Here is a 66,342-nt window from a genome sequence, read left to right as displayed (position 1 = left end):
TGCAGTCTGTGCTGTTTAATATTCACAGGGGTTAGGATCTGCTGGTACAAGGGTAGCCGGGGACGATGGAGGATGGGGTGTGGGGGGAACAGCTTCTAAAATCCTTTGGTCCATGGTCCAGACATGGCAAAAAAATGAGGGGTTAACAAAGAGTGAGCTGGAGCAGGGGCAGGTTAACTGGGCTAATTTGCAGGGATAATAATGGTGTTCAAGCAAGGCCTTTGGGGAGCAGCACAGTGCAACACAGACCTGACGGTGCAACCACACAGGAAGTTTACAACATGGCCCGGCAAATCAAAATGTATTTAATCATCAAACAAGCAATGAGGATCTGGCAGCAAGGCCAGAGCCAGCAGCCATCCTGAAGATGAAGACGAATGTTTGGAGACGGGGGCCAGACAGAGCGCCAGATCTGCACCTCAAAGATTCAGAGCGCTCAAAACCCTTGATTTTATTGGCCAACTCTAAGCACAACATGTCAGAGGTGCATATTTTCTCCTACTTCGCTAGCAGCCTAGAGCGTGGTATGAACAGTATAGGGCACGTTATACAGTATCCAAAAACATCTTATACCATGAAATGAACAATAGACCTGGATGCATTGCATTGTATTTTATTCGCTTCAATCAATGTATCCGGTCAACAAAGAAGCACATATGTGCTGCCTGGCTGAGTTAAGAGAGAGTAATAACCCAGTTAATTGATAATTAGAGCCATGACCTGCTTACAAACGGCCACACATTGTCCTTGTGAATTTTTATGGATGTATCCCAGGCATCGCTAACTTTAGAAAGAGAAAAAAACTCAAACGAGCTTTCTCGCTGGAGGAAGTTTATCTGTTTGTGGTTATTTCTGTGAGAAAATATATTTGTGTGTGTGTGTGTGTTATGTTTCAGGAAACATAATACCTTGCAAAGAAGGAAACCTTCATATGAGAACAATAACACACAAAAAAAACTAAAATACTGAAGCTCAGCGGTTTTATTTTCCGTGGGATGCCTGCATTTGTGAGAATATTTATTTTTCATTATGTGTAGAAACTAATAACTCCCTGGCTGTTTTGGGGTGGAATGGGAATTTATGTAAAAATAAATCTGTATATATTTTTACTATGTGTCATCGTTCCCAAACGACGGCGCCCACCCTGGTGAGTCAATGGTATTTCAGCACAATCGGGGCTGTCTAATGAAAGGGTGGCGTGGATCGTGCAACACCTCTGTAGCTCCCTCAATAAAGGACACCTTTTGCCATGGCAACTGCATAAACATCTGTCTCCCCATTGAAGAGAAGGTCCGTAGAGAATAGTGAAGGCTGCAATTTATTATATATAAGACTCTCCTTGTGTCTGTGTATGTGTGGTTAGTGGGCCAAGAGAGCTGCAGTTATGGTGAGACAATCAGATATCGTATTTTGCAGAGTGCAGTGCGAGCTGTGCTCAGTTTTGGACATGTGTGATGTGGATATTTACAAAATCTGATGGCAGGAGCAAGCAAATGATGTGCTGTTAAAGGAGCAAGTGAGGGCTTGTTCACCTATTTAAAGAGAGTCAGATGAGAACATTGATGCAACTATATTGTCTGTGTGGTTAATCTGAAACTACAGCCAGAAGTCATAGACTGACACAGCCACTGTTTACCTCACTTATTAGTTTGTTAAGACCAACTTTAAATTGTATTTAGTGTCCGCACTTTGGCCAGCACTGCGTTGATTCTTTCTGAGCCATATTTGGACAAGAGGGTGGAGCGCTAAGTTATCAGCTAATGCAAGCACGCTATGCACACATTTCTATGCAGGTATCATAAAATGTGTGGACACATTTTTTCAGCTTCATTTTATTTGTGGTAGTTTTCATCACATTCAACAAAATTTTCAAAGCTTGTGACTTAACCTTTAACTTTCCATGATCAAGACAAGATTAGAAGTAAATATAATAAATGGCCATATGACCAGTCAAAATGCGTCTCAAGGTGCGGGTCACGGGGACAAGAAATAAAAATAAATTGTACAGTCCTACTCAAAGGGGGATATCTGGTCACCTTAGATAGTATTCCATATTAGTTATTCCCAGTTAGCATTCACTTCCCAGTTAGTGGATACACTCCAAACGTTAAGCTATGAAAAAACTGAAAACAATAAGTTGTTATAAAAAAACCCAGGCCTTGTGTAGTTATTATGGAGGGCTTTTTAATGCTGTAAATGTTGGAATATTAACACTAGAGCCCAGCATAACTGACTACAGATAGTGGAAAAGATGGGAATCAATCTTTGGTCAAAAGTTCGGTTCTGAAGCCTTGAGATGAACTTTTTTACTGTCACCGTTTGTGATGAGTGATAGAGGATCTGACTGTGAAATTGCATACTTGCTGGCTAATGATTTGTCAGTCACAAGTCATTAGTTAATGAGCATACCCCAGATAATCCTCCTTTCTCAAATCTTCAAGAAAATGGACTTTTTAGTCGCTCATACACATCACAAAAGTGTTTATTGAGGTCAAGTCCGGGGGCTGTTTTCCAATTAAATTCTTTAGGGATGTAAATGTTTTGGAATTTTTTTATTTCCACTTTATTCTCAGACGCAAATATGTCCTTTCCTTCTTTTATCAAGGTTTTGCAAACATGTGACCACTAACCATTATGGATATTAATGATCCATTCTGATCTTGTGCCAATCATGGTCACAGTGTACCTAGAGACTGGTCTGCAACCACTGTTCATGAGGGAAAAATAAGTATTTTTGCAAGTGTTTGATGGAGGTTGATGGCAGTCATTGGAAAACTGATTTCCAAAGCCTCACACAGGTCTACAGGCTGGTCAGAGACCCCTGCCAACCACCTGTCGGACAGGTAAAAGTATATTCCCAATACGCTGTGAATGACATGACATCATGCAAAGTGTGCTTGGTGTCATGTGAAAAACTTCAATACAGTCCACATTTTTGATTCACTTTTGGACCCAGCCTCAAGTGGCCACTGGAGGAACTACAGTTATACTGGCTTCCTCTTTCATCCCCAGAAGTTGCTGCTTCTTATCATTAAGACTAAAAACTAGAAAATAGCTAATCTAGCTCTATCCACAGGTAAGGAAATATGCATTCAAGCGAATCTAAAACTCGTTGTCTAAAGTTTTTCACATTTTATTAAATTTTGTTTAATTCCTGGCATTTTTTCATTTTAGTTTTCATTTTAGCCAGAGCCAGTCTGTTTTTATTTGGTTACAGTTGGTCTGCATACAGATATGACAGCGGTATCAGTTCACTCATCTGATTCTGCCAGAAAAAAAAGGTAGTACATAATATATCTCAGGCCTTTTTTTTAATCCTACTAGACTGTTTTGATGTGAGTTGCAAAGTTTTAGTTTTTAGTTTGATTGTAGAAATGTTTGCCTTCTTTTGAATATAATAGACTTACATCTGTATTACGTCAGCGTACTAAAGGAAGTATGCGACTAGATAATAGAGGAGCTCATCTGAGGGTTTATGTTTACATTCTGTCTCGCTGTCATGTGTGTGAGATGAGCCTCTTATCACAGGCAGAATCACCCTTTCTTGAGTCAGTGATACATTTGTTAGATACATTTGAATGTAATTCAGTAGAAAGACCAAAGTTCCTGTAAGAAACTTCTCATAACCGGGCTTGGGAGTTTTACTTGAGTGAGTAGGTCATTTAAAAAAATGAAGCCACTGATGCTGTTTTGGTACTTTGAGCACCGTGGGGCAAATGGCATTTATTAAAACTGAACCACCACTTTAATGCACCCAGTTTTAACAGATTTGGAATTGCATTAAATGGATTAATGGAAACCTTTTAATGTCCAGGGTTGTTGCTCATATCAATTATCCTCCCTTATCACACACGATTTATACTTTTCATCTCACAGAGACCCTTTCAGATGAATGTTTTGGTATCTTATTCATGTGTATAATTACTTTTATTGCTTGCTTATTGATGAAGTAGACGCTTTACCTGTGGCAACGAGTTACGTTTTAACAGTATAAATGATTTTTTTATTGCTGGTGCCTTAAAATATTTAACCTAAATGCTCACATACATACATAATGCCTTATTAAGGGAGTAACCATTGAAAATTTATGAATACCTTGACCTGTAACTGACTCAACTCCCTTTGAACTTTATATATTTATAATTATCAGAAACTGATGCATGTGACTTCATATGTTGCATGCTGTCATACAGACATTTCTCATTTCCAGCTTCATGTAACATCCAGAACTCGTCGTCTTGTAGCCATGTCAAAACACATTACAGGGATCTGTTGATACACGGCATCCAAGAAACATCCATGCTCTTCACCCTGTTTTACATTCCCACCTTGTGCCTCACATAAAACATTACACGATGGAGCGATTAGCTTATAGTGCTGACAGAGTCCCTAAACATTCAATGCAGGAAGACCATTATGTTCACGCTAAAAATGAAATGACCGCCGGGTGATGGTAATGCATGCTGTGGCCTCATTTTCAATGGCTTAAAAAGGATTTATGAGATTATGATTTATGCCCATTTACTATGTAAGTAGTGCAATTAAGATACAGGACTGTAAACTCTATAGTATTTCTGCTCCTAAAAATATATATGCCTATGTTTGACTAATGTTAGTATTTGTTTCACAGTGATACTGATGCACATACTTTTCAAAAGTGTGAAGTTTGTAATCGGTTGATGATTTAAGTTCAAGTATATGTTTTTTTTGTTCTTTTTTTACCCAGATAAACACATCACACAACAGTCTGTTGAATGCATTAAGTGTATTTCTAATGGCAAACAGAATTTTGATTGCCTGTTGGCACAAAAACATTCAGCCAAGTAACCATAAGCTGTCTCTTGAGCTTTCCTATATTGGCTGGACTGTAAATGAAGCCCATCTAATGGGATAATAACCTGTCAGATATGCAGGTCAAGCACAGAGCTGCTCTGTTTTTCAGGAGATGCTGAGAGTGTCAAAGAAGCAGAGGTTTGTTCGGGTGTCTTTTGTTGCCTTTTGAGTTGTGTTGTTGGCACACAGTGAAAGGTCCGTGTAGAGCTGCCAGCGGCTGAGGTCATTATAGTGTGAGTTTCTAGTAACTGTGACCACAAAATTATTTTCACCGACTCAACAGAGAAACAACACAACAGTGTGTGTGGTTTGGAGTTATTGCCACCGTTTGAAAAATTCATCTAAATATATTTTAACTGGATAAGAAGTGACAGCGGTTGAGCGAGGCTGACATGTTAATATCAGAACTCTGGTTCTGAGTTCAAACTACTGTCCCTGCAGACATCTACTCTTTACCCTTGTACACAGCTCAGTAAACGAAATCTCTGATAAAACCCTGTGGGGCTGGGCGATTGACAAAGGTGGATTTTCACAGTTTACTCCCTTAACATAGCCTAGAATATTTTTCTGTCGAGCCCTTTCCTCAAAGTCTGGAGCTGGTTTTATATGGGATAAATCCACCGGGTTGGCTTCCACCTTTAGTAGACAGGAAGCAATTAAAATCAGACTTCAACAAAACGACATATCTACATCTGAAGAGAGTACTGCAAGATATAGCAACAACAGAAAAACATCAATCATATAGCTCACCCAAAATGCATTACTTTGCACTATTGCTGTTCTTGAGACCAGATACCATCCCCCCGTTGTTGCTGTCAGTGGCTCAGGCTGATGATCTGTCTCCCCAATTAGTCTATTAATAGCCATGATAGATCATTTATAGTTGTACTGGTAGTGACAAAGAGCAGTATGATTACTTATTTGTTCATTTTTTTATGGGTTTCCCTCTCTGGTCAAATACAAGCAGGAACACTGAAATGCATATCAAACCAACTACTACTCATTTGTCATGCTTAATCTGTACTGTATATGTTTTTGCTTTTCCTGTTTGCAGAACTTCAGGTTTAGGATTGCAACTTATTGCCTTATTTTAGTTCTGGTTTTCAACATGGCTACAAGATGTAACACAATTACATGGCTTTACAGATCTATAGGCATCTGCGTTCCCTCCTTTTTCATGTATATACAGCACAAGAACAACAGTCATTCTTCTGTGGTGTCTACAACTCTTCTTATGTAAGACCTAGGCACATAACTGAGGACAAGGGCAAGGCACACTATGACAATTTCATATAGTACCCTGTGGGTGGATGTTGTTTGGAGTCACTTTCCTCTTAAATGCAGAGAATTTTGTCCTCGGCATTGAAGAGCTATGTATGGAAGAAGCACAGTTGATGCTGTCTGTACTGGAGTGGGCAACATGGTATCAGTGCCAGTGAAATATTGTGGGAACAACTTGACTCCACCGATTAAATCAATCCAAAGGAGTTATATGTTCACTGTTTTTATTGTTTTAGCTTTTATTTTCTGTTGCTGAGAGGCAACACAAATATTGTTAATCATACATTATAAGGCAAACCTATCACAGCTCTAGGGTTAGGGTTAGATCTCTATCCTGAGCACAACTAGTCTCACGGGACACCAGCTCACTACTTGTCCCTTAGGTCTTTAAGTATCACTGACTGATTTCTGCAAACTGAAAAGAAACACTAAAGTGGTACCCAGTGGATAAAATGTGAAGGTTAAAGGTCATAACCATGCAACCAGCAAACTGATGCATGTAATAATAAGTCGCTGATGTTTCTACCACACGTCAAATTTATCCTTTAAAGCACCGGACCAAATGCATTACATAAAAACAAGCAAACAAAGGATTTATTAAGAGACAACAGATATTGTGCAGATGGGGAGTCTGGGCAGGTTTTGCAAAGGCAGAAGAGGCAGTGAGACACTGGCTGACAGTGGAGTAATCTGCAATACAGACGAGGTAAGTTATCTCAGGGAATGACTGAGATAACCAAGAGCCTGGATGTTACTACCACAGATAGCAAACATAAAGCATGCACAGGAAATGAGAGAGAGGGGGGAGAAAGACTAAGAGAAAGAGTGAAAGAAAGGTGGGTCAGCGCCGGAGTACAGGACGGACCATGCCATTTAAGCTACATACAACTTAGGAACATGCTTAATACCTGAATATGTTAGCATTAGCATCGTCAGCATGTTAGCTCTCGGCCACACAGGCCTAGAGGCTGGTTGGTGAACCGCTGGGAGCCTGTGGGTCTTTTTCTTCTTCCTCTTTTGGCTCCTGTTTTGCCTCCATCTCACCATATCCCTAGCACCCTCCTCTGTTACATCAACCTTCTGCATGTCTTCCTTCACTACATCCACGAACCTTCTCTGTGGTTATCTTTTTCTCCTAGTTGCTAGGATGAAATGTGTATTGCTTGCCAGGGTGCCAGTTTAGCTCATTTGATGTTGATCGTATAACAAATGAAATGCTGCAGCCTGGGTTAAAGTCTGACCTGTTGTTGTTTGTTGTGCGTCTTCCAAACAAAATAATGGCCCTAAAAGAAATGTGTATTCCTTGACTGGTTGGTAGCAATAGTCATCTCCTTGTGATTATATTGAGATTTAGGAGATTGCATGGAAAAAGCCAGTTTGTCTGCAAACTCTCTTTAACTACTTGCCAAGCTATAGTAAAACCAAAAAGTTTGATGCAAACTGGAAACGGAGAACATTCACCTTCACAGTTGTGCCGTACCACTGCAACCAACGCATTTGAAAAGTCTCCCTTTGTGTTGCACTTTTCACAGTTTCACTACTGCTTGGTGGGTAGTTGGTGAGTGTTTGCAGGCAAGTCAGCATCTTCCATTTAAACTATGACTATTGTGCTGTGGATGGTTTTCAGTGCAGCACAGATACCTCTTTGTAACCAATTTCATGAAGCAACTCCAGGTAACCACTTGCCAACTGGTTGGGGAATACACATTTTTTGAAAGTGACCAAGGTTTCCAAGGAGTCACTGAATGGTGTCTACGCTTCGATGACTGGGCTAATGGATTTCACAGCGACTGCCTGAAACCTCCAGTAGCAGCCAGTGGTTTCTGCCCTCTAGGCCTGTGTGACTGGGCGTTTAACATCCGAGCCAACAAGCTTCCCATCACTTGTGTCCAGTACAGAAATGCAAGACTACCTCGACGAGAAAGAAAATGTTGCCCTTTATCACAGTTGCGTAGCTGATGATAAAAAGAAAATGTTTTGTTCACTCTTTCTTAGCTTTCGTGAAGGGTTGCACTGCTACTGTCACAGAACAGCAGTTTCCTGAATAACAAGACATAAATGTGACAATAAAGTTTGTAAACTGACTTGTTTTTCAGGGATTATTTCCATTTCATGCTGTCAGTCCACTGACAGTATGACAAGTGCTGCGTAATGTACACACTGATATAAAAACAGCCAACTCATGCAGAATGGAATTAAACAGACGCAATGACTGAAATTAATCTTTTTTTGTTTTTCAGCTTCATGTTCCTGTGGTTTTTCATGCAGCACAGAAATGATTAATAGCACAAGTCTTCTTTTAAAGGTACGCCAACATCAGTAGCAATATTAGAATGAGAGTAAGGCATCACTATCACCCCATAAGGAAACCTCTGCCTCACTAGATAGTCCGCTGCGGAACATGACAGGAAATTTGGGAAGGAAACAGATGATGTCTAGCAGAGGTCGGGAGCTGGTTTTGACCCTGTGATGACAGGAACACATGGTGCAAGCCTCCAGTCCGCTGAGCCGCACAGACCAATGATTTATCTTCAAACCAAAGAAGAGAATCTGTCACTGAATTTCTCTCTCTGCCTCTGTTAAGCCGTGTGTTTGCCGCACACATACTCAGTCTGGTCTTATAGAGTTCCCCCAGAGATGAGATTACCTTTAAAAATTTCAGGCAGTTGTTATTCTAACTGGGGTCATGTTTACATATATGGAGGAGCTGTTGAAGAGACAGTCCTGTGTTGATGAGCTCTCCTAAACCACAAGGCGAGTCTGTTCCTTTAGTCGTCAAAATCTAATCGACAGTTTGTTTTCCATTTTATCAATGAAACTATTTAAATACTGGTATATTATGAGATCAAGGAGTAATCAGAGTCCTAAAACATTATATAACTTGTTTGTGGTTTTTCTAAACATGTGTGGCGCCCACGCATCTGACCTTCTGAGACCTGAGTCTTGTCAAATCATCTCTAATCCTGTGTCATCCTTATCAGTCTGTGTGTACACTCAGAGCTCATTGCCTTTGCCTGGAGTGTTTTTCTGAGATGTGATTGGTTGGCATTGGGTTCCTCCATGTGGTTTGCCACTAATGTTTACCTTTTGCAGGCAGATGTTCTCCATGGAAAGTAAGAACATTTCCTGGCCGGGTGTTCATGCTTTGTGTACATGGGCGTAAACGGGAGGCGGCAATTTTTAATTTTCAGAGTTATTTGGAAGCAGCAGATTCATACAGGAGTTTTGTGTTTTTATGGCGGGCAAAAAAATTATTTTTTTCTTTGGTAACAACAGATCTGTGTTTAAAAAAAAAATGTATATTTTTGCTTTTTTGTCAAGTAAAAAGTACATGGTGAAAACCTCTAATTTACCATAAATGGTGAAATCATTTATTTGCTGATACATGTGATGCAGCTATTGAAAGTTGGTGATTGAAGATGATTCTCATTAGTTTTTGATATGATACCAGTTTAAGAATACACTATCTGGTGCACCTTGTTAGTACCTGGTTGGACCCCCTTTGTCACCATTCTTTATGACATGGATTCAACAAAGTGCTGGAAATATTCCTCAGTCCATATTGACATTATAGAATCACACAGTTTGCAGACTGGTCAGCTAAACATCCATGATGGGAGTGTTTTTCATGATGCCCAGTTGCTACTGAGGGAGCCAAAGTGTGCCAAGAAAATAGTCCCTACACTATTACACCATCAGTGCCATACTGAACGCGTTCATGCATGCTCAATCATCCAGGTAAGGAAATCCAGGAAAGCTGATTCTTTGTCCAGATGAAAAGAATCATCTTTCTTGGATACCATGCTGAATCATTGATACAAAGGAGGATAGATCCATGCTTTCATGCTATTTATGCCAAATTCAGACTCTACCGTGCAAATGTTGCAGTAGAAACTGAGACTTATCCAACTATAGGCCTCCACTGCCCCAGTAAATCATCAGTTTCTAAATACTCAGACCAACTTATCTGGCACCAACAGCCATACCATCTCCAAAGTCACTTAAATTAGTCTTCTGCTCCAATCAAATGCTCAGTTTGAACTTCAGCAGGTCAACTTGACCAAGTCTAGTGTAGTCTCAGTGTCCTAAAGAGTTGCAGCCATGTGACTGGCTGGACAAATATTTACATTAAAGATCATTTGAACAGGTGTAGCATAGTTTGAAGTGATCTGAAGGCATTTATTCTTTCAAAGGTAATGCAGTTTTCCACTCAGCTACAGTGGTTGTGTTCACACTATAGACTGACAAATGTGCACAGTGTAATCTGTAATTTTCCACTCCCTCTCACTCACAACTCAAATAGTTCAAGTCCAGGATGTAGTATAGCAGCTATGTATTTGCATGATGTTTTTTAAGCTTGAGTATTTGGTTGGTTTAAATATTTGCAGATTGCAGGTAATGAAATGATAGGATAAAGCCATTCTTATATCTTTTATACAAGAACCTTACCACATAACCATGGTGTGTTTAAAAGTGTAAAAAGCTTAGCATAAGTTGCTAACTGTGGAAGCTAACAGATGAGTTCAAATTCCGCAAGCTACCAAAAAACAGAGCTGACTGTTACATTAGTGAAGTGTTTCTGTGACCAACTGTTATCTTTGTATTTTGTTGTCTGCCTCATACTGTGTTAGCTGGCCATAAAAGCTGTCAAAGTAGCGATTATTACTTATTAGAAATGTTAGCTACTTTAGCTACACGATGCACATTTAAGTAAAGCCTTAAATTGCATTTTAATTTTTAATTGGAGAAAACATGTTTATCTTGGCTTAATAATCTTTAGAAACCATAAAAATGTGATTAATTCTACAGCCTTACTCTTAGTTTCAGAAAACAATTGTGCATTTTTCTAATATACATAATTAAACACAATGCAAGTGGATGAAGACTTGATATTCATTCATATTAGAGCCTAAGGACCTTAGTTATTATTGTTTTCTTACTCTTGATTACACATTAAGAATGAGATTTATAAGTTCTTAGAGACTGTGTGGCTGCTCTCTTTTTCCTTTTTAATTGCTCACTGAGGTTGTTAAGTTCATTTTTCTTGCCGTCAGTTTCAGTTTTGCTGTACAAAAAATACTGCAGCTCACAAAAGCTGCATTCAAACACCATCAAGTGCATCTCATATAAAAGCAATGTGTGCTCTTTTCAGCATTAACCTCCTGGCCCTTCATCATTTTCTCCACCCTGCGGCCCTCCTGACTCATCTCCACTGTGACTCCCTGTGGCATCCACGGTCAGTGTGCTTTGTATATTGCTGATCTCTGTGTTTACCAGCCATACACGCAGTGTTAGGCAGAGATGTCACTTACCGCACTCACTGAGAGGTTTAACATAAGCGTAGCAACAAAGGAGGGAGAAGTCTTTAGGGTTTGTGTTTGATAAACAATTCAGGGGAGATAATTAGTTGATAAGACATCACTTTCATTTAGTCAGGAGACTCGTTTGCATCTATTGCCTGTGAGCTGAGCCTGACTCACAGGCTTTGTATTACCATATGCTGAATTTTTAATCCATTAACTTCCTGAAGGAGAAATGTGAAAGTGCAGATCTGCTCCTGTGGGAATATAGGGCGCAAGGACAGTTCTCCGATATCTGCATATGGCTCATGCTTGCACTCTTATGTACTCTTACAATGTTTACTCCTATATGGCTTGAGAGACTGTCAAAAACTGCTGTCTTCTCAAATAATTAGTAGCTCTGACCACTCAGACAGCTGGCCAATTAAATGTGCTCATAGCTGCTGCTGCTGCTTGATGTCTGCTGGGCTTCACACAGAGGTGTAGATTGGAGGACAAACTCATTTCTCTGTAGTGGGGGGAGAGATGCCAGGAAAGCTTGGCTGTGTCTGAGAGTGTCTGTGTGCTCCTCAGCTGGCTGTGTGAGCAGATAAGAGAGGAGGCAGAGGGAGAGCTGCTGATTCTGGGTTTATACCACCCCCCTACCTCTTCTCCCAGTCCGTCTCTCTCTGTGCAGCTGCAGGTCTGAGAGCTGACCTGCATTAAGACATCAGAAACTCCCTGACAGGCTAATGGGAACAGTTTTCTAGAGCATCTTCAAAAGCTTGTTAAAGTGTGGAGTTTTGGCAGTGATTTAAGGAAATCTGCTATTATGGTTTAAATAGTTCACCTAATCTGTGTTGGCAGATTAGAAATGTCTGGACACCACCCAAACACTTTCTTGCTAACTGATGACTCTGTCTCCACAGCAATGTATTCATTGGACATGTACAAACACACTTTATCTGTGAATGAATGAAGCTCAGAAGCTAACATTTCTTTAGCCCTATTGCGTTTCATGTATTTATTTCCACCAGTGACTATATTGTGCATAAAATCAAACCCTCTTTGTTCTTCTAGCGCTTTGCTTTTTGTTGAAACATGCCCAAAGGATTTTTCCATTTTACTGTAACCATTTGCTTTTATTGTTTTCGATAAAACCCTCTGATGCTGATGGAAAAATAGGTTTGGGGTGGAGTCGTCTAGCCAGTGGGCATCTGACAGTGATTTGCTGATCCTTTGCAATTGCATGATGGCTCTCATCCTCTAAGGCCACAGGGCCCTAAGGGCTAACCAATCACTGCCCCTCAGCTTTCTGCTGTTGGCAATTATAGGTCAGCGTGTGTCACGACATCATTGTCTTCCCTTTGAATGGCTCAGTCCGAGCTCCCGCTTCAATCAGTCATATTTTTGTTTTTGCTGTTTAAAGTGAGCTAGATATCCAGTCACCACTGTGACCACGGTTTCCTGATTTATTGCAGTTTGGGTTGCTTAGCAAGTAAAAACGCCGTGCCCTTTTCAAGGCTGTCGACAAATATTTAAAATTTGCATGTATAATCAAATATTTAAAAGACTAGACGTTTGATTGTGAAAACTGTTGTTTGATTGTGGGAGAAAAAAAAAATCACCTCCAGCAGCGCACTGTCTCTCAAGAAGCACAGAATGCAGGGCTGGTTTTCTGCCAGAAAGGTTGTTTAACCCTGCACTGCTGCAGGTTTAATGAAGCTCTTTCCACTCACAATACCACATACTATGTTTGTCAGAGCGAGAGCAGCTGTGTGGCATACGACTGGGGGCTCTCCTTTCTTCACACAAGTAGAGAGAGTAAGGGAAGTGAATGATGTAGGCTAACATAATTAGTGGACATAAGTGGACGGATATCAGCTGAGCAGTTGAATGTAAACGGCGTTAACTCACAACATTTGTCTGGTTCCTGTTTGTTTTCCTTATTTTTAAAGTCCTTTCGTTGTAATGACTCTTTCAGGCTGTTTTTACATGTGCAAGTAATGGTTAATGATAACAGAAAGCTAATTGCACACATGAGCTATCTTAATGGTTTAGCTTGTGTCTAAAAGGTTTGACACTTCCACTGTTTTTTTACGGTAAAATAGAGCCACGTCTTTGCAGCTCTATTTAACAACAGAAAGCTGTAAAATAGTGCTGCTATATTAGAGCTGCTAATATGTTATCACTAAAGAAATAAGAAATGCTTCAATTATATGGAACTTCCTAAATATAACACACACTGCTAAATATGTTTTAGCAGTGTGTATTCTAATGAAATTTAAAAAACAAAATTCTCTTAGAGGAGAAAATCACCTCTGTAGGACGTAAAAGTAGAAACACACACAAGGTGTGTTTTGCCAGATTCAAACTACATGATATAAACTTAATTATGGCTTAATCTGCAAAGTGTGAGATGTCACTTTGATGTCAGGTTTCTGAGCCTTTCGTGATTTTTCAGTGTTCACAGAGAGCTCGGCCAGCCATCGTGTCACCCAGACATGGAAAGGCAAGATTTTATGACCCTATCATCACCTAATCTGACATGTTTGCAAGCTAAAACTATCATGTGGTGCCATCACATCCCACCAGAACAGCTTGAATGCACATGTGTCAATATAAAAGTGTTTAATCAATGGATAAAGTTAATCAAGTTGGTTTGCTGTGGTCCTACCCTAAGCCATAAAGCGTGCCCAGATTATGCCAAGAAATGACAGCCACAACATACCCACACTGTGGGGAAGTGGTTCTCAAGCTACGGGGCAGGTCCCTGCAGGTGGGGTAACCAGATCAAATAAAATTAAATGAAAAAAATTCAGGATATATCTGGATTTAGCAAAAATTAACCAAACATAGAGTTTAATAATTGTGCTATTGTGCTGAACTTTAAGTAAAATTCATCATAAATCCTTTTTTATTGTGCATGATTACTAAAATGTGTGTTTCTGAACGTGGTCATGCCAGAAAACAGTGTATAACTACTGCAGTATTATGACTCAGGTTTGTCCTTTAATGTGTGGGAGAGTCATAGTTAACGTGTGATGTTACACGTGTGTCTGTTTCCTTAGTGGTTAGACAATCATAACACTGGCTAAATGTGGCTATTAATGCTCAATTAACCATCCTTCCGTAAATATTGTCAGTTTAATCCAACAAAGCCATTCAGCATCTACATCAGCAGTCAGGTGCCAGATGTTGTCGGTCTTTGAGCGTCCATGTGGTGAGGAGATTTGGAACATCGACGCCTCGTCTGTGGTCACATGGTGGCCCATGAGGCAGAGCGATGCCTTCCTCTCAGCCTTCAGAGACCCAGCCCCTTAACTACCCCTAACAAGGTAATAACACCGCATGTATCCCCTGATCAGCAGCAAATTGTTTCTTTAGCAGCGTTGAGTGAGAGGGGAAGAGGAGCGTGCTGACGTGGAACTCATCAACGATCTCTTTAAAGCCCAGGATGTGTCTTTAGATAATCTGTGCCATGTGCACAGCTGATAAACATGTTGTTTTGGGGTGACACCCGTACGATCTGCTTACTCACATCCTGACACTGAGCACGCTGGGTGTAGTCGTGTATGTAATATGTTTTCTTTTTTTTGTTTTCTTTTTAATGGTTGCTAAGAAAAAAACTTCAAGGACAAATGGATGTTTTTGATTCTTGTTTGAAGCCGTTGTTGTTAGAGCTATAACTTGCAGGAAGGCACAAGGAAGTTTAAAGGGTACGAGAACCCTTCCTGTAGAAAGTCACTGCTCACTGAAAGCTTTCAGGGTCCTTTTAACATGAAAGCACGACACGATAGCTTCTTGCAGCTTTGCCAGGTCACATAGATTCCTTTAAGGTGTTTACCACTTTGTACATGACAGCCAAGCTTTCACTAATGCATCTATATCGCTTCACAGACACCTTTGTGTTCATGTAAGCGCCATTAAGAAAAGCTATCAGGGAGATTTGTGAAAGGTCAGGAGATGTCCTTTTGGCCCCCAAACAGGACACTAGAAGAAAGGCTTTATATCCAAAGACTGTCAGTCATCAAAGTGTAACGCTCTAATGATGGGAAAGTTATGACCCTCATTATATTACCCTATGGGCCAGTGCACTTGCTTTGTTTCTGGCTTATGAGCTAAAGATAATGTGTCTAATCTGAACAGTGTATGTAGAATAATCCGGTATGAAGTCTTGGCTCATTGACAAAGAACTGAAGTGAAGAGAAAGGTGCAAATTCACTTGACACCGTTCCAACATCTTGTTTTCCTGGTTGAGGTTTTAAAAGAGCAGGGGAAGTTCAAAATTAGAGAAAATCCCAAACATGTGTCCATTCGAGGGGGAAGTCTTGGCAGCTCGCATAGTCGATTCTTTTTTCTCTGTCACTTCCATCCCAGTCTTGCGTTTCTCTACCAGCTGCCTGCCTCCTTGCCCTGTGTTTGTGCTTGCTTTGTTTTTATGACCACTCCAGTGATCCGTCGCCACTGCAGAGCTGCTGGTGTCAACACAGCTGAGGTGCATTACGCGGCCTGGAGTTCCTGCCTCTTACCTGGCTCCAGGCGTTGTTTTTGTGTGTGTTCACTTGAGACGTAAAAGCAGTTTTATGCATGCACTTTCTCTTGGTCCACATACACAGGGTTTGGGCCTGTGTATGTTTTGGGTTAGCCCCACTTCTGGCCAGCCAGGTATGGCCTTTTGAAAGGCGTCATGTTTATGAAATCTATATATACATGTTTCATATAGGGTTATATCATGGACTGGTTTGTATGTACCCATTTTCTACTCTACCTACACGCTCAAAGTGCCTTGTACAACATGCCTCATTCACCCATTCATGCCTATTCATGCAACCACCTGTTTCTATGCTTAATTGCTTTCTAGCTAACATGGAAACTATAGTGTTAAGTATCGTGCTCAAGGATATTTTGGGATTGAACTACCAACCTTCCAATTAGTGGATGACCTGCTCTACCTGGCTACATCCACCCCATGTATGCAACACAACGGGGTTATTTGTGGTGGTGTAGTGCTGAGCTGTCTCACCTTACAGCAAGAAAAGTGTGAGATAAAATTTACTGGACGTCGCAGGAGTTTGCTGAGCTTCTCAAGTATTTTTAAACCAAGTTTAGATGTGAAATATAAGCTGGCACGCTGGCTTTTCTCTTTTCACTTTCATAACCCAATTTTAATGTTCTTAATTTGTGTGACAGAGTTGTCTCTTAGTTTTTGTTGAATCAGTGTCGTGTCACAAGAGCCTCTCTGTCCATAGCTTTCAAGCATTAAAATCAAAGGTTCTTAATATTTTGACAAAAAGCATGACTTCTTTTTGCCATTTTTGCCAGACGCCCGGAGTAATGAGTGTGTTGGCTGATAAGTGATCTTGCATCCGGTAGCACATCATTTTCCTGTCCTTTACATAGCTGGATAGCAAGTGAGCACTTGCAGACATTTAATGCTAGCTGACAGTAAATAATAGTCCCGTGGTTATACTTAAGAGCACGCCATATATCTTAATCGTCTTAATGTCCTAACATTAGCTAACATAGCATGGTAGCTGAAGGGAAGACTGTGAGCTGTGGTGATTACTTTATATTACATTTATCTTAAGCTTTGATATGCAATAATTTGATTATTTAACACTTTTTATGAAATTGTAATGGCCTTTTTTGCTACGTGGTGACATTCTGTAGTGGAGCAGCATGACTTTTTTCTGGATCAGAATGGTTTTTCAGGCAAGGTTGGTCAACATAAATACTCAACACGTTTCACATTATTAGGTACACATTGCTAGTAGTGGTTTGGGCCTCTTTTGCCTTCAGAACTACCTCGAATGTTTGTGGTGTAAATTCAACAAGGTGCTGGAAACATTCAACAGAGATTTTGCTCCATGATGACATGTTGTAGATTTATCAGCTCCACATGATAGGAATCACCTTATTGAATGACATCCCACAGGTGCTTCATTGGATTGAAATTTGGTAAACACTGAGGCCATTTGAGTACAGTGAACTTGTCATGATCAACAAACCAGTTTGAGATGATTTGAGCTTCATGACACGGCATGGTATCCTCCATAACATCCAAATGTTGCAGCTGAAATCAAAACTTGTCACTCCGGACAAAGTTTGTCCAATCTTCTATTGTTCAAAATCTGTTGCCTTCCTATCATCTCTTCTGGTCTCTGACACCAACATGACTTAAGACCATCCCTTGGAAACATTAGAGATGGTTGTGTAGCTTTCTGATGCTTAATTTGAACTTGAACACCCGGTTGTCTTGACTTTGTCTATATGCCTGCATACATAGGGTGTCTGACTAATTAGATATTTACAGCCTGTGTTACCTTACTTAGAAGCATTTTCCTGTAACTTTTGGCTTTTTGATAAACAAAAATGTATTATACTTTAAAAATAGTTTTTAAAAAACGCTGTCCCTTTTAACAAAACATATAGTTTGGGCTGGATCAAGTGACCCTGAATCCTCCTTTAGGTATGGAGCAATATGCCTAGGCTGCTGGGGGTTCCCATGATGCACTTCTTCACTGCATTTCTTCTTCACTCACCTTTTTTTCCACTCACTGTGTGTTTTTACACCACTCTGCATTTCATTATTACTTATTGTTAATCTTTGGGTCTCATCCACAGTGTGTCCTTATCCTGTCTTCCTCCCATCATCCCCAACCAATCACGACAGATGGCTGTCCCTCCCTGAGCCTGGTTCTGCCAGAGGTTTCTTCCTGTTAAAAGGGAGTTTATCCTTCCCACTGTTGCCAAATGCTTGCTCATAGGGTGTCATCCAAATGTTGGGGTTTTCTCTCTATTATTGTAGGGTTGCTATTTTACACTTTAAAACACCTTGATGTGACTGTTGTTGTGATTTGGTGATATATAAATAAAATTGGACGTGAAATGAATTGATGATTGATGATTTTCCTTTAGGAAAAAGCACCTTTTTTTAAACTTTATTAATGCAGTAGCGTTGTTGATTATCTCAAACTGGCATTAATTAAGTCCTATTTATTTAAATACTGCTTTACTACTCTAATATTACTTCTTAATATCATTTTGAAGTACAGTTCTCACAGTTTTGTCAGTTGTGTGGCTTTGAATAGCTTGAGGAGTACCACTCCCTAAAACTCTTGGCTTAGACACTGCATACCTCCCTTTGAATCATGGAGTTATTGCTACGTAACGACAGAATAACATTTATAAAAGTAATCAAAACACTTTGCAACACCTGTTTGTTACATATGTGCTTAATTTGCAATCACAGTCTGCACAGCCTCTATAATGTGAGTCTGTGGATTCCAGGTGGTTGAGAGACTGCAGAGAGCTGGGTAATGTCCACGAGTGTGGGTTTGTCAGCGGTTCTGTGGGCTATGTTGGTGGTACTGTGGGAGAGCCAACTGCAATAAAGGTTTTTATGATGTGGTAGAAGTTGATGGGACTCTGCCAAGAGCAATCCAGATGTTACTTGCAAAGTCTGTTTCTATGGTATACATACTGTACATCGGGGTACAGAAGGCACAGAGCACTACACATTTCCAGTGTGTTTTTTATCTAGCTGAGGAGAGGCTGTCAACAATTTGAAGAACCTCACGAAAGTTTGGAACTGTGTCTGACACTCATTATCCACAGTGGCTCACCCATCATTTTGAAAGTTTTGTGCTTTTCTCACAACAAATCCCAACATGCAGTCTCAGTGTCTCCTTCACCCACTCTCTCTGTCCCAGCAGTGTACTGGTGGCTGGCAGGCAGTGACACACATTGAGGCAGCGTCACTGGAGCCACTCTCATTCATAGACCTTGAACTCTTTAGAGGGACGTCTGGCCTCGCTGTAATGCCCCACCAGCGCTGGACCTCACTGCCCGGCCACAAGCTGTAACTCTATAGCCTCATTGTCACGCTCCATATCCTCCTGGTGACCCCGAGCCCAATTATACAGCTGACCCAGGCTTGATGACATAACCTTGGGCGTCTTTTGGGGTCTATTGGGACTCAGTGGGGCACCCCATGTCTATCATGACATGTCAGCTCTATGCGTTAACCAGACACTTCCCTGAGTGGTCCCAGTGGGAGTTAGGGGAGGAAGAATGGCTCCCAAGCAAAGCCCAGTGCATTTCATCAAATAGCCTCCCCAAGGAGTGTTTTTTGGATTAAATATATGATGAAAAAGCATTGTGTGTAAAAGCATGTCTAAAAGTATAAACAGAACAAACCAAGAATCTGAATGTTTGGAGACACTATGTCCTGAATTTTTAATTCTTACTGTCAAGAATTCAGAGCTGGAGGAGCCTCCCTTGCATGTAGATATGACACATGTGCACGTTGATCTCATTGCATTTACACATATCCATACTCTCCATGCATGCTCAGCAGCTGTGATGCATTAATGTTCTCCATGCTTAGCATGCACTATAAACTCTGGGAAGGCTACCTGTCACCAATGAAGTGTTCCTCACTGGATGAAGAGTGGATTAACATTTCCAAAGGCGTACTGTAGAGAATAAATTTCTATACGCGATTCAGCTGAAGTGAAAGGCTAACGGTCATAGCTGTCAAACAAGCATGATGGTTTTTACACAAGTAACTGAGCTGACTTAAAACACTCAAAAAGTGTGAGTAAATCAAAGTTGGCCGAGCAGTTCTGTAAATGAGATGGCTGTTTCTGAGCGTCTAGTTATGAATTAAGTTGAGGTTCAGATTCAGACTCTGATTTTGAGATTTTAATTGTAGTTAGTTCTGTGTTTCCCTGTCTTCTTGTTCAGTGTGTTTTCCAATTCTTTGGCATTTGTCTTGATTATTTCTGGTTTGTCTTTTCAGGTTACTTTTCTTTTGTGTCTTGCATTAGTTTTAGTACTTGATTAAATGATTTACCTGTCTTGCTCATCACCTGCTTCCCATCGTTTATCAGTTCCCTCTCTCTATATGAAGACCTGGGTTCTCTCGCCACACAGCTCTTCATGATATTTTCACTAAATGCCAACAGTGCATGTGTGTAATTACTTGACTAGAAATAACTGCTGCTGTTGCTGGTTGCTTAAGCTGTTGCATTTATTTGCATTTTATTAATGTACCCACCCATTAGCTAAAAGAGAAACAGCTGACTTCCCTGTAAACTGATGCAGTTCTGTGATACTTTGATGCTGAAAATTCATTAACTATTTAACTAAATAAATGAAATATGAGCTATTGTATGTAGGGTGTTAGAACAGACAGGCATAGAAGCACATATTACCAGAGTAATGCATGAACAGACGTGTACATATTAATCTGTAAGCCGTGAAGGCTGTTTATTCTAGCACTAGTAGTAGTAGTAGAAGTGCCACACAGCTGCATTTTTAAAGAACTGTTTGAATATTGAAAAATGTGGCTCACTATGTGAAACATAACAGTATTTATACAGACGGTGGTTAACCACTTTTATTTTGACTCTCTTTTCTTCCCCTTTACCTTTAGGCTTGCGATTAGTGTAACTTGAAATCAGTTACCAGAAAAATCTCCAGTACCAAGTGTACATTTCTGGCATCCTGTTGCATGGATAACCCTCAAATGTGTTTAATACTGTCTTGAGTTACTCATCTAAAAATAAGATCAATTCAACCTGCATTCATGCTCTAGTGATTATTTTACCTGTAAAAACTGCAAATTTCCAGAATTTATTTACATCTGATCGCCTCTGTTTGTCACAGTACTGCACCGAGAAGTAAGCAGAACTTTTAAAAACTTTTTAAGGTAACCAATTGCCTTATTTAAAAGTCAAATAACTTAAAAGTTGAAGCTTATCAGAACTCCAACATTTTGATTACATTCGACATGTACCTTTTGACTAAAATAAAAGTAAAATATTTAATAATTAAATAAACTAATATTGAATAACTAGAACTTAAAGTTTTCACTCATTTCTCCCATGGAAATAAGATGACATAACTTAAAAGGAATGACTACAACAGAGTGACTTTTTTAGTTTAGCAAAACTTAATATTTATTGTCCACTTTTGTAATCCTTTACAATTAAACAAAGGTCAAACATCAACTTTAAAAACGTGAAAAAGTCAAATGATTGCCTCAATTGCATTGAGTACTACTAAATTAAACCTCTTAAGTACATTTGTTCAGTTCAAAAATATTTTCTTGGCCTCCACAAATAACACACTTCATTGTTAATATTCAACAAATATTAAAATCAATCATTTTACAAAGATTATTAAATACTAAAGGCAATATGTACTTTTGAATATCAAAATAGCAGATTTGATTAATTAATTAATTACACTATAAACTGTTGAAACTTGAAAATTTTAAAATGTTCATATACCGCTGTCCTGGTTCTGGTATTTTTCAATACCTGCATGGTTAACATTCAAAAATGAAATAAACAATAACAAAAAACAAAACAAGATACAGTGATCCAGCTGCTTGAGTCTCTAAGTTAGCTAACAGTTTACCAGCATCCAGTCTAGTGTACTCTGAATGAATACAGTATTGTTCAGTTCCTTGGGATTATTGCAGTAGTAGGTCCAAACACGACCAAGAAGTTCATCAGCAGTTCTTGGGAGACTTCCACAAAGTTCCTATGAATGATTTTCACAGACTGGTAATGAACTGAGTTGTTCATGGATCACTATAGCCAGTGCCACAGTATCTTCTAAAATCTACCCCATCAGACTCGTGCTGAATGAATGGGAGCAGTAAATTCATTCTTTCAATGTTTAAATATTTCAAAAATCAAAAAAGTAATAAAAAGTATTTTTGAGTAGCAGGTAATTAATATGCAAAATAGTTAAAAATAATAAGTTAAACTAACTCAAATGAAAAAAGAAATGTTAGCTGATCTTGTGTTATTTGAGTTAGTAGGACTATTCTTAAAAAATTAAGTTTACATTACTTAATTATTTCATTACTTTGAGTGTTAAGGTTTGCAGTGTGCTTCTTCTACAATTATTTGCATGATGGCTTCTGTCTGATTTTTTGCATCATATAAGTGACTGCTGGAGCTACAAAGCCAATAAACATAATTTATGTGGTGCTAGGAACCGTCATTTCAGTTTGATTGTCAGTTGACCACCAGTGTTATGCAGATTGAAATATCTCAATGAATACTCAATGGTATTATGTAAAAAGGGGGCTATGAAATTCATAGAAGTCTGTGTGGGTTCTCTGTAACAGTTACATCAGCTTCAGATTTTCATATTTTAAAGAAATATTTCAACAATAATTTGAAGTATTTCATTACTATTAGAGAAAGGATATCCACAAGCACCAGATATGACAAGAATCTAAAGTTTTTACTTATTTTGAAAATATTTACCCTTACAAGATTAGTCGATGGGAACATTTTGTACAGGAGTTTAAATTTGTCAGAGGATGAAGTCTGCTAATTTTGGTGAGTAACTGACTTTTCATCCAGCGTCCAATAACAGACATATCTGGATAACACAGCTGTGTCTAAATCCCTGGGTGTCGACTCTTTGTCTTATTTCGTCAATGTGAAGTTTTCCTTTAAAAAAAAAGCACAGGACACAGTCTTTTTCTTAAAATAAGATTTTTAATATTACTTATTATCATAAAGATATATTTACACACTTTACAGAAATAGAAAATAAAAACACAAAGCTACGCATGAAAGGAAAAATAAAATAAGTACTCCAAGAGCTAAAGCTTATCTTTTATAAATTAGAAACCAAAAGTTCAAATATGTACACAGTATTTCAACCATTTCTGATACACTTGTTTTATTTATTTATTTATTTATTTATGTCATTTATTTTTGCCCAGTTCAACATCAAAACAGAGACAGGGACTGTACATTTGGCCTGGTGAGTAATATGAGCACACACCATAAACAGGATATAAGTTTCAGGAGTAATACATCGTCTTTCAAATGGTATCTGCTTGAGACCTAGTAACACTGTTGCGATGGTGTGTAAGCCTACACACTGCGTTTCTCCTAAGGTTGTTCTGAACGTAGCTGATTTTTGACACAGTGGTTACATAGATGGAGAACGTGTCGCAATCAAGGCAGGAGGGGCCTGTGCTATTTTGGGTGTAGGAAGTCTCATTTTGAGGCTCCAAGATAATGACAGATCGTAGTCATTTCTCACGGGAGATAAAATCTAGTTATCCTTTGGATTGCCCAGCCGGTGGAAAAACTGTGAATGCATTGGATTGAATATCAGCCACTCGATCCTGCAGACACCCACTCTGAAGGCCAACATGATACAGTTTGATGGGCTAAGGTAAAATCATGGAATGTGCTGTCTGCCACTTCCACAACGAGTGAAATGTTTGGTTCAGTGTAGAGGAATCTTAGGTTTAAAAAAATAAAAACCGTGTGTTTTTTCTGCAATCTTTTTGTGCATGAGTGTGTGTGTCGGGGCAGGGCGGTTTGTGTCGATAGCTATTGGAGATCAATGGCTAAGCTCGTATTTTAAAACCTGTTTCTAGCTTATTCTCATTTCCACCAGTAACACACATCTATCTCTCTGCTCATCCCCACTCCTTACACACTCCCAGCCAAATGCATTTGGACGAAAATAACTAAACACAGAGGGGGCAAGTTCTCAGAACAAACATTTTTCTACCAGGAAAACATGCTAACAAGTGCATAGGAACATTACTCAGGCCTTGTGATGGTCACAGAGAAGAGGAACTGGAGAGGAAACATTGAGAGGATAGGAATCGTTTCTCTTGTGTAAGCCTTGCTGGAAAAGACCATTAAGGAAAATGGTTTTGCTCCCCGAGCATAATGTATTGGTTTACCATTTCAGTTTGAGCCTAGACGTGCTTGTCCTTCCACACCACAAGGCCCATTAACCTGATGTGCAGGGGAGGGCTGTGGGCTATGATCTACAAGAAAAGAATGCCTGAAAGCTTTCACGTGTCCACGACATATTGTGCTGCAGACTACTTTTCTATTTTGTTACATCCACAAAAGATACAGCTTCTCACACTGTATTCAAAAAAGTAAGCTTTGGACAACCAGCTAGACAAGAATCAGACAAAAAAAAAAAAAAATGTCACAATACACTGGAAAACCATTCCATACCAAGAGAGTCTTGTTTTCAGGGTGTATTTTTCCAGCAGCATAATGGAATTGCAAAAGTGCAGCCTTGCAAACCCATGCAGAGAAGTCTTGGAGCAAAGCCACGTCTATTTGTTGGGACTCATTGACATCGGAGGCTTTGGATCAGTGGGATATTTGGCTTTTGATTTTTGTCTTTTTTGGATTCAACTGATAACCAGGCCGAGATTTAAAAAGGGTTCTGTACATAAACATTGGTTTGCTCTGGTCTCTGAAAGGGCAGCGTGGCTGGTGCGAATGGTGAGGATACATTCATGAAAAACAGTGCGGATACAGACGTTGCTCGGCTCTGTAACAATAACTTCTGAGATGGGGAAACATTGATTTGAACCCCGTGTCATGACCCAGTCTACTTCCAGCATCCCAACTCCTGTGGCTTTGAACTTTCATCCTCAGCTCATATCTCCTTACTATCATCCCCAATAATACATGAGACATCCTGAGCAAAGCTGTCTCACTCCCGAGGAGCATTAATGAAATCTACATCTCTGTCTGAGAGGGTATGAAAAAATAATGGTGGAACTGAAATTATTACACTTCACAGTGCCCTAGGATTTAATACATTTTTAATCAAGGTGAGCTTGGCTGGGTGGATTACCACTGTGATGTTAGATGCTCTCTTAATAAAAGCATCTCACGCTGGGACTGAGAAGTCTCTGCATTTTATTATAATATTTGCATGAGACATGGCGAGAGGGGAAAAGTGTTGGAAATCTAGGTTAATCAGTTGCCAGTTGCTTATGTGGTCAAAACTGATTTGAAAGAAATGAGTTTGCTGATTGAACTGGAGCAGATTAAAGAAAACAAAAGCAATTAGCAAGTTGCTCTGCACAGCTAATACACAACAACAAAGGATTGTAAGGTGTCTTTTTCTACAGGTCACAGTCCTAATATGTTACATGGTTACACACTGAATCAGCAGGGGGTTCGGAAATTGCAAAGGGGGAAGGGTGCAGTTTCTGTCTAAGCCAATTTAACAATGAGCTCAGACTAAGTGGCCCTGGCCAACCTTGGGGAGATCCATCTGAGAAAGATTAACTCTAGGATTTAATGAGTGTAATGATCAAAGCCGTGACCACCTGTGCTGTGGAAAGGCAGACCAGGAAGGCAACTGTACCCAACATAATGTAGGGAAAGGATCGTGACTAAGTGACTGAATCGGAATAAATCATGGCTATATTGATGTATACATACGAGGGAGAGTAAAGATACAATATACGAAAATATGCTCATATACGTTTTAAATGTATTGTATGTTTGTGTCTTGTTAAATAAATGCACAAAATAGACTGCTCTAGTACAAGCCTCTATCACAGCACCCTGAGAAAAAAAGAAATCAAACTATAACACAGAAATAAACATAAACAGTAATATATTCCAGTATGATGGAAAGGCATAGCATTTTTGTCAGTGAAAGATATCGGTCAAAGGGTCAAACCAGCCATATGCTGAATGTTAAAACAGCCAGAGCACTAGTGGTAGGCTGATCACGGCGGCATATTAACTGAGCTCTTTTTGGTCTAATTTAACTTGTCCTCCTTGTGTTGGATTTCTCTTTGCAGAAATTTAAAATGCATAATGTGTCAGTGTATCAAGACTTCAAACAAGAGGTAATGTGTTTCTGGTTTTCGCCCTAACCTTTCATTGCTTCGCTCCTGGCAGCATTGTGGAGAAGGTTATTATTTGGCACTTCATTAAAAGGCAAGGCGGCCTGTCGGTGGAGCAGACCGCCACTGCCAGTTAACAGTCGTGTAGAGCAGCTGCACGGGGGCAGCGGTGTGGTGAGAAGGCTGGGGATTGGGGACAGGATTGGGATTTGGGGTCAAAGGACTCATCCAAGGTGGGACATGTTACAGAGCACGCCCGTAAACCCCGCCTCCCAAGGTGTTAATGAGTTCAGAAACACCAGAATAGCTTTGGATTAAAGAATCTCCTAAATGAAGGACTTATTCTGTCACTTTACTAGATTGTTTTGATAGTATGTGCTCTCTTTTTAGTCCGTCTTTGCTTTGCATGTGGACGTACTGTCATAAGGAGGTACAAAGCACCATTAATAATGATAATTAAGTGATGATAGTGATGTTATTAAGTTGTGACGCTTTTGCTCGTCCGTTTCAAACAAAACCTTTTTATTCCTTTTTCGCATCAGACATCCAGAGTATCACAAGCGAACTTAATATTTGCCAACTATTAAAACTGACACTGCCCCGTCTGCATGATCAGCGCCCTCACCCGACGGTAAAGCCGTTAAATAGCTACACAGCAATGAAATCAGCGGCTGCAGGAACCTTGGATCCGAGACGTGGGAATACCGCATCGTGGAGAAGGGACAGATGCTTTAGGATTCAGATTGTTTTGACCAGGCTCCCTCTCCACCACATGTCATGCAAAGTGTGTGAGACACTCAGGGAGATTGCTATGATTGGGCTCTATTAAGCAAATAATAAGAAAATTGAAAAGAAAAAAAAAACACTTGGGAGAAGACAGAGATAGATAAGTAGTCAGGGAGAGAGAGAGAGAGAAAGAGAGACAGAGAAATAGAGTCTGATAGCTCGGGCTCAATACCCCCCACCCCCCCTTCCCTGCCCCCAGTTCCTCCTAGAGCTGAGGGTGAGCGGCTTGTCCTGATTTTTTTTGTGGACAGAGTTGCTTGAAGAACCAGCAGGTGCTATGGACATCACTCTTCAGGCTGGGCAAGCGTAGGCCCTTCATTGCAAGGCCCCCCAAGGCAAAGGAAGAGCATAGAAATCAGAACCTGGGGGAGGGCGCTCAAAGCAGTGCCTGCAAAACAGGAAGACGACACAGAAAAGAAAGTTCATGAGCCCCTGCCGTCTGTTTTTCCTGAAAACCATTCAGTCATGCAGACATTAACTTAAGACTATTGTAACATTTTGCCTCAGTTTATGCAGCCAGTGAAGATGAATGCACAAAAAATATTGAGTGATTAACCAATTTCTTTTTTAGTTTTTGTTTTATTTTGAAGGGATAATTCACTGCGACCCAGGGTTACTTTCATTTTCCACTTATTTGACGTTTTCAGTTCAGTGTTAGTTTACTCTGAGGCCTTTTGATTAGGATCATTTTAAGGGTGTTTGTCAGGGGTAAGATATCACACCACTTCGTGGAGGCAGTTGTCTCTCCGCCACGTTTACATTCCAGTCTCAGTAAACACGCACCAAGGACTCAACATGTTTGCTGTGTTGGGAGATTTGACCAAACTGATAATTGACTAAAATTTAATATTTTTTATATTATTATAGTCTGGTTTACAAATATACAATGTCATTTAAATTACTATTTCCTCATATAAAAACATATATGTCTAATAGATTTATTTAACGAAACTATGCTTTGACATCTGGTTTAAATTTGTAATATTTTGTATTTATGTTCTATGATAACGATGCTATGAACAATGCTGTTAACAGTGTGCGCTAACTGTTAAAATCATTTTTAATTTTCAGTTTTACTATTCTGTAAATGCAGTATTGCTAATGTATTATTATTAGCAAAATATAGGCTCCGTAATTTTGGCATTAAATCCATCCATCTATTCATCAAACCTAATCGTTTTCTGTTGCTAGTACTAATATTATTCTGCCCTCACTAGGGTGTAAAGCTGGTTTCTAGCTTGGCAGATAGCTAACAGGTCCACAATAAACATCCAGGAGTCAGCGGATACGTTTTAGATGTTTACTGTTGAAGCACTGTAAAACTGGTACAGAAACAAAAATAAAATATTACATTTCTGCTGTAATTGAATTTTCTTTACAACATCAAACATTAAGCCATGCACTACAATGTATATAACACATAAACACAAACTTATCCAAACCCTTTCACTGGTTATCAGGCTCACGCATTTAGCGATTAGCTTAATGCTAACATTACATGGGAAATCCCATAGACGGGCTAACGTGTTAGCATCGCGGCCGTTTTTCCTCACAAAAGAAAGTTTTCCACACAAATCTCTAAACTGCTACACATAACTATCGCGGGAAAGCTTACAAAACAAATAGCAACTACTTACAGGCATGTGCTCTCTCAGGCTGAGCAAGAAAAAGTGAGCAAAAAGTGGAATAGACGACAGTTTGTCTAAAGGACTGTTTTTCCCTGGTGAGGTACTACGGCAAGTCTGCTGGTACAAAAAACACACACCCAAATGATCATGCCTGCCTTAAAGGGGCAGCACACTCCCCGCCTGGTATAGAGTACTATACCACTATGTCCCTCTGAGTAACAACACAACTTCAGTGGCGGGTCTCGAATACACCCTGGGGGTGCCTCCTTGAACAACTCTCACCTCCACTTTCCGGACCCTGCTGTCTCGACCCGGAAAGGTATTTACCACAAGCCCTGTGGGCCATTGATTTCGTTTAGCCTCCTTGTCCTTTAGGAGCACAACATCTCCAACTTGCAGGCTGGCTTGTTCTGCTTGCCATTTCCTTCTTGGCTGGAGTGTCGTCAGGTACTCTTGACGCCATCTTTTCCAGAATGAATCTGCAAGACTTTGAACTTGCTTCCACTGACTTCGGTAAAGATCCTTGAGGTCGATGTCTTCCAAGGGAGCAGACACGGAGTCCACCTTTTGTGTTAAAAGCATAGCAGGGGTGAGTATGGTCGGCATGTCTGGATCTGACGACACAGGGACTATTGGCCGGGCATTCATGATGGCTGCGACCTCTGCCATCAACGTGGTGAGCACTTCGTGTGAAAGACTAGGGGAATGCATCTTGAGTAAGATGCTATCCAAAATGCGGCGAGCCATCCCTATCATTCTTTCCCATGCTCCCCCCATGTGGGAGGAGTGTGGAAGATTGAAGTCCCACGTGCAGCCTTGGTCTCTGAGGTAAGAATGAAGTGTTGCATCTTCTGGGGTTATACCAAGTTCTTTACATGCACCGACAAAGTTTGTGCCTCGGTCTGAACGAAAGAGCTTTGCTGGACCTCTGATGGCAGTGAATCGCCTAAGCGCATTTATGAAGCTTGACGTAGACAGAGATTCTATCACCTCCAGGTGAACTGCCCTTGTTACTAAACAAGTAAACATAACAGCCCAGCGCTTACTCTCTGCAAGGCCTCCCCTCGTGCGACGGGCACAAACCGTCCATGGTCCAAAAACATCTAATCCAACTTGGGTGAAAGGAGGAGATTGGGTCAACCGATCAGCAGGTAAGTTGGACATTTTTTGTTTTTCCAGACTTCCTCTCAACCGCCTACAGATGACACACTTGTGTATGATACTTGATACAAGTCTTTTTCCTCCCAGAATCCACAGTCCAGCGGATCTGATGGCCCCTTCCGTGAAGTGCCTACCTTGGTGTACTACTTGCTCATGATAATACCGCACCAACAAGGTAGCAATGTGGTTGCTTTTGGGAATGATTATGGGATGTTTCTCTTCCCATGAGATTGCGGATAATGACGTGCGGCCACCAACTCTCAGTACACCATCTGAATCCAAGAAAGGGTCAAGTTTCCTGAGAGGACTGCGTTTTGAGACAAGTTCTCCTTTGAACAGGCTCTTGAGTTCTTCTTTGAAGGCCTCGTGCTGTACAGTCTGTACAATTACTGTTCTTGCCTGTATATGCTCATCTACCTTTGTCAAATCTCCCTCCAGGATCTTAGCACAGGATCTGCCTTTCTGGATGAGCTTTGCTATGCCACATACAAGTGTCTTCCAGCTGGAAAAGCGCTCGAACCTGTGTGAACCAAGCTGTCTTTCAGAAGCTCCTGTCGCAAAGGCTGCTATTAGTGGACGCACGTCTGCATCCCCGTCTGGTTCAACGAGCTCAAAGAACTCTGGTGGGGTAAGTGCAACTCGCTCGTCGTTTTCAAGAAATGATGGCCCAGAAAACCAGTTTGTATCTCTCAACAGTGCAGCTGGAACTGGTCTGGTACCATGGTCAGCAGGATTGTGTTCTGAACTGACAAACTGCCACTGTTCAGGCTGCGAAGACTTCCGGATGCGTGCTACTCTGTTAGCAACATACACATAAAACCTCCGGTTGGCGTTGCAGATGTAGCCCAGCACAACTCTGGAGTCGGTGTAAAACTTCACTGTGTGGATTTCCACATCTAGCTCATCCCTCAAGATATCGGCCAGCTCAACTGCTAGTACAGCCGCACAAAGCTCTAGACGGGGCACAGTATGGGAATGCCGGGGTGCTAACTTAGATTTCCCCATGCAGAATCCTACAAGACAGTGTCCTTCATCATCAACTGCCCTGAGGTAGGCAACTGCAGAGATGGCCATGGTGGACGCGTCGCAAAAGACACATAACTCCCTGTGCCGTGTGGAAAGCAGAGAAACAGGTAGGTATGGCCTTGGTATGTGAAGTTGCTCGAGTGCCTTCAATGAGTCTCTCCAAGACTTCCACTGTGCCACTTTTTCAGCAGGTATCGGGGTGTCCCAATCGCAATGCTCAGCGCATAACTCTCTGACTATAGCCTTGCCCTGGACTACTATAGGACCTGCAAACCCCAACGGGTCGAATATGCTGTTAACTGTGGAGAGAATACCTCTACGGGTAAAGGGCTTCTCCTCCTGGGAGACAAGAAAGGTAAAGCTGTCGGTTTGAAGGTGCCAGTTGAGACCTAAGCTTCTCTGCATAGGTAACGGATCCACACCTAGCTCTAGGTCTTTCAGCTCTTTAGCACGTTCCTCAGGCGGAAACGCCTCCACTACTACGTCGTGGTTGGAGGCTATCTTATGTAGCCGTATGTTGGAATCAGCCAACATCTCCTTGGTTTCCTTCAGGACTTGGATGGCATTGTCATCGGTGGGGAAGGAAGCAAGACCATCGTCCACGTAGAAGTTCTTTAGAACAAACTGCTTTGCTTCTGCACTCTGGTCTTCCTGTCCTTGCAAAGCTGCTCTTCTCAAGCCGTATATGGCAACAGCAGGAGAGGGGCTGTTGCCAAATACGTGCACGGCCATCCTATACTCTGTGATGCGCTTGGTGGGGTCATTGTCCTCGAACCAGAGGAAACGTAGGAAGTCTCTGTGATCGTGGCGGACTTTGAAGCAATAGAACATTTGTTCTATGTCTGCTGCCACCGCTACAGGTTCCTTGCGGAAGCGGATGAGCACTCCTAAAAGTGAATTATTCAAGTCAGGGCCACTCAGCAGGATGTCATTCAGTGAGACACCATCCTGCTTAGCGCTGGAGTCGAACACTGCCCGTACCTGACCTGGTTTTCGCGGATGATACACTCCGAAGATTGGTAAATACCAGCACTCCTGTTCACCAGTGGGTGGTGGTACTGGTTCAGCATGACCTGCCTCAAAGATCTTCTGCATGAAGGCAATCATGTGTTCTTTCATATCTGGCTTCTTCTCCAGCATGTGCCGTAATGTCAAAAGACGCTTGACTGCTTGGGCTCGGTTGTTAGGGAGTTTGTGCCTTGGTTGCCTGAAGGGTAGTGGTGCCACCCAACTATTCGAGTCATCTATGAAGACCTCGTTGTCCATTATTTCCAGAAAGAGTTTGTCTTCCACAGACATAGCAGGTTTGTTGTCGTGTGGCGTTTGCCGGAAGACCCCTTCACCAAGACCATCTTTCCCATCAAACAGGATTTCGGATGCGTTAGCTCCTAGAAACTGATGATGCTGCTCTGGAGTGTCAAGCTTCTCTTTGATGTGGAAACTGTTAGTGCAAGGGTCGAACAGAGAGGTACGACCGTTACTCAGCACGTTGCACCGATAGACGTTTACAAACTCTGGTTTGTGAGCTCTTCCGAGACAAACCTCTCCCACAATCACCCATCCCAAGTCGAGACGCTGGGCGTAGGGGGCATCGTGGGGCCCATTGCATCGCTCTCGAACCTTGTGTGCCTGTGGTACATCTCGACCGAGCAAGATCAGGATGCTTGCTGATGGATCTATAGCCGGGATTTTATCCACAACCCGCTTGAAATGTGGATAATGTCTGGCGATCTCAGGTGTGGGGATTTCAGACTTATCGTCAGGAAGCATGTCACATTCGATTAAGGTGGGGAGTGGAATGTGAGTCTTACCATCTAATGACTCCATGATGAAATTGTTAGCTCGGCGCCCTGTTGTTTCCATAACTCCTGAGCAGGTCTTCAAGGTGTATGCTGCTGCGCCCTCTGTAACTCCAAAAAGCTCAAAAAACTCTGTTCTTGCCAAAGACTTATTGCTTTGCTCGTCGAGAACAACGTACGCCTTAACAGCTTTCTCACTCTGGCCAGCTGGATAAACTCTGACAAGACAGATTTTGGAGCACGACTTTGCTCTGACGGTAGACCCACAAATGTCTGTGCATTTTGCTGTGACAGCTTGAGGAGCTTCTTCACCTTGCTCCCCGCCTTGCTCTCTTGCGGTTACAGGAGTCTCTGATATCCAGGGGGCCGGCCCTGGGTGTAGCGCAGTAGGGTGGTTCTCACTCTTGCACTCTCTGCACTGAACGTTTTTGTGGCAGTCTTTCGCTAGATGAGTGAACGAAGCACAGCACTTAAAGCAAATATTATTCTCTCTAAGATAAGCTTTCCTTTCATCCAAAGATTTACTCCTAAACCCACGACAGTTTCTGAGGGGGTGTGGTTTATTATGGAGTGGGCATTGTTCATCTGGTTCGGCCCTCCTCTTCCCTGAGGGGCTGGCTTGCATGCTTTTAGAGTTTGAGGAGACTTCTGTCTTTTTGACAGAAATGGGTATTTTCATGTTTGGTTTGAAGGGGTGTTCTGGCTTCCCCGTCCTCCAACCACTTGTAAGAAGGGCAAAGCTTGGATCATTGAGCGTTTTGGCTTGATCACAAACAAACTTTGCGAAGAAGGAGAACGGTGGGTAAGACGCTTGATGATTTTCTTTGTAACGAGATGCTAAAGAGACCCACTTGTCATGCAGGGAGTATGGCAACTTTTGGATGATTGGAGTGATGCCCCGAGATGTGTCCAGGTAACTGAGGCCTGGTAGGAACCCATTGGCTCTGGCGGCTTCAAGCTCCAAGAGAATGTCTCCCAGCTCTCTCAGCTTTTGATTTTCTCGATTTGAGATTCTTGGAAAATCATCCAGTTTCTTTAGGAGAGCTTCTTCAATTGCTTCTGGCGATCCATAGCAGTCTTCCAACCTTTGCCATACCATTCTTACACCTGCAGCTGCATCGTGTATGTGGACTGCTCGTATCCTCTTAGCATGCCCTGATGACTTTGGTCCCAGCCATTTACATAGCAGATCAAGCTCCTCTCTTGACGTCAGTTTTAAGTCCTCTGTAGAACTGTGGAAAGATTGCTTCCAGGCCCAATAATTTTCTGGCTGATCGTCGAACCTTAACAGCCCAGAGCTTATCATCTCTCGCCGTATTAGATACTTGGCCAAGTCTGTGGTCGATGATGAAGTGGGCTCGTCAGTCCTGGCAGCACCTGTATGAGACTGAGGCGGTTGGTAGCTACTGCTGTATTGTCTCATATCATGTGACTGTGTCTGGTGTCTGTAGGTATCCCTGGATGGATTTAAGCTGTGTGAATGTTCTTGCTTGAACGGGGCTGTCCTGCAGGGGCTTTGAGTACGAGGGTAAAAGGGAGTGGCATCTTGACTCAATTTGGATGTTCTCTGAACAGGCAAGTCGTATTTGCTGATCTCATCACTGTCGACTGGTAGTTGGTGCATCAGAGTTGGTATGAGTTCTGGTAGCTGTGAGTTTTGGTGAGGTTCAGGACTTGGATTACGCTCAACGTATTCATTTTTTAGGCTAACCCGATCTAACTCCCCAAATTCGTTTTCAACGGCTGCTTCAAGAACATTCGCTTCAGCAATGGCAGCTGCAGCCGCGCTCTCAAGCCTCAAGGTATGCAAACTGGCTTGCAGCTCTGCTTTCTTCCTAGCAGCCTCAGCTGCTGCTTTTTGTTGATCTTCCTCAATATATGCTTGTGCTTTTAACATATCTGCCTCTTTTTGTGCAAATAGTGCTTGAGCACGTGCAGCCTCTGCTTTTGCCCGTGCTCTGGCTGCAATGGCACTGGCTGAAGAGCGCTGACTGGCACGTGAGCTGTTGGAGCATATTGACCGCGTCTCAAGCGTGTCGTCGTTACTATCCATTGTAGCTTAGAAGAAACAGAAGAAACTGTGTTCCACGCAGATCCACTTTTCTGTAGGTAGCCGTGTTGGGACGATGCCTTTTTACTATTCTGCCCTCACTAGGGTGTAAAGCTGGTTTCTAGCTTGGCAGATAGCTAACAGGTCCACAATAAACATCCAGGAGTCAGCGGATACGTTTTAGATGTTTACTGTTGAAGCACTGTAAAACTGGTACAGAAACAAAAATAAAATATTACATTTCTGCTGTAATTGAATTTTCTTTACAACATCAAACATTAAGCCATGCACTACAATGTATATAACACATAAACACAAACTTATCCAAACCCTTTCACTGGTTATCAGGCTCACGCATTTAGCGATTAGCTTAATGCTAACATTACATGGGAAATCCCATAGACGGGCTAACGTGTTAGCATCGCGGCCGTTTTTCCTCACAAAAGAAAGTTTTCCACACAAATCTCTAAACTGCTACACATAACTATCGCGGGAAAGCTTACAAAACAAATAGCAACTACTTACAGGCATGTGCTCTCTCAGGCTGAGCAAGAAAAAGTGAGCAAAAAGTGGAATAGACGACAGTTTGTCTAAAGGACTGTTTTTCCCTGGTGAGGTACTACGGCAAGTCTGCTGGTACAAAAAACACACACCCAAATGATCATGCCTGCCTTAAAGGGGCAGCACAAATATTTTGTTAGTCTTTGTTGTTGATAATTTAGCTCTTTGTGCCATATAAACAGAGGTATCTTCATGATAAAAATTGTATCTTAGTCTTTCTGTATATATTTTTATGTATTGATATATTCCCGAGTTTAAAAAGTGTGTTTTTGGCAGTGTTAGAGGTCATCACACTCGATTTCTTACTACTTCTCAACTCACGTGAAGACATTTTAGTTTCTAAAATTTTCGATGTGTCATACCTTGTGTTATCTTGCGCTTGATAAACTAGAATATAAGTCTGTCCCAGACATGTTTCAACCAGATTTCACTGCCTTCGACTGGAAGATGCAGCAGGGAGTAAGAAAAACAATTGTGTATCTTGCTGTGAAACACAATCCCAACGTTATACTGCGCTCGGGGCATTGGATCACTTCTTGACAATGACGAAATCTTTGATCTTCCCGCATCTTTTATCTTTTCCTGGTCTGTGATCATTTCAGAAGGCTCAGACAACGAGGTTCATTCACTGATAAGAACCTGTTTTTGTTTTGTGATAGCATTTTTCTGAGGTCATGCAATGCCTTGAGACCTGATGTATGGTATATCTAATCACCACTGAGCTGTACTGTTGTTTGTTGTTGTTGCCCCGTTTGGTGTATGATCTCAGTACAGCAGCCCTTTTGAAGTCATACTCTACCACATAGTGAGTGTATGGGAGAAGATGCAGACCTGATTTACATTGTTTTGATGGGAAACTCTTTTAAAAGATTCATTCACTGAGCTTTCTCACACTCAAGGCCACCAGGGGTTTTCACAAATTGCCTCTGGCTTTAAATCTAAAATATCCCGTCGTCTTTTAGACTGTCACTGGCATGGCTTAGATCCAAGAGTTGTAATAGCATGGTTTGATCTGAGCCTACTCAAAGAAGATGACCCAGGTCGCTCTCTTTCTTCTCAGAGTGGTTCACATCTGGAATGTGTAATGATGAGAAAATCCAGCTTTGCCTCTGGTGTCATAGATAATAAAAGACGAGCTGTTGTTGACACTGAAATGGGGTGATGTTGCTAAATAGCTCAGAGCTGGAGGATGGATGATGCCAGGGCAATAACTGTTCTTAATCTTTGATATAAATAGTCTGGTAATGAAGTTTAGGCCAGTAACGACAAATCCATAGACAGCCTGCATGTGTAAGAGTCCTGTCCTCAGCTGGATATATCCATTGAACTCAAGCTTTGATCGAACAAACTGCAACTCCAGCTGCTGCTAGAGGTGGTTTTCCCATCATCAGCACAAACTGAAGAAGAAAGCAGGACACACGAGGAAGAGCAAAGCCTTTCAAGCTGCTTGTTGGACGGACTGATGTGAGACATCAGGTCTTGTGAAGACTTAATTCCTTCAGTCAGGCTGTGAACAAACTGGGACTGAAGAACTTCAGACTTTGAGCTCTGATTTTCTTTGGATCATTTACTCAGTGAAGGTTGGTAGTGCTATCACTAAAATGCTGCTAATGGAGAGCCCGATTCCCACTGTGGGGGTGGATTGGCATGGTATGTGGGGAGCAATCTATGAATGAGGCGAACTATGAACTCTGCGAGAATGAGGGGAGCCAGAGAGGGAAGTGAACAAAAAAAGGAAATCTTCAGCTTGTTGTGGTTTAAGTGGTGTTTGCGGAGACGGCATTGTGACTCACTGAGCCGTTCACTTTTACAGAGCTTCACAACTTCCCGAAGCTCCCCTCATTATCTGGCTAAAACTCTGGCACTGAACATAAGCTCTGACCACTCAACTCAGAGAGGATTCTCACATTTTATTGGCAGACCGAGGGAAGTTGTAAGACCCATGCTGTCCTTCAAGTGCAAACTACTCTGGCTTGGTCCTTACTCATTGTTTTCACCTTTAGAGTTCTGGAATGAGTTCAAAGGAAGTCTAAATCTAGAAAAGTACAATGAAAAATAATCACCTATGATTGTAAAAATGGCTACTTTAAAGAAAAGAGCTTCCAAACTTCTGCAGCTTTGATCCTTTTTTCTTAAAACTGATTAACCATCCATTGACGCACTCTGGCTGCAGCCTCCTCTCACTACAGATTCAATTTATGGTGGACCTCTGCAGGTCAGCGTTGTATAGTCGACACCTCCTGCAGGGATATTGTGTCTTGCCTCTCACGGCGTCTGAGGCTGTGACATGCTGACATCAGTAAATTTAAATCTGTATGTTCTGTAAATTTGATCATGTTATTTAAATGTCCGCGGTATATTTTAGTTTCCCATTGAAGCTTTATCTGGTTTTTATTGAAACGCAGAGTTTGTTTTGGTTCTGATCAATGTGAAAAAGTGATAAGTATAATGTTATCTCAGATCTTGGATGAAAGCTTTTTCATACAAAGCCTTGTTTTATTTGACAGCAAGTTAAACATCCCCTCGCAAGAAAAATGGTGCCACCCACAAACCCGGCTCTACAGAGTATTATTTTTGAGGAAAATGTGTTTTAACTGACTTAACCAGGTGGACAGTAAAGATTTGTTCCAGCTGAATTGGCTCAAAGGTAAGATTTCTAAGTATATCTTTCTACTGTATGAGGAAATAAATGAGGTAGACTTAAAAACCACCTTAGTCATAATAGGAAATCATGCAAGCTGGTGGGCTAAGTCTAATAATCTGCTTGCCAACAATAACATCCTTGTGTTGGAGCTCAGTCTGGCTGTCATTAACAGAGTTTTCAGTATTCCTGTAAGAGTTTAAGTTCCCATTCAATCCAAAACATCCAAAGGGATTCTGCCAACAAAGTATTCCAGGACTCAAAATAACATTCCCCCTAGAAATTCCTCTGTGAAGTTGGGTTTCCTCACTAGTCAGCAGTTAGAATTTAATATATCAGGAGGTGTATTGGCTCATATTCTCTGGAGAAATGTGGAGCTCTGACTTGACAGAAAATTGGTCTAATGGGCAAACACAGCAGAGATTAGCACATTGTTTTTTTCCACAAGATATCCATAGAGAGTAGAAGACTTTTACTGCTTGAAATTCGACTGTTTTACTATGGGTTTGTAGCAGCATTTCGTCAACAAAGCCTAGTGAGTGGTCAGTTAAAGACAAACTCACCTTGCTCTAGAACGGCATGGGCCCCTTGTGGGAAAGACGGGGCCGTGGGCGTCTTCTCTTCGAGCTGGTTGGTCTGTGGGTCTGACCGCCCCTTGCAGAGTTTTGCTGGACCATTTTTCTCACCATAGATGCATCTTGCAGCTCTCTGCCATGCACCGTGGAGGCCATGGGACCTGGAAGACACACAGAGAGAAAAGACCAATTTAACACCTGAAAATTGTCTTGATGATGGTTTTTCACAGTGTTTTTTCATTCAGGATATCTGCCAAGTCCATCAGAGCCTAAGAAAATATGTCACCGGATGCAGAGAAGAATCACATTGGTAATAGATGAGGAAAGAAGAGATAGACATAAATAAGTGTGTGAGAGAGTGTGTGTGGCCTTCTCTAAGCCCACCCAGTGTTGTAGTTCATCAACTCAGTGTGGTCCAAAGGAAAGCATAACAGATACACAGCCCTGGCAGAAGCAAAAAAAACCCTCAAACCCTCATGTCTCATGTCTCTGTCACCCTCCCTCAAGATTACAAACAAGCACCAACACTCGTGGAGGTGCATCTCGTTGCAGTGTTTGATCCATTCTTGGGGATGGGTTTAACAGCGTTGGGTCTCACAGAGTGCCTGTGAATGTGTGTATGAGAGTGAACCCAGATGTTTTCAGTCATCTCTCAATAAGTGTGCCCTGATCCCCTTAAGCCACCCCCCCAGCGCTTCATCCCCCAACTCCATTTTTTAATGGTTTGGTCCACCCTAAGTGTCTCTATGACCTTTCAACCTATTACAAACTAGCAGAGACCCCCCCCCCCCCCCACTCCCAACCTCTTTTTGGGGATCAAGAGATCTTTTCTTTAAAATATTTTGCTGCATATCTTTGTGTGTAACATAATATTTATCATGGGTGATCTTTCACACCACACCCAGTTTGTTCATCCAGTAAAATTTGAGTAAAGGCAGCAAAGGGCTTTGGACATGTCAAAGTGATTAAATGTCATACCAGCAAATAATACAGGTATTACATACACAGTGATGCATTTTTCATCTTAACTAACAAATGGATGTGTGCAACCAACCATTAATTTCATATAATATTAAGTTACTGAAATGGAGCTGCACACTGATTGCATGGGCACTCTAGAGATTTCTGACTTGTAAAGATTGAAGGACTCAGAAAAGGCTGACTTACATTTTGTTTCAGATTGAAGTAGAAGAGGAAGATATTGTGAGTTGTAGTCTGTAGTAAAGGTCATACTTGAAAAACTCTAGGTCCTTCTAACCAAACACAATAGTTTCTTTCATTAAATCCCTCCTCTGCCTCAAAAATAACCATCCCTTATAAACTCCATACCACGGTGTAATCTCAAGCTAAAGCCCCAAAGACAGATTGGGGGTTTTAGAGTGAACCTTTCTTGCTTTAGTAAAATACTTTGTTCAGCAACCTCATAAGACAAAGATTTCTTCAGATCCAAACTGCCAACCTTCCTCCTTTCTTTGGGTGTCTCTCATCAAACAAGCTGATTGACATTATTCACATGAGGTCATGACATTCCCATCTCCCCTCCTCAGAGAGACTGGCACCATTTTTAGAATTCCCCAGAGAATGACCTTCCCTGCCTTTACAAGAGCTGGGGTGAGGACGCAGCTTAAGATAAGTCAGCCAGTTGACTGCATAGGCTTGTAAAAGCAGAAAATACACTGAGGACAGCACTTGAGGAGCTTAGAAAAGCCATGATGATGCTAAGTTCCCTGCTTCCTTAAGACTGTTTCCATCGGTTTGGTTGCGGCACAGTCATGATATTAAATGAAGACGGCACAGCTGTGACCCCGAGGATTTTGTCTGTCTGAAACTTTAAAGACTGCCTCCAGAACTGCATTTAAAACCCTCAAGTTTCTCTAATAGCTAAGATCAGTGTGGTTGAATAGAGGGCAACTTTCTTCAAGAGCAGCATTCAAAACAGTCTTTCTGCAGCCTTTATTAATTAATGACCTTCAGCTGTGGCTTTATGAAGACATTTTAAAAGACCAGCTTCCACTGAAAAGGAGGAAATAGAGAAGGGTTTCTAGCTTTCAGGTTTAAATAATGGTGTATGGCGTGACTAAGCCAGACAGCTTGTTGAATGTTTTTAATGTATATCCCTGAAACACTAGACATCTCAAGTTGCATTTCCATGCTAATCTTCTCCGGCAAGCATATTACACAGTATATTTGTGCGCTAACAGTGGGCTAATTCATTGGCAGCAGGGAAAGTCTTGGTTGCATATTTCCGCATCTAAAGCACATCTTTGCCCCTTGGAGCACTAATCTGCGCATTATCCTTTTGTTATTGTTCCAGACACAGTGAATGAGGAACGTTTACTCATTCTAAAGGCATTCGGTTCATTTCTCTCAAATCCAGGGGATTGAATGTTAATACTCTCTGTGTTTGAGAAGATTTTGAGGCTAACAGAAGTTTTATAGGGAGGTCCTGTTTCTCCTCATTCACCTCTGAAACACCTTCGGCATTTGGACACAGAACACACAGAATCACAATGGAGGGAGTCTTCAGCATGCTTGAAATGAACTTGTTTGTACAGTTTTTTAGAGACAGAGTTAGTTGAAACGTGGCTGGGTGGTCATATTTGGAGATGGAAGACATGACAACGGTTTTGGGAATGGGTAAATGGTGCATGGTTTTTGTCAGGATTTAAACATTTAAAACCCTGCCTATTTTCTGTCCTCCTGCCCGATAGCTCTATGAAGTGAACATGATTTTCTGAGTTACGAAGAAACCTTAAATTGGGGGTTGCAATCCTCCAATCTCCAGCTTTAGAGAGGGCAGCAGGCAGTCCACTTAAAACATACTGACTTTTTATGTCTCACAGTGGTGCCTGCAGTTCTGCTCAAAGCCCAACTGCAGCTGATCTTTGAGTGATGGACTACTTTAACAAGTGCTGCAAAGCACACATGGAGTCAGTCACTGTGCAGACCTACACACACTGCAGTGCAAGATGGTAAAGTAATTGTACCTCAGCTCACACAACTCATCATCCTCTCCGGGTGGCTCAGCCTGTCATAACCCAGGTCCATAATGAGACAATTTAGATGTCTCCTACCATGGCAAGCTGTCAGCCACTGCTCGGCACTGGGGTTTTGAAAGGAGAACATCTTGTGATTCTCCTGACAAATCTCAACTCATACAATGTGCCTATGGGATGGAGAAGTGCAATGAAAGCTGCTAAAAATAAGCTGGGCCTCAGTGATAACACTGGCAGTATAGATTAACTCTTGCAGCTTGTAGGCAACGCATGGAAATGTGACAGAAACAACATACATCAACAGCTAGCCTAGGATCACTGGAATACCTGCAGAATGATTATTGCAGCATCTGTTGCTTCTGCAGAAGATCCTTTGATTGTTTCCATGGCAAGTTTATCATTGGATAACACATATTTCATCTCCATAAACAAAGATATCTCAGCTATCTTACTGCTGTGAAATTGGATCCAGCTTCTGTGGTATCACATTTGATCTTTTCCCATGAGACATTCACGTGTTTATGTCCAGCTGGCACAACAGTAAAACGGCAGGATAGTATATGTCTCACAATAAGAAGCCTCTTATCTCTACTTCGGATGACCTTGGAGCCCCAGTTTTGCCCTCAAATCTCCACACTTTGTAATTTCCGAATTAAAGTTCAATAAAGAAGGATTTTCAGGAATGACTGTTTATTGTCGATGCTGTTGCTTAAGAAGGCCACGAGTGAGCACGAGTGAGGGTGGGTAGAGGAGGAGAAAAAGACTAATGATGAATAGCAGCTGGGCTGCTCCCTATTTCCAAGCCCTAATTTCACCACCTCCTAAGGTGATATCTGTTATGTTGTGTTTTTTTTTTTGTGATGGCTGGTGCTCTGTCTTATTACAGCCAGGCGAAAAGTCGAATACTGGCAGCTTATCCCTGTTGATTCTGCAGCAGTCCATCAACGGAGCCTGGAGAGACATACATCTTCCAGGACTTGTCCATCTAGTCAGAAGAGAGAAGAGAAATAGCTGTCCTCTGGTTTAATGCCAAGTTCATCAGCTGCCCTCATAGCTGGCAAGAGCAACCTATATATCACAGTGCTGTGTCAGTGCAGGAACACAGCACAGCAAATGGGCCAGAGCTGCTTATTAATAGTTGTAAAGCTGATTTGTGTGTATTGACTGCCAAAACGACCACATAACAAATGTCTGCTCTTGTAAATGCAGCTACAGCGTAATGGTTTTTCTGCCACTAGGGCAAGAGATTAAACCAGCCCATGAGTCTACAGCAACAAGTATACAGGGGGGGCTGTGTTCATTAGAAACTGTTGCATCAAATGTAAACAGGCACAGTGAAGAATGGCTACTAAAATGTAATCGTAGCTGTGTTTAATTTTCTTTGTCACCTCAAATTGATTTGCTGTCCTCTTGAATCTTATTTGTTTGTTTACTCGTTGTGCCTCATCGCTCACAGTCGCACTGATTATGAATCAATTGTGTGCAATCTCAGAGATGCATTTTCACGGTTGGCTGGGCTTTTCAAATCTAATCTCTCCTGTGTTTTGTTTTATCGCTGTCCCTACATCACTCATCTGACACATCTGTGCCTCGTGCGCTGCAGTCTGTACCGATGTATATCAAGCTGTAAACAAATAGCTGGCAGAATGGGAATGGGGAATGTGAAGAGGCATTTTTCTCTGGGCATCAAAAACCTCATTAATGTCCAGGATTATCAAGTAATGTCAGCAACTATTATAATTAACAATTTTACAGAAATTCATGGCGTCCCGAGGATTAATCCTTTCTGCTGTCCCAAAAGTGCTTTTTTGCATTCAATCACTGAAATACCACAACATGACCAAGAAGTACCGGTCTCAATTTTTGCACAAGACTTTTATTATTTGTATGTTGAAATGTTTGATCCTATATGAGGATGAGTCCTCAAAGTGAACATATTATGTCATGTTCAGTTCTATATTTTTATTCTTGGACTCTCCTAGAGCAGCTTTGCATGATTCACAGTTCAAAATAATCCTTATTTTTATCATACTAATCACCGATTTCAACCCTGCAGTCTGAAACAAGCTCCTTGACACCAGTTCCTCTTCATAGCAACTTTCGTCTGATTGGGTGCCCCCCGCAAACATAAGGTTTAAACAGCAGGTGGGTGGGGCAGAGCTGTGCACTTGACATACTCATATTAAGAATATTATTTTTCTTGAGATCATACAGAGCCAGAAGCAGAAAAAAAACCTGTCAGTCTGAAGCCTGAGATTTTTCCCCAAAGGATGCTCAAAGTGTATAGAAATATAGAAATGAAAGAAATCTTAACAGGTTGTCTTTAACTTTCCATGTAAGCCCCTTCACAAAATTATTTACATTCCCATCATTCTCAGTTGTACTTCATGTAAAGTGCTTAAATCCTGTTACCTTAGAAAATGTGTTTGCTTTTCTTTCCAACCTCCTTAGATTACTATGACCTGGATGACTGAGAACCCACACAGACTTTAATCCTGTTAAATGTTACAATAATGACTAGTTAAAGTAAGATAAACATTATATGCTAATTATCCCTGAATGTTAGTGTTATCGTTTAGATGCTACAAGTAGTATTTTGCTCAAAGTACAGCCTCAATGAGCAGCTAGCACAGCTGGAGACTCTTAGTCTTATTTCTTGTGTCTCTCGGGGTTAAAAGCCTGTTTGCATCATTATTGGATTAAATGAGAGACACAGAACTAAAGCTCTTGTCCTCTTTTACACAATTACAAAAGTCTTATAAACTTCACTTAAACATTAATAATAGAAAAGTATTCCTCACTGCTTAACAACATTTTTTTCATTTAGGCTCAAATGAAACAGGGACTAGTATTATAGTATTTGTTTGTCATATACACAATAATGTGAGGACGGTATCATTATTTATTTCTGTAAGGGAGATAGTTGTTGCTTATTATAGGACTGTGTAATTCTTACGGGTAGCAAAACAATATTTGCGTTAGTGGGAGAGAGGAAGAATAAATACCCTGGTGTGTGTAGCCATGGTTATTACATGACGTTGGAGGCCTGCTGTCTCCATCGTGTGCCTCCCTCCTTCATTCACTAAAAGGAGAGGAGCAGTCGCTTAAGCTAATGAATCCCTCTATGACACGCCTTTGCCACAGACATACTAACCCACACTGCCAGACACAGACATGTCATCGGCAGAGATGCTCCCACTACATAAGCACATTAGGGGATCAGGGTTATTAAGCTAAGGATGAAATGTGCTAATTGTGCCAGATACAAGCCAAACATTTTCTTTAACCTAGAATAAGCCTCAGCTCTGCTACAGCATCACACAGCGGATTTGCTCACTGCCTGACAGCCTCCCCACACATTCATCCTGCACATATGGAATGGTGCCTAAGTAAGGAGGACGTCCCTTGTCGTTTATCCTGTACAATCCAGCATTTAGTGTCGGAAACGCTGCATATTGCATTCCTACCAGTAAGTCTGGGCTTTGGCAGAAACTGGTACCAATTGCTTCCCGACTTTCAGACCACGTTACCATGGCAGCCACCATGAAAGGCACTCAGTTTGGAGCAAAAAGAATGACATTGTCAACCGACCAGGTTCTCAATTTACAAATTTCACTGCACTGAGTCTGAATGCCAGATCAGCCCTCTGGCTGAGTCTGTGGTGTTTTTAACCTCCTCTGTGGGCCACTGCACTTGGAGTGTTCCTCTCGGAGGAGAGGAGGGGGGGTTTGTTTTGGTCGTGAGCACTTTCTTTTATTTCTGTCGGGGACTGTTTGATATGCAGCATTGTTGTACTGTGATAATACTAGGCTTGTGGTTGAGCTAAAGGCTGGCTTTGTCTACACAAACTCCACCGAGGAAACAAAAGTGCATGAAAAGTTGCTCCTATTACTGCAGCTTTCAAACCTAACCCTGTGTCCAGCTTACTCTGAAAGTTACCCCCAAAACTCTGAACTAAAGGTTCAGAAGTGATTAAAAACAAACCGTACAGCTCTCTGGTTTCTGGCTTTTTTGTGTGCCTTTGAGTATGTCAGCTGCCTGTGAAGTGTGATGCTGTATATACTCCTGAATTAGAGAGCGTATGAAATGATGAGGTGTGAGGCTGGTGGTCTGCTATGATCAGAGCACTATGAGTTCAAAGGGCCAGGAGCAGCAGCAGCAGCAGCATTGAGCCAGCTAATGAAGCCACTGCCTCTCCCCACCACTTGACTGCATGTTGGTTTATTCACAGCCCCCACTACAGCTGAAGAGGTGAATTTGTGGCTACAAGGTTACTGCAGGTTGGAAGCTGCTGCATGAACTAAGTAGTCTGAAAAGAAAACATAAAGTAAACACAAGGGGAGATTTCCTTTTACAACTTTCCACTAGGTGTGCCCAATCAGCTGAGGGCAGGAACAGGAGAGATGCTTGCTGCTGCTGCTGCTGCTGTTTCCGCTAACATCAGCGGGGGTAAATCTCTGCGCATGGCAGCTACAGTACGTAGGTAAGGATACCAACCGTTGCCCTAATCTCTAGAGATTGCACGTCAAGGGCAAAGGGATCCTCCAACCATCCGTTTCCATGGGCACACTAATCAGATGTGAAACACAGCCCCTCCCTCTCCTGTGTCATCACCCCCCATGCTGTGAACCTGCGTTCCCATTTGAGATGTGGGAAAAAGAGAGAAACAGAAAGAGGGAGAGAAACATCGCTGCAAAGGGTTCACTGCAGCTTTTAAAGCCAAAGGAGACCACTGCCTTTCCCCATTGCATATTCAGAGCTATTAAAGGAAAATAGCACCTACATTGCATCAGACAGTGTTACCTGTCAACCAAACTACAAGGAATAGTGTAGAAACCTGAAGCTTAATGCTAAAGAGTAGTTCACAATAAGGTATTCCTATATATAGAAATAATCTGTAGGAGTAAATCTTGCATTTCTGCTTTAATGTTTTCCACTTCTGTATATCTATAATCCAAAGTGTCTCCCCTATAAAAATGATATACTGTGCGTGTGGCATGCAGAGAAATGACATTTGGTTAAAGGCAGTGCAATGAAATTTAATAAGCAATTTCATCACACAGATTTAGCAAAGAAATAAAATTGCAAAGACTTTACTGACAGATTTAGCTGCACAGTGCTGCAGGTGAGCTGAACTTCTGTGTTTATTGGCCTTCTGCGTCAGCGAGGTTTCCGTCCGCTCTTAGGATAAACTGTTTGCCTGATGTGGATGCATGTTTATGAATTCCATATATTATTTTTCTTTCCTTTTTTTTGTCAAAAACATCTGTTCATGTTCAGGGGCTCTGAGTACTGCAGGGTGGGCTGTCTTCCTCAATGAATGAGGCAGAGGCACTCAGTGAGGGGCCAGCCCCTTATCCATGGTATTCAGTCAGCGGCGGATCATTTCATTGACCAGCGTTTAAATGTATGTGGAGGTGTGAAATAGTCTCCCAGGGAAAATAACATTTGTGATCAAAGACTGCGCAATTGTGATGAATAATGCATGATTTCATAAATGAGTGAGTTCTCAGTCACTGAAGGTACCCAGTTGTGTGGAGGTTGTACATTTCCCATTTCCAAGCACTTAATTTAAGTCGAGAACATAAGGTACATGACAGTCTGAAACCACATGAGGTATACCACAACATCCTATAATTCCCCGAGTATAAGTGAGACATGCACATCGTGTTGCCTGAGGCTTTGAGTTTAAGCAGATCCCAGTGGGGGAGTCACTAAATGAACCCAAAATCTAAGAAGTGCGGCTACACTTCCATAGTCCCAATCCACACTGCCATCTTCACAGCACTGAAATCCCTCATCTGAGGTAGAACTGCCTAACATCAGCCAGCTGTGCAACACTTTTAGCCATATATGAAATCTCACTATCCAAAATGCCATCCATAGAGATTTGATGTTAGAGGCGACAATACTCTAAGCAGTATTTATTAAATTCTGTTTCTGCATAACTGTTTGGTCCTTAAATTTGTACTTCTTCCACAAATGATGTCTTTAAAGTAATACACAAAAGTCATATTTTCCTTTTCTGGCTTTTTACAAATCGAGTATGAAAGTAATTAAGGCACCTGCTTTCCCAAAGACCACAGTATTTATTCTGCGGTCTGGCTGGCTGTTAATAAAAATGTCCACTCAGATCGCGATCAGGAATCTGATCTGCAGCTACAACCACTATAAATGTAGCACTTAATGTTCAAAAAGAGAGCCATAGGTCAATTTAATATTGGACACTGGAGGAAAAAGGGGCAGATTTTGAAAATATCTGGCTCTAATTAAGTTGTAAGGAGTGCCCCGAGCCTGATGATAGGGTCTGGTGATCACATGAGCTCTGGTTAACACAGGAGCCCCTTAAACTAACGCTTATCCGAAGCTAAAGGGCTGTGTTCTCAAAACTCAAAGGAGATCTGGTCTCCAATAAGAAAAGGAAAGAAAATGTAGCTTAACAGAAGACTTATTTACAGAAGAGAAATGCAATTATTATCCATTACTGCAGGCTGAAACATCCACTTTGAAATTTTAGGTGTAGCTGTAGCTGTCTCTTCACAATCCAGATAACACCTCTTCCTGCCAATCCTTCTCTTTTCTGTCTCTTGGACGTTCCTTAACTCCTCCCTTTGCTTTTCTACCCCCTTCACTGGATTAACTCTCAAGGGAAGATCTAAGTGAGTAGATTTATTCATTCAGTGGGTTCTGAATCACATTACAGCAGCACAGCAGTCACATATGCCAAAGTCTTCAACAGCTGACCTCTCTGGGGAGTGTTCACCCAAAGGTTATCCTTATATCCCTACCAAATGAGTTATGATTTTTCACTAAATCTCTTCCTCAACTTCCACTCCAGAGCAATTATTTGTGAGTGCCAGAATGCCATTATCAAAGCTCATGTTGGGTGATATTACACAGATCTCAGAAAGTTTTTTTTTTTTATGTGCTTCTCACAGAAACTTCAAGGAACACTGAAGCTCACATCATAAACCCAAGCATGTTTGGGTGATATTGAATGAAAATAGTATTGTTTAATTAACAAACAGATTAAAATAACAGCATATTTTAATCTATGCAGTAAAGCAGTGCTGTCTATGGGCTGTTAAATACAGACCACAGTGGTTTAACGCCTTATTTATGCTTATTGTCAACACAGAAGACGTGAGAACCTCATGTATAATAAACTATGGGTTTGTAGCTGTTAACAAGCAAATCCAGATACCTGCAAACTGTTTTTACACTTAATTGATGGTATTACTGTTTATATTGGATAGATGGTTTTTTTTCACCAAGTAAGAAATATTGTCTCTGTCAGAAATTCCTGATGCAATACCCCTCTTGGCTGTCCATAATTACAGTCTAAAGAACGTGATATACAGTGCAATATATCAGCACATCCATACAGTATAAGTAGGATGGAAAAATAGCTGACAGCTGACAAATTTATTTTCATCCTATGTCCCAAAGTCACCCAGAGTGCATATATATATATAATCATAAAAAACATTGTTCTGGTGCTTCTATTTAAGCCAACAGAGAAGTCAACAAGAGGAAAACAAATCACTCTTTACTGAGACTCCAAACTCCGCTTAGATTAGTCAATGTCTGCGTTTGTCTTTGCAGAAGAGAAACTACAGTGATGCTGCAGGTCGTTGGATCTATTTCATTCTTAGGTTGCATCAAGAGGAAATCCAGGTTCTTCATGAAACAGATTTTATCTGACCCTGTGGATGCGATATAAACCCAACTGGTCCTCACAAGCTTCTGTGCCTTAAAAAGGCTTTGTGATTCTCTGTAATCCTGTAATAACCTTTCCACTGCTCCCCTTTTGACACAACTGTTTGCCCGCTATTATTATATTATCCCTGGACATCTGGAAAAGTTTAGCTGCTTTTCTTTTCTCCACCGTAATAACATCCACAGGCACAAACACCTTCATTACTTTAGAAAACTGGGGGATTATGATTTAAAGCTTCCTGGTCACGGTAGGTTTACATCTATAGATGTTGTTTAACAAAATAATCACACCTAACTAGCCAGTTTTTATGCCTCTATGTGACTTAATGAGTGGCTGCATGTCTTTTGACCCGTAACACTTGGCTGAGCATCTGAGCGAGGCTGGAAAGAGTACAGTATGTAGATGCATGCTGGTAGCGCTGAGCAGCCAGCCCCAACAATACATCAACGTTTAATATGGAATAATAGCACTGCTGACAGCTCTCATAAAATCGCCCCCTTCCTAAGCAGACGATTTCTCTACCAGATAATGGCTCTAATCTGGTCCTCGTGCCCCGCTCACACTCACCACAGCCTCACCTGTTCATCCCAGGCTGCACAATTGTACCTGTGTGTGTGTTTGTGTGTGCATGTGCATATGCTTGTCTGAACCAGCTGCTATTGTTTTTACCCCAGGTGAAGATTGGCCGGGTGTTTCCATGGCACGGAAAAATTAAGCTTTGATATTTTCTAAGAGGCTGTGACAGACGCGAGACTGACCACTGTTTATACCCCAGTTTTTAAAGTTCCTCAGACGCAGGAAGAGTGATCGGCCACGGGATGAATTATGGATACAACATGTCCAAAGCTGGAGCCTACTCTTGTGCCAGAGTGCTTTTCAAGGATGGGTAATTGAAGTGCGCTGCTAAAGGATGCTAATATTGCATAGAGAAGGCCACAGCAGCTCTTTTAGTGTGCTGGATGAATATTGGAAGTAGCTTTAGGTTGTCTAGGTGAATTGCCTGTTGCGCGAGGAGTTTTTGCTAATATGCATCTGCACCCATAAATGCAATCAAGGCATCAAAGCTCACACTTCCCCACCCTATATCAGTCAGATCCAGATCTATATTCACTGCTTCCTGCAAGTGCACGCGCACACACACACACACACACACACACACACACACACACACACACACACACACACACACACACACACACACACACACACACACACACACACACACACACAAACATGCTTTCTCTGTCTTACTCTCTATGTATCTCTTCTTTCTTAGACACACATGTACACACGCACAGATGCCTGAGAAAGCGAAAGCCCACTGAACTGGAAAAGCATTTGTCTCAAGATGAAAGGCTTCACACCCACTGCCTACATGCAGAGCCTTTTCCGACACCTTCCCGCGACAGCGCATACTGTAGCAGAGGCTTGTGCTACGCAGGCACACTCCAGCTAGCATCCCTCCCCACACCCATCAACGCTGCAACACACTTGCATCCCTTCCTCTCTCTTCGCTCCATTTCTCTCTCTTCCTCTCTGTCAATGGAGCTCTGGTACTACAGGAGCGGCCAGGGAACAGAGAGGCGCATAGGCGGCAGGACTTGAACGTTGAGACGGATAAGCTGCCATGAAAGCCCGAGGCACAGCAGCTTTCTTTTCCCTGTCGCTGGTGTAGCACGGTGGGCTCTCAGGCGTGGAACATGCTTAGCCACACGCAGGGCGTGAAAAACGACACTGACCATGATGCAAGATAATTGCTTCCCATTTTACTCATGTGCTGAGAGCCTCAGACAAAAATAGCATGTCGCTGTAATGAATGTGCTGGGAAGCATGGGAACCGTGAGTGCTGTGGCCACGGATCGATACGGAGTGGACAGCATCTTGAAAGCATAAAGTCTACACAGTATCTCAAAACACTGTCTGTACAGGACCTAGCAGCATAAGGAGTCTTACAGTGAATACGCTTAGGCCTTTATGCTTCATAATGTAGTCCAAATAGCATGCCAGTAGGCTAAATGTTATGATAAATGGTCTATATCCAGCAATATGGATCTTACATATGTATTAAATATCAGCACAACCTGCCTATGTGTTTTTCTAAGCAGCTGTACTTGGTGGGTAGGTGATAAACCCAAGAATAGTCTAGACATTGACACAGGCCTAACTGTTGTTTTTTCACACCATAATGTTACCTGCATCAAATCTGCAGATTGTCTAAACTGCGCCCCTCAGGATCAATTTACTTCCATGAACTAACAGAGTGGATATGCCCTCTTGCTGTTTAAATGTCCCAAGTCAGTGTTTTTGTTCCAAATTGCAGACATTTGAGGTCCACAGTAGAACTGATATGTTGTTTAACAATGGCTCCAGAGACGCAACAGCACTTTACGGAATTTTACTGTGACAAGGCATCAAGCCCGAGCCCCTCCAGAGACAATCCACGCATCTGGGATCTGAGTTCCCCTCATTGATGCGTATAACAATTACAGTCCTCATTATCATCACCACGGGAGGTACGCGTGCATATATATATGTAGGGTGCTCTAATAATTATATAGGACTTGGTTCAGATGGAATACATCAAGCAATAAATGAACCACTCCACCTTACAGAACATGTGCCATGCATATCTTATATTTCATAACAGCCACAAACATCCATACATCCAGGATATGTATCACTCAGCAGCAGCTCAACAAATGAATGCCCATCAATAAAAAGCTCTTCACATTTCATCTCTTACAAGCACACATCAAGGTGAGGCAGGGAGGAAAACGATCAATCCAAGCTAGAACCCACATTCAACTTTATCTTAAAAGCCATGGCAGTACAATAGCAGACAGTATAACCACTGCAGTGCAGTACTGTATACAACCAGGTGCTGATATTTATTCCTGCCTTTCAGAGCCCACACAAGGCTAACCATGCTGGGTAACTGATCAACTACAGCTGCCTGCACAAGCCCAAGGCACACAGAGAGAGAAATACAAAGCAAAGGGAGACGACCAGCGACAAGACTGGCCGCTCCTGTACTCACCAGCACTGGCAGAACACAGCAGAGACACCAAGAGCACAATCACCAGCGTCAGGATCTTCACATTCATTTCTGCACTCCCCTCTGGCTCTCCGCTAGTCACTCACTGATATACTGTAGTGGTGTGTGTGTGTGGATGGGAGGGAGTGAGAGAGAGAGGGAGAGCAGCTGAGCGAGCAAGAGAGAGAGAGAGACTGTTTGCTCCCTGTGTGTGTGTGTGTGTGTGTGTGTGTGTGTGTGTGTGTGTGTGTGTGTGTGTGTGTGTGAGAGAAGTGAGTGTGTCAGTTTGTGGGAATGCGTGTGCGTGCGTGTGGTGGCTCCCTGACTGTGCCTGTGTATTTGTCTAAATACGTATTTGTGTATCAGTGTGTGACAGCGCCACTCCAAGACTGAAGGCGCGTCTTTATCTGAGCTCTCCCACGGAGGTGTGTGAACGTGAATCTCTTCTTTTCTTCTGTCAAAGAAACGGCAACGTGAGTTCAGCGGAGCTGTGAATGCGCTGAAAGTCAGCCTGCGGGTCTGCCTGTCAGTGTGCCTCTGTGTGTGTCTGTGTGTGTGTGTGTCACTCCTGTTTGCCTTGGATAAGGAGACTAGTTGGTCATGTGGCTTATGTATCATTGACTCTGTGGGTCATGGAAAAGCCCCCCTTGCCCCATCATCACCCACCATCTCCACCCCTTTTCCTCAAACATGCAAGTGCACACGGCTGATGAAGGAGAAGGAGAGAGAGAAAAGGGAAGGAGGAGAGGGAGGAGCAGGGAGGTGAAGGGTGTGTGGTGGGGGGCACATGCAGGTTTATGATAATACCCAAACAGATGCTCTTGTTGAAAAGTCTTTGAATTGCAAAAAGGGCTGCTTGCCAGGAATCCACAAATCAAAATACCAGCTTATAAGGGGAAGTAGATGAAAGAAGGGAAGGTGTGAGATGAGGTTCATGCTTTCCTGCTTTTGTATCTCCGCCAGCTGTATAGCTCTTTCTTCCTCATACTATTCTTTGCCCTGGCAGTCATGTCTCGCCAAAGGTACGGCTTAAATCATCTGTGCCGTTTGAAGTTAGCGTCCGTGACACTTTGGAGTAAATGCAGGAAAAAACTTATCAGACTCTGCCTGATTCTATCTCTTGCATTTGTTTCACTACCCCTGAAGTCATTTGTTTTATTTTGTTACACAGATTATATTCTTTCTACGAACAAAAGCTGCACGAGAGCCGACGCCCTGCGTCTAGAAAATAACTCAACTTATTTTTTTTCATCTGTTTATCAGACAATAAACAGGAAAGGTTGCATTTCTTGCCCTGAATTGTGAGAACTGTAAGCAAGCACTAGAACTTTTCTTATCGCGTTCAGCCATAGAGCAACTTGAAGGCGACACGTTCTCCATAGACTCTTGGGAATAAAATCATTCAGGAAGGGCCATAAATTTTGTGTGTATTATATTATACATACAGAATATTTCAACGCTACAGTAATGCTGAACTCCGCCCTATAACAATCTTTTATACTGCGCAAAACAAGGAGGATCCATCAAACGCTCAGTAGATTTGCAGCCTTTAAATGATAAAATACTTATTAGTGAATGAAGCTAATTTTTAATCTTGAACATGATTTTTTTTATGTAAAATATTGTTTATGTGGTGTTAGTTTCCAATAAGCCCCCAAAGGACTGCACTTGCACGTGATAGATGGACCTGCTTTGCTCACGACTTACAGAGACAACCCCTCACCCACCATAATCCTCCACACAACTTCTTTTCTATGTGTTGTCACTAAACAGTCACTTCGGTGGTGTAGACCTGAGAAAAGGGGCCCCGTGACCCTAACTCCACATCTCCCGCTTCGCACAGCCTGGCTATTGTCTTCCCGAGGCCCCGGGTCCCAGAGGGCAACATGTCTGTGCCACCCACTTGAGATCCAACAACAAGAGCACCTTCCATTTTTACATGCAGCACTTGAAGCCTTCACTTCATGTGAAGCAATCCTCTCACCTCGGGGGGTGGCCGAGCCCCCGGGGCTAAAGATGCTTATCCAAGCCTGTCCTTTTTTTAGCTGAAAGATAATTCGCCCAAGTGCCTTTAAAGAATCTGTTCACCACATTTTCTCAGAAGTGCTCACTGATCATTGACAGAAAGAATGGGCAATTCTTTCCAATTGTACATAATGAGAGATACTGGGGATTATAGCGCCATTACCAGCCCACTTAGTAGTTAGGAGTAGTTAGGAGTAATTCAGAATTTGATTTAATACAACATTCGAGGATAATTTCAAATCTATGTAGGATAACCGCCTGCGGAGTTCTTTCAAATTAACAGCTAACATAGGTATCAAGGCTGAAACCGAAGCAGATATCCAGAATGTGGAGAGTCCAGATGCTAGTGATCATAATTCATGACTGTGGATTTACTTGTCATTAAAACGCAGGTTGGATAGTAATAAGAATATGCGAGACATTATAAAGTTGGCAGCATGGGCTCAAACATTTGCACTCTATTAGCTTTAATTGTCTTAGCTTGTAATGAAAATGTAACAGATGGTGTTTCCTTAGAGTGTATCAGTGGACTGTGTGCCAGTGGAGGATTGCCGCCTCACGTCCAGGGATATAGAGCGAGTCCTGGCAGCACGGCGCTGGCAACAACAGTCTGAGGGCAGCAATGCTTCCACATGTGCCTCAACACGGGAAACACTTGGCTGTTTACAGGAAGCTTTTGTTGAAGGAATGCTGTGGATGGCTGGATTCGGTCACTGCTGACGACTTTTCCTGATTCCTGAGTTTTTAATAACAGACAGACATTCCTAAGATAAGTGTTCCATGGATGATGGAGAAGGTATCTTTCAAAGATAAGTCAGCGTGTGCCGCAGGAACTATCAACAGGTGGCCTCTCAGCTGTGGCTAAATTGGTCGCCTGATCTCAGAGAAGATTTGCTGCATTATTCGCTGTATTCACAATTAATGTGTTTCCTGTTTACCATCCGCTGCTAAATAAAGCCCCCAGATATCTGAAATGCTAATGAATTTTGCGGATGTTTGTTTGCATTGTTGTTGTTTTTTTTGATGATTGAATAAAGTGAACCGAACACTTCCGCTTCCATTTCTTGAGCATCTTATCAGATGCAGCGCACCTTTACTGAAAAGGAAAACAAATCAAACCCCCATCATAACAAGCGTCACAGTCATGTCAATGTGAGATCAGGTTTGGTTTGCTAATTGGCTTCTTGGGAGCAATCAGCGTGGAGGGAAGAAAGTGTGACATCTTCATTAGGATGTTTCAAAGATGAGATGCGAGCTGTAAGAGTCTAAGCTCTGTTTGGCTCGTTTTGTGATCCTTCCCTCAAGCAGCCTGCGCGCCGTATCATGAAATGTCAAGAATCAGAGGCTCGGTGGATTAACTTATCTGCCTTTATTTGTCACATTGACATTTAACTGAGAAATGTTCAGGGTTCACTGAAGCCCCATGAAAGATAGGGCAGCAATTTCCCCCCAATCTCAGGTCCTCATTCTTCTGCACAAATGCGCATTTTCTGTATTTTCATACTTGCAGAAATTGAGTTCCTCGCAGTCATTAAACAACTATAAAGAACTGCTGAAACGATGAAACGTAGCATCTGCTTAACTCATGTTTTTCATGCAGATAACACAGTGAAACATCAAGTGGCTGTCTCTTTGTGAAGAAATTCAAACAGACATGTCTGTTTATCTCTAAATTTGGACACCAGCTGAGGTTTATCTCCTCTAATGTTGGTCAGAGTCTAAGCACACTTACGAGAACAATCAGAAACCTATGAGAATAAAGCAATTTACACAAACGTAATCATATAAATACAAATTAAATTCTCATCTTCCTCCTCTTTTTCTACTTTTAAATCCAAAATAATCAAAATAAATAATAGAAACGATGACATTTTTCATCGGGAGATTCCAAATTGTTTTCACTTGTGCTCCTTCTTTGTGTGTGTTGACCAGGCAGGTTATCCCCTTGTATCTAATGCTGCAGCGTTGCGTGACTTTCAGACATCTCTATAATCAGTGTGATATGGCTCATCAGTCTACAACTAAAGTTGCCAACAGATCTAAGAAGGATATGTTGTGAGTCCCTTGAGCTGCCTGCAGACAAAAAGGCAACTTTTCATTCCCAGGGAGCACTTTTCACCGACGCTTTTATTAATCACATTAATCCTGTCAGCTGACTTCCATCTCTGTGGATTTGCAGGTTGGGAGGGCAGATTTTTATCCTGTGATATTGCACCTGCGTAATGTCTATTTTTAAAGAAATCTGTTCACGCTGCAGAGCGGTTCTTCAAATCATGAGAAAATTATATGTGGATTTGCCACTCTGGTTTGCAGTATTGAACTCAAAGCATGTACAAAACAGGCTTTGCACCCTCATGGTCCTGTCAGGCACAGATTCCTCATAGATATGGTTAAAAAAAATAAAAACAAACAAGGGAAGTCTTTTGAATGGTCTGCACTCTCCCCCAGCTAATCAGCAATAAAAATCTCCTGAGGCTTTTTCTCCAGGTGGCAGGTGATACCAGCCTGTCTGACATCACCCTCGGGGCAGATGTTTCCCTGCTTCTGCTGAATGCCTCTTCAGCACAGAAACTTTCTTAAGTATGACTCCTCACCTGTAACTTTACTGTATGTCTTTGCTGTTGATGTGCACCGGTATGTGCTGTACAGAAGGGGACTCGATGGCGGTACGCCAGACTTTTACACGCTCCCATGATCTTCAGCATACCAATCTTCTGGCTCCTGAGTGCACCATTCTTCAGCAATGTTGTTTTCCTTAGTACGCAGAAGATATAGCAATCATCCACCCGTCCTTCATTGTAGCAGAGGATCAAACTGAGTCAAAACATGCTAAATGGAGAGGGTGTTGAATCTAAAGTGGGTAACTGCCCTCTTCCTCTGCAATATTGTCGCAGTTATCAGAAGTTTGATCTGTCTGAACAGTGGCATGCAGTTTGGAAATGGCCGATTTGTTTCTTATAGATGATGTTTTTTTTTCTTCTTCTATTTTATTTTTCTTTAACTGTCAGGGACGGAGCATGCCACGGCTTGGTCTCGCTCAAGACAGAGAAATGTGACTTGACAGATGAGCGATAAGGAAATGTTCTTGGGGAGGAGAAGACAGACTCTGAAAACAGACATTAGGTGTCTTTGAAAGCTCACAAAGCTTTAGTCTGTACCGCGAATTGACGGAGCTAAAGATCAACTCTTGTCGGAACTTGGCTCATTGAACCTTTCACTAAACGTATTTCTTCTTCCTTGATGCAGGTCATGGGATGTTTTAAGGAGTAAGAAAAGTGCACTTTTGATAGCAGCTAACTGTTGTTATAAGGGCATTACTTTTTAGGCTGCCTGAAAATCAAAAGAAACTGCACTGAACCTCTTTACAGATGAAATATGTGTTGAAATATGTGATCCAAGAGTAGGGGGGAAAAACCCCTCAAAACAGAGCATTTAGCACATCCCTGAGCTCTTAACTGTTGGCCTGGTTGTGTTTGGCTTCAACATAGAGCCTATGCACACAGCTTTGCACGCTGTTGTCTAAATTTTGTGTACAATTACCAGGGGGCAGTGTCAAAAACATGTTCTCCTTCAGACTTACATAGAGAAGTTATAAAATATAAAGAGCTGAAGTGAAACTTATGTTTTTTTTTAATCTTTGCTGTTTTATCATCCATCTCTATGTGGTGAACTCTCTTGTCCCTCTGTTTCTTGTCTTTACCCATTAGTAATATCTATATATAAGGTTTTTCTCTCTTCGGGGAGCATTCATTAAATGAAAAGCTTAATGCTTAATGAGTGCATAGATGAATCGAGAGATGCTTTATTAATCCAACTGGGAAATTTCATGGAAATTCAAATAAATAAGTAGAGACAAAACATTAAATATAAGCGGTACATAAAATGCAATGGAGTATCTATCGATCACTGTCATAAAATATATACTATAGGTAGGAAGTAAGCAGGCCTTAGACAAAAAATAGAGAGGAGCTCAGAAGAAATGATTACTTGATAGTTGTAGCCTGACTACTGATTTAACTGCAACTGACCATCTTGTTTTGTGAGTGAACACAATCGACTGTCAGTAGGAGATGATGACAGATGATGCCAGCCACGATCTTGTGAAGCGAATATTTAGACAGGAGGTTGAAGCGCTAACTCATCAGTTAATGCTAATAAACCTTTTATAGCAAGGTGAACTGATGGACCGTGTGCTACGTGCATCACATAGAAACACCTGCTCATTATAAATAAGATGCTAGAATTTTACTCACCAACACAGAAAGCGAGTGTACAGTCTGTTAGTACAATGAACTGCATTAAAAAGCACCAACACAAGCAGCACTGAGTCAAATTATTCAGGTGATTTGCAGGTAAGGGGGTTACATTCAAAGCAGCCCTGCTGCTAATAATACAAAACAAACTTTAAGGACCAGATTTTCTAAACGCTGCAGTGGACGCAATGCTGCAGTGGAAAGTTGTGTGGATGATTGACTAATGGTGCAGGAATGTATTAGGAAGTATGCAGTTAGTTCACTTATTATTCACTGTATCGTCCAATGAAGCCATCCTTGTGTTAATGAGGATATTTTTACTGTGCTTAAATGCATAGATCGCTCTCTTTTTTCTCGTGCCAACTTTATTGCCAAGTCAATATTCAAATTCACTCACTAATTTAAAACACTAACACAATCCCATTAAACACTAGATTTTGAGAGACATTAACGCGGTATGGAACAGTTCCAATAGAGAGAGAGAAACTCAATGAAAATGTGTGCGCACTGCTGAGAAAAATTGCGTACTGAGCTCTGTGTAGAAACGAAACACCACAAATGTAAAAAGTAACAGAGCTGACTGTAAAAAAGGCCCCAAATATTTAAGATGTAAGCAACTGAAAAAACCTCAAACATTGCACACTATACAGACGTAATCAAGATGGAGGTCGGCCACAGAAAGCAGATCAATTTTTTGTACCTAAGTGTAAATAAAAAGTGCTGGACATTTTAACATGTACGTCTATGGAGACTGACTCATGTGGTCATTAGGGGACCTTCAGTTTTTGGCTCTGGTTTCATATTTTTAGATCCAGATGTGACCTCTGGAATATTCACATTTATATTTGACTGTATCCGGTTTTTGATGTTGTTCTTTTGTGCATTAAGATGCTGCATTAATCTTTATACACTCAAACAGGAAGACTACTGGGTGATGGTATGGGAATATTTAACAGATTCATGCAAAGCTTAGTAATTCATATCATTAGTACAATAGTTTGATATATAATGGTAATAAATGAAGGAGAATAAGCTGCTCAAATGTCCAATGCATTGATTTCTTTTTTTCAATACTTAATTTAAGTAAAGGTGTCCTAAATTATAAATAAATGGAGGAAAAATAACTTATCAACTTGTGGAAGTGAAGAAAAATGGGGGTATAAAGAGCAAAGCCTAGAAACTGGCAGTGTTTTGAAGTCTTTTGTCTCTTATCCGTGTATAAGACTTGTCTTTGATGTCTTGTCACCTTCCCCCATTCTGAATTCTCTTTGCTCTTTTCAACAAAAAAAAAAAAAAAAAAGCAACAACCCTTCATTTAAAAAAAAGACTCCTTTTTTATTTTTCCGATACGTGCAATCAAAGTAAATTATTCATGGTTGTGCAGACTTTAAAGCATGAGCAGATCTGGTGACTGTTTCCCTCGCTGCTATTGTTATGAACAAAAAAAGAAAAAGGGGGCAAGAAAAGGCAACTTCATTAATGGCACATTATGTTTTATGGCAGACTAAAACTTCAAGTGTCCCGAGCTGAATTTGTTTCTGTTTTATGTGAGCCACCCCAGTCCCCACCTGCCTCAGGAGGGGTAGATGAAGGGCATTTCTCAACATGAGCTTAGACTCCCCTTAAACAGGCTTTTATATGTACCCCAATGAAATGCAGATGGAGAGCACCTGACAGATGAATGAAAGCTTGCATATATTCCTTAAATGATTTTTTTCAATGTTTTTGGTTTAATTAGCTGCCAAATAGTAGGACGCAGCTTTTATGGGCCTTATCCTAAATTTGATTGGACAACAGTTGCTCATGCATCTCTGCTGACAAAGTCTTCCTGCCTTTAAAAGGAAAGAAATATGGTCGTTTCTCTGTGTTGTGGCTATTATAAAGAAGTTAAATACGACTCTGAAAAGAGTTTAAAAGAAGAAAAGAGACAGGAAAGACAAACAAAAAGGGAAATGGAGTCAACAAAAGATATGCTGTGCTTTGTACTTTTGGCACGGTGGCAGCACTTGATGAATGGACGTCTCTGAAGAAACGGCGTCTCTTCACAGGGAACGCCTGACCTCCCTGAGTTACATAGCAACTAGGCTTTTGGTATTAGGAATTGTATTTCACATCATTTTTATCTATGAATGCACACAGCTCCATAAATTTAAAGCAGGCGTGTGCTCTATTAAAGAGGGAGGTTTCTACTTATTCACTCATAACTCCTCAGCTTATGTCGGGGGTCAATCGAATAGTTCCTGCTATTCGGTTTCACTAACTGGCAGACTTTGTTTTTTTGGCATCAGATCTGACAAAGCACAACAAATGGCTAATGCCTCTGAATCAACTCTCCACACCATCACGCAAAAACACATGTACACACACAACCACTCTAACATATCGAGACTGGATGGCTTGAATCATTCACACCAGAGCTCAGAGTTTTAGCCCTGTGATGTCAACACATTTAGCATATTTTCACCATCACATGTGACTTTTGTACATGATTTATCTTAAACAGTAATCTAAAATGAAATATACAAATGGCTACATTTTACACAGTGGTTGTAGGCGTGTTAGTGTTTATCACGTCTACTCTTGCCGGCCACTTCATTAGAGCTAGACCTTAATACAGTTTTTTTGGTCCATGTTGACACGATAGCACCACACACTTGCTGCAGATTCTTCGCATAACCACGATGCACATTTTCTGTTACATCACATCCTAATTGTGCTCTGTTCGATTGTGATCTGGAGACTGTGGAGCCTATTTGAATACAGTGAAATAATTTTCATGTTCAAGACACCAGTTTGAATTGATGTGAGCTTCGTGACATGCTGCACGCTGTGCCAGATAGGTAGCCTGTCCATGGGTGTACTGTACAGCAGCAGTCCCCAACCCCTGGGCCACGGACCGGTACCGGTCTATGAGTCGTTTGGTACCAGGCCATGAGAGTTGAGGCTTGGGTGTGAAATTTATGGTTTTCAGGGTTTTTATCGTTATTTTTTATCATTAACTCAGTTTCCCTGGGTCTTTTGTTTGTGTGTTATGAATAAATTTTCTTTTTTTTTTGGTACCGGTACTGGTTTTATTTTGTTGTATTTATCCATGACACCTTAAAGGCCGGTCCACAAAAATATTGTCGGACATAAACCGGTCCATGGTGCAAAAAAGGTTGGGGACCGCTGCTGTACAGCACCTCTCGCTCTGTGGTAGCTTGCATAGATTCTGGCCTCCCAGAGACCCTAAATTAGCAGAAGAGAATGGATAGATGAATAAATGGATGGATGGATGGCATTTCTTTTGCCTCCCTATCAGCTTTAAGCAATCTGACCATTCTCTCTAACCTTTGGTATCAATATCTTCTCCCTGAGAATTTCCACTCACTGAATAGTTTATCTTTTTCATATCATTTTCTGTAAAACCTCTATATGATTTTTCAGGAAAGTAGATCAATCACAGTAGACGCTTGGGCCAACCCATCTGGCACCAAGAACCATACTACTGTCACTTAAATTCTTCCTTTCCTATCTTCCTCATCCTGATTGTAAGTTTGAACTTCAGCAGGTCATCGTGACCATGTCTTCATGCCTAAATGCATCAAGTTGTTGATATGTAATTGACTAGAGAATAGAGAAAAGACTGGAAAATGCAACGATTTTAAGGACATCAAAGTAGCTGAATCATATTTGAGAGTTACATTAAAAGGAAATTAGTGCACCAAATTAGAAGCACACAACTTCAGCACAGTCTGTGCTTCTAAGACGGTCATTCAGCTCTTTGATGTGATGGCACTGATGACCACACTGGTATCTCATGGGTCTGGCTGTATTATAAGTTGGCACCAGTTTCTCTTGCTTCAGATTTCAGCTACCAGAGATGAGTAACATACCAGTCAAACCATTACAGAAGAGTGCCAACGCTGCAGATGAACCAGTAGACATGTACCGCACTTCAAACCCATAGTCATTTAGTTTGAGGATTATATGATAATATTATAAGAAAAAAGTTTTTAACAACTTGTCAGTCACAAGATATTAACCAATGAGTGTGTAGTGTCCTCAGTTTCACAGTCCACACCACCCCCTCTCTCCCCACAAGCAATTCCAAAACACCAAGATGGCAGTGGAGACAAATGAGTGTCTTTTATACTGATGGTGCAAGGAACTAGTGATTGCTGTAAACTTTGTGCTGAATGATGCAACGTGGTTCAAGCTCAATGCTTCTGCCTTTTTCAGATGCTCCCTGAAAGTCTCATTATGACCACTTGCACATCAGTTTCTTGTTTATTTTTGTTTACAGTTTGTTTTTTTTCCTGAGCAATCTTGTTGTACTTCAACACACACTTTGACTTTCTCCTTTTCCTCAAATAAGATTAAAGTTGAAGACCATATTAGCAAACACTTTGCAGGTGGCTTTCCACCTGCACTGCATTTCTGTTGTTCTCTCTCCTGCTCTCTGTGATTTCTTGTGTTTTCAACTTGATCCACAGTAGCCAATCTTTCTGGAGAAGAACAGACTTCACCATTTAGCACATGTAGCTTTATTTCAAATGACGGGCCCTTCTGGATCTCACATCTGCTCAATTGGAGCAGATGTACTAGATTTATGGTAGTTTTTGAAGTCTATTGATAGTGATAGATTAAACTTTTTGTCAATTTATGTAGTGCCATCTGCCTGCTATAATGCTGTTTAACTAAGTGCTAACTGTTAACTGATTGTTGATTGCTAATTGTGTGGTGGTATAGCACTGAACAGCACGGGGACAGAAAGCCACAGTTGTTCAGTTCCTAGTTTCACAATGTAGAGAATCTAGGATATACATATCTATCTATCTATCTATCTATCTATCTATCTATCTATCTATCTATCTATCTATCTATCTATCTATCTATCTATCTATCTATCTATCTATCTATCTATCTATCTATCTATCTATCTAGCTATCTGATAGATAGATAGATAGATAGATAGATAGATATACACATACCTATAGACATCCAAAGACGAGCTTTAAATGTCCTTCAAGCTCCCTGAAGAACTATTTCTGAAGACTACTTAAAGAAAGCTTTACCTAAGAGACTTAAGGCAGTTGAAAATATCAAATATTGACTTTCAAGCTTGTTACAACTGCACAAACTCTGTATTTGCCTTATTATGTTTACACATGTTTCAATACGTTGCTGCACCCATTTCACATTTCCCTAGCAAAATCTAGCAAAATGAAAGGTGGCTCCAGACTTTTAGACAGTAGTGTATGTTTGTCTATGCTAGCAGTTGCACAAGCTATTTAGCCAAGGCAAAAGGTTATCTGAAATCAATCTGTTGGATTTAGGTAAGAAGTTATATTTAAGCTTTGCAGGGTCACTGGAAACGTAACACACAAACAGTAGGATTTCCTGTGGTTGTTGCTGTGAATTCTCAAGCTAAACAGACGCCATCCAACCAGTATAGTGTAACTTAAGGTACACCACAAGCCTCTTTAGTCAACCTTTAGACAATATGTTTAAACATTCATTCAAAAAAATTCTGGTGTTTGGAACCATGTAGCACTCAGTAAATACTCAGATTTGCTTATTCCAGTGCATGTTGTGTCAATATTTCTCTTGTCAAAAGTAAATCAAAGCCAAAAGGTCCTGAAGAGATTGGAAAAATTGCAATATGATCTCCCAGTGTTTGCCCTCATTCTGTAACTTATTTCTTTTAGAGTACTGTTTTGTGGCTTCAGGCCGCTTCGGCTCTTTGCATGTTTGCATTTCAGCACCAACTGCTCTCCGATATTTCTGCCTGAAAAATCAGAGGAGGTGGTGAGGTGACTCAGTTACCATGGGAAAACAGTGGATGATGCTTGGTGGGTTGAGGTGTCCAATATGGCAGCACATTTCCCTCTCTGATCACCCCTCCAGCTGGTTTAAATGAGAGTTGGCTGCTGAAGCATTTTGCCCCACTTGTCCTGATATGTTTGTGATCAAATGAGCAGTCAGGCCCCTCAGTGCTCACTCATTATCTGGACATTGAGCCTGAACTCGATGTGGGAGGCTCCTCTGCTCAGATAAGCCTGGAATGCTCCTTGTTTAGTGACACTTCAAAGCATACAGTGCAATGAAATTGATGCTGCTGTTGTTTGAAAATCACATTTTCAATTTTTGAGAGGTTTGTGAAACCGTGCATGAAAAGTCAACATTTTGGGGATGTGTGGTTTTACCCCCAATGGGGGATATCTATAGCTTTGAGATTCTTTCTAAACAGCAAAGATTTGCCTTAAAGGAAAACAGCTCTGGGCAGAGGAATAAAAGGCCTCTTTTCAAGATTTTGGGAAAAACATCCTCGTCCGATATCACTCAAAGCTCAATTTTATGGTTTTGTGGCGCGTTTTCAAGCCATATAAAGTCATTTTCACACTCTGCCTCCCCTGGCAGCAGTCGCATTGTGCCTCTGTGGGTTGCTGGAATGGTTTGTTTGCTGCACATGAAAGAAATGAGTCTGAGCTGTTTCATGCAGCTGTTTATTCACCATGGCACTGCTTCAGAAAAAGTCAGAGAGAGACCGATTTCTTTGTGGTTGGCAGTTTGTAAATTAATTGGTTTATTTGGTTTTGGAAGATTGCATGCACCACATATTTGGAGCAATCAAATAGCCAATTATGTGGTTTCAGATTTCATGTTTAGGTCCAGCTGTGACAAGCTCAACTATCCATAGACAAGCATGGCTGGATTTAATGTCTGTTAAAAATGGCAGATTGCTTGGCATCGCGACTAAAGACAATGCAGAACAATAATTTGATTGCAGAAATGTATAGTGGTAGTAAAAAATTACTACAGTATCATCTTTCATGTATTAAACCCTTATTATTTCAAGAGTTTTATCACTTCATCTTGGGTAATGTCATTACTGGAAATCAAGTTATAAATCTGATATTCCCTTACAGGGTTAGTAAGTAAAGATTTGACATTTTGGGGAAAACATCCAAACACCTGTGTGGAGAAAATCTGCAAAACTGCAGGAGATAAATTACATGTATATTTTTCTTGCTGTATAACTTGGACAGTGAAATACAGACATTCATATAAAGAAGGCTTGCTGACAACAGAAACATGAAATAGGATCCGTCAGTCCTGCAGTTTACTGTTGGCGAAAAAGGTATTTTTATTCACCAATCAATTACAACATTAAATCTACTGACAGGTGAAGTGAAAAACGTGTCATTTTAAACAATGTAATGTTCTGCTTGACATTCACGTGGATGCTATCTTGACGTCCACCTGAACATTATTTCAAGTCAATTTGACTCCCCAATGGCACCAGCCCTCCCCCTGAAGGTTGAAACAGCCCACCAGATCCAAAAATGTGCTCAGAAGCAGCTTGAGAAATACCACAAAATCATAATAGGTTTAGAGGAGTGTATGGTCCTGGCTATAGTTTTAAGATTTTATCTGTTTTGATTTTATATACTGTTGTTTGTTTGTTTGTTTGTTTGTTAATTAGTTAGTTAGTTTATTTGCTTGTTTTAATCAATTTTAAATCATGCTTTTTATTTGTTCTTGTTTCTAATGTCTCTGTAAAGCACTTTGAATCACCTTGTTGTTGAATTGTGCTATACAAATAAACTTGCCTTGCCTTGCCTTAAGATACTATGCTCTTCACCAGTTACCAAAAAGGTAAAAATGTTAAAAAGAAGAAACAGGTTAGAAAGTAAGCAGAACAAATCTTAGTCATTCTCATTTTCTGGGCTTCAATTAAGACTGTTTAGTTAAAGTCACTAACAAGAACAGAAGGTGCAAAGCCTGGGGGGGGGGATGAGATTGATGAAAGGCATCTGGAAATCATCCCAGTACAATCTCAGCACCAAACTGAAACTCTACAGGAGCTGTTTCCTGTCGACTCTTCTGTGCGGATCAGTATGCTGGCACATGGCCAAGTGCATGGCTGACAGGTTGTCATCTTTCTGCAAATCATGCCTGAGAAAAATCCGGCATCTTTTGGCCAAAGAAAATCACCAACAGTGAGCTTCACCATCAGTGTAATGACATGAAGACC

General features: G+C 41.3%; 1 protein-coding gene across 1 annotated transcript; it reads right to left on the bottom strand.

Annotated features, from left to right (window-relative positions):
• Positions 1–22,904: 22,904 nt before the first annotated feature.
• apln (apelin) lies at positions 22,905–52,602 on the bottom strand. Its single transcript, XM_004545745.5, has 3 exons — positions 52,048–52,602; positions 38,283–38,455; positions 22,905–27,241 (listed from the first exon to the last, which is right to left on the bottom strand). The coding sequence occupies exons 1-2, from the start codon at positions 52,112–52,114 to the stop codon at positions 38,289–38,291; spliced, it is 234 nt and encodes a 77-aa protein (XP_004545802.1). The 5' UTR covers positions 52,115–52,602; the 3' UTR covers positions 22,905–27,241; positions 38,283–38,288.
• Between the last annotated feature and the right edge of the window lie 13,740 nt (positions 52,603–66,342).

Source organism: Maylandia zebra, linkage group LG2 (assembly GCF_041146795.1).
Source record: "Maylandia zebra isolate NMK-2024a linkage group LG2, Mzebra_GT3a, whole genome shotgun sequence".
Lineage (NCBI taxonomy): Eukaryota > Metazoa > Chordata > Actinopteri > Cichliformes > Cichlidae > Maylandia > Maylandia zebra.
The sequence above is the reverse complement of the archived record's forward strand: the minus strand, read 5'-3'. Positions and strand labels throughout refer to the sequence as shown.

Coding starts and splice junctions, on each gene's coding strand:
- apln (XM_004545745.5), bottom strand. CDS start 52,114: ATGAATGTGAAGATCCTGACGCTGGTGATTGTGCTCTTGGTGTCTCTG. Junction 38,456..52,047: donor GCTGTGTTCTGCCAGTGCTG/GTGAGTACAGGA, acceptor TGTGTCTTCCAG/GTCCCATGGCCTCCACGGTG.